We start from the raw sequence: 71,121 nt of genomic DNA on the forward strand, positions 1-71,121 counted from the left end.
GGAACCCCTAGATACTGAACCTGGCCCTTGTTGCTGCCAACTCTGACGGGCAGAAGAGCTATACATGCTATATATTATAAGGCACACATCACTATCATGAGAAACTGTCCACCAAAACAACCAACATCTGGGTAACTCCACTGAAATACTGATAACTGGCTTAGTGTAGGATTTTATTTGATGTGACCAAAGAAAACATAAAGGGAAAAATGCAACTACCAAAAAAAACTAAGGTCAGGACAATTTTACAACTGAATCTACTACAACAATGTTCATGAATTGCTATTTTAAAAAAGTGAGACCATAAAATGATTTAGAACAAGAAAAAGAGATCCCTATGTTTGTTTAATGGTTTTTGTTTATGTGCCTGCAGTTGTGCATCATTCTACTTAACCCACTTTCTGAAGGGAAAACAGATAAAAGATTCTGTCCTTCCTAACATTGTAGCTACACTTTTCATATCTGGCAGCCTGATGCAGGATTGGAATGTTTCCAAGGCAGAAGTTTAACGTGATCCTGAAAACTATCCTGAATTTGGTTTATGTTCACTTCCAACATTTAGAATTCAGTAAAATATATCAGAGGGCATATGTTGCTATAATTTTTTTAATGCTGTGGATCCCTCTGAAAAGAAAATAATTTCTCTCCTGGTGACAAATTCTTTCCAAACCTTGCTTCACTGCAGCAGGCATGACTTTAATGGGACTGAAACTGATTAAGATCTACAATGGGTGACAGATTTGACTAGGAACAGTGTTTCATTATTTAAAAATTAATAACGATGGGATTTTATCCTTTAGATGCCAATACATGTCAGGAACAAGATAAAAACTGTCTTGGAGTATGCTTGTTCATGTAGATAGAATATATTGTAGGAGAACAAATTGCAGCAAGAGACAACAGTAAGTGAAAGACAGATTCTGCAATTTTGTTTACACTTATATATCACCTTTCATTCTGAAAGAGCATGAGCTGATTACAAACTATACCACATAGGGGAATCACTTCACCCACTATAGAAATGCAGCTACCCCTAGAGAGAAATGTAGCAGGTGTTTAATAGCAGAGAGCAACACTATACAATAGTGTGATAAAAAATACCACATCAGCTGAAACAATGGGAAATTGTCAGCGGGCAAAATACAAGCATACAGAATGGAATTGGCCCAGCACGCTGGGCCAATTATGACACTTGGGACCAAACCTTGCTCACCTTATTCATCTATTGACTTAAATAAGACTTCTAATGGGAGTGAGTCAAGCAGAATTTGGTTCATTGATTTTTCTTGTGTATGTGTCTGTTTCACCACTTTCCTTGATTCATAGTAGGCTCCTACCCTACACAGACTAGCAGTGGGAAACTGGGTTCTGAAAATAATAGACGATCTGAACCTTGACCCCATCTATGAACTGAAGCGAAATCTAAATGTGGAGCAGTGTGCACTAGACACCAAAATTAAGGGCAATGTAAATGGAACAGTATAGAAAGTGTTAGAATGAAGAGACATAGTAATATTTCCAAAAGGCTGTCCATGAGTGGGCTGCTGGTACCATGGCTGCATTCCAAGGTGTGAGGCTTACTGCTATGTATGTTATGGCTCACTGATTTAAATTCACTTACAAATATACCTGAAAGAAACATTCCTGAAGATTTAGTGCTGGCGGGACTTTTGTGTTATTGGGGGTCCCTTCCTGTGTGTGACATGATAGTCTAGCTACTGTCCACACTATTCTGCTATAGAAAATAGCTCCTAGTGGAAGGATAACATTCTAAGATATTACTATAATAAGATAATTACATTTATTTATTATACTTTACTGTCTTTTTCTGTCTCTTTTTAGACTCATTGGACAGTTTGGGCTCCTGCTATTCAACAGCAATTTGGGCCTAGCAACCACTTTAAATCTCTGCATCTCTTCACTTCTCTCCTCCCCTCCTCTGTCTCCATCATAAATTGTCTTCCTGTCCCATTTCACTTAATGGTTTTAGGGATTCTTTTTCCAGTGATTCGGTTCAGCCACACCCCAGTGGGTTCTGATGCACACACAGGTCATTCTCCAAGGCTCTCTGCCCAATCAGCATATAGCTTTTGGACAATCAGTATCTCAGTCATACTCTAATAATAGCATGAACAATATTTTCTATTGCTTCAGTCTCTTGATTCTGCAATTTTGCTGTAAATAATTAACAATACTACAAGTGAAAGGGCACCTGGTTTTCTGAGCAGGAGGTAAATTTCAGTCTGAAACGATGGATGTCCCTCATAATAAAATGCATCTGAGATATTGTAGAATTTCTTATGTAGCTGGGATCAAGCAGTCAATACAACTCAAACAATCAACACACAATTACCACACAAAAATTCTTAAATCCAAAAAGATCTAGCTAAGGGCAATAACTTATACAATGGCACAGCCCTCTGGGGGCTACTTTATTAAACTGTGCTGCCTGGCCTTGGACCTCCAGAGGTGATTTGCCAGGTGGGGATTACAGGGGTGCAGTGAGTTCCTGCCACAAGCATGGCATAGGAACTGGTTACTAGTGTTTTATGCTTATGGGAAAGATTTTATTGTTTTCTAGCCCCTTTGTGTCACCAAAGCTGTGCATGGGACCAGATCTCTGAGCGAATCTGGTCCTAAAAGAATTGCACTTTCACAGACATCATTTTTGTCACCTATTTCAGTAACAATAAATTATTTGCATAGATTTACAAACACTTATCCAAGGATCTCAAACTGCATACACACTGAAGCAATCAATTTGCAAACACCTAGAAGATAATAAAGTGATAAGTTAGAGTCAACATGGATTTGTCAAGAACAAATCATGTCAAACCAACCTAATAGCTTTCTGTGACAGAGTAACAAGCCTTGTGGATGGAGGGAAGCAGCTGACTTTAGTAAGGTTTTTGATACTGTCTTGTATGACCTTCTCATAAAGAAACTAGGGAAGTACAGCCTAGTTGGAGCTACTATAAGGTGGGTGCATAATTGGTTGGAAAACCATTCCCAGCTAATAGTTATCAATGGTTCACAGTCAAGCTGGAAGTTCATATCGAGTGGGGTCCCTCAGGGATCGGTCCCAGGTCTGGTTCTGTTCAATATCTTCAGAAGATAATGGCATAGTTTATAATGTTTGTAAACAATATTAAACTGGGAATATTGTAAACAATATTAAACAATATTAATCAAGTGCTTTGGAGGATAGAATTAAAATTCAAAATGATCTGGACAAACTGGAAAAATGGTCTGAAGTAAATAGGATGAAATTCAATAAGAACAAATGCAAAGTACTCCACTTAGGAAGGAACAATCAGTTGCACACGTACAAAATGGGAAATGACTGCCTAGGAAGGAGTACTGTGGAAAGAGATCTGGGGGATTATAGCAGGTCACAAGCTAACTGTAAGTCAACAGTGTAACACTGTTGCAAAAAAAGCAAACATCATTCTGCGACCTATCAGCAGGAGTGTTGTGGGCAAGACACAAGAAGTAATTTGTCCACTCTACTCCATGCTTCTATGGCCTCAACTGGAGATTGTGTCCAGTTCTGGGTGTCACATTTCAGGAAAGATGTGGACAAATTGGAGAAAGTCCCGAGGAGAGCAACAAAAATGATTAAAGGTCTAGAAAACATGGTCTATGTGGGAAGATTGAAAAAATTGGGTTTCTTTAATCTGGAGAGAGAAGATAGAGAAGGGGACATGATAACAGTTTTCAAGTACATAAAAGATTGTTACAAGGAGGTGGGTGAAAAATTGTTCTCCTTAATCTCTGAGTAGAGGACAAGAAGCAAGGCATTTAAATGGCAGTAAGTGAAGTTTAGTTTGGACATTAGGAAAAACTCCTTAACTGTCAGGACAGTCCACCACTGGGACAAATTGTCTGGGAGATCGTGGAATCTCAGTCATTGGAGGTTTTTAAGAACAGGTTAGACAAATACCTGTCAGGAATGGTCTAGTTATTACTTAATCCTGCCTTGAGTGCAGGGGACTGGACTAGATGACCTATTGAGGTCCCTTCCAGTCCCATTCTATGAATTTCAGAAAGCCCAGGTAAGGTCAATGATTTGTCCAAGGTCACATGGTGAGTCAGTGGAAGAGTCAGGAATAGAATCCAGAAGCCCTGACTGAGTTCCCAGCTGTGCTCCTAACTATTAGACAACACTCCCAGCCTCCGTAGTCTATTCCCCATTCTGTTTCATGCCTCTCTCAGGAAGCTGCATATTTAGTCTTTTTAATTTCCCTTTAATAGACACAAAAATGCACTTGTGGCCAAACTAATGAAAGAATGAAAGGAAAATAGATGGTTGGGCTACAAGCTCTAAAAGTATTTGAAACGTTGCAGCGATACTTATTGTCTTCTGCTGTGTAGCTCTTGCTCCCATTGAATTGAAAGGTTTGCTGAGTTTTTTCTTTCCTAATTTTGACAAGAGCAAATAATCAATCTGGAGGAAAATTTATTTACAGAATTTTTCCATTGATATTTTTCTTACAAAGTCTCCCTGAAAGTATTAGATTAAGTCAAATCTGTGGAGCTAAAAGGGAGCAAAAGTGGAAGTAAAAAGAAAAGGAGTACTTGTGGCACCTTAGAGACTAACCAATTTATTTGAGCATAAGCTTTTGTGAGCTACAGCTCACTTCATCGGATGCATACTGTGGAAACTGCAGAAGACATTATATACACAGAGACCATGAAACAATACCTCCTCCCACCCCACTCTCCTGCTGGTAATAGCCCATCCAAAGTGACCACTCTCTTTACAATGTGTATGATAATCAAGGTGGGCCATTTCCAGCACAAATCCAGGTTTTCTCACCCCCCCCTTTTTTTTTTAACACGGCTGTTACTCTGAAACCTCTCCCTACAATGTGCATGATAATCAAGGTGGGCCATTGATTATCATGCACATTGTAGGGAGAGTGGTCACTTTGGATAAGCTATTACCAGCAGGAGAGTGAGTGTGTGTGTGTGTGGGGTTTTTTTTGGGGGGGGGGTGAGAAAACCTGGATTTGTGCTGGAAATGGCCCACCTTGATTTTCATACACATTGTAAGGAGAGTGGTCTCTTTGGATAAGCTATTACCAGCAGGAGAGTGAGTTTGTGTGTGTGGTTTTTGGAGGGGGGGGGTGAGAAAACCTGGATTTGTGCTGGAAATGGCCCACCTTGATTATCATACACATTGTAAGGAGAGTGATCACTTTAGATAAGCTATTACCAGCAGGAGAGTGGGGTGGGAGGAGGTATTGTTTCATGGTCTCTGTGTATATAATGTCTTCTGCAGTTTCCACAGTATGCATCCGATGAAGTGAGCTGTAGCTCATGAAAGCTTATGCTCAAATAAATTGGTTAGTCTCTAAGGTGCCACAAGTACTCCTTTTCTTTTTGCGAATACAGACTAACACGGCTGTTACTCTGAAAAGTGGAAGTGTATCTTATCTCTAATTTGATTGATTTGCTGGTTGGGATGCTCCATTGCTTTGGAGTACAGCTTTGATCTTTATGGAAAGGTTTTGCTTCTTTTAATGTTTTTAAGCATGAGATCATTGTTAAAACAAGTCAAAAAATATTCATTACTGTACCATCCTCGCACCACTACCTATCTGCAGTGGAATTTACTATGGGGACCTGTAGAAGCTGACAAGGGATGAAGTTATATTAGATTAGTTAGTAGCCCCACTTTGAAAGCATCATTTTTAATATTTTCTTGACAAATTACACCAGGGTGTTTTTGGCCTCTTAACATCATCCCTAGTGGATACTCTTTCGGGATGGGTCTCTGTGGTTTCAGAAACGAAGCTACATTAGATAGCTCACACACACAGTGAGCAGCTACACTTGTGCTCAGGTTGATAGATTAATTGCTCTAATCCATGGCAAATTAACTGGTATTTTCAGGTCAGTTTGTGGTCAAAAGCTCTATGGCTGTTTTGAAATAGTCTTTTTTTTTAATCTCTCTCTCTTAATTTCTACAGCTGTACAAATCTTCTCCAACACTAGGTTTATCACCAATTTACATGGGTTTTTTAATAGGGTTGGCACTGAGATACCAAGGTGATGGTGCATTAGAAATCCATAAAGAGATGTATTGGATTAAGATGAAACAGACTGAAATCAAAGGGTTAGAGGGAACAACAGAAATGTGGGTAGTATAAAAGAATGCTCCCTTGAAGCTGTTTAGGTATAGAGACTGATTTAGGTATAGAGACTGCAACAAAGTAAATTTGAGTTAACTCCATTAAAACCAGTAAAGCTGCACCAGTGTAGCACCCACGTCAGTGAAATTAGAATTGTCCCTTTATTATTTCCAGGACATTATTTTAAGTGACTTTAATGCTTACAAAAGGTGACAAACTAATTACAAACTAATTACTCTAATAATTCATTACTAATACTAATACTAATAATATAATACTAATAATAATAGAAAAAGAAAAGATATGGGAAGTAACAGTACCAGCTTCCACATGTCTCCATTTATGTCCCTTTATTCACCCTGTTCTGGGTGTCTAAAGGCATTTCAATCTCTCATTCAGTCCTTGGTCTTTCTGCTAAGATTGCCAGTGACTAGCAATAGTAATGATGAGTTTTACAGTAAGACAATCATTTCTCCTAAAGGAAATGGACTCATTTCAAAAAGGCTAAAGCAGCCATGAGATGGCTGCAGCTTTTGGCCATGCTAAATAGAGCGGAATTTGAGAAGTAAATCACTCTATGACCAAGATGCATTTACATCTGAAGAAAATGCCATTTACCTCTCACTTCAAAATAAGCGTATCTGTTGCACAATCCATGGCATTAGCGTTTGAAGAGGTTGTTTCAAGGAAGTTCAAGAAGAAAATTGCCCCTTGTGGGGTTTATCTATAAGGTCTCATTGCCTGGTAAGCACATACTTGTTCCTTATGCAAGTGACAGCTGGGTAATAAAGGGAGATAGTATCTAGTAAAAGAAAGGAGATTTGCATTGTCTGATCCTATTTGTATGTTAATAGCCCAGTTTAAGTGCTGTGTCATTCTGCCAAATTGATGATTCCTTCACCTAGGAACCAGTGCAATATATTATGCACCACCTAGAAGCATCTTTGTTTTTGCATACAGTTCAGTACAGAGCATTCTCTGCCTTTGTAAAGCAGGTGTCAAAGTAAAATGTTAACTTGAATGAAAACACAGGCTTTCCATTTTGTTTGCCTCATGGCATCATACTGAAGGGTGGCTAAACTGTTAACTAAAGCACAGTTGTAAACAAAAAGGAAGAGGAAAAAGAAAGCCAAATGCCCAATCTTGGTTGTTTAATAAAAAAAAAGATATAAAGTTTGGAAATGTAGGACCAAATTTTCAGAGATGCTGAACACCTGCAATTCCAAGGCCCACACACCACTGTAAACACTTTGGGTAAATATTTGGGGCAGGGACCATCTCTTTCTTCTGTGTTTGTACAGCACCTAGCATCATGGGGGCCTGGTCCGTGACTGGGGCATATCAGCACTACTGCAAAACAAGTAATTCTTTATAATAATTAATAATAATATAATCACAAAACCTCAAAGTAGGACTTCAGTGGAGGCTTGAGGCATACATAGGCCTTATGTTGGCCTTCTGTATGGGGTGAATTTTACCCTGAATGAGGGATTTGTCCTTTCAACTGGGACTGTGGTGATGCAGGAGCCTCCCTGCGCATGGCTTTTCTCTGCAAATGAGAGGAGAAAGACTTTAACAATCAAAATTCACATGAAAATCACTGTACTTTTCAAAAAGAACAAACTTGGCTATTTACAAAGCCCTGATCCTCGCTTCAGTGACAGATTGTGAAGCCCTTATGCACATTTTTGAGCAGTTTCTCATACGATTAGTTTCATTGACTTCAATGTGACTACTTCTCAGTGAGAGAAAGCAATGGAGCTATACTTCATCTGTCTATCCTAGAACTTACCTATTACCACAATACTTGTGCACCTTACAATCTTTAACGTATTTGTCTTCACAAAATTCTCTTTGGGGGAGGGGACTGCTATTATCAACCTGGATCTCATGTGACAATGGTAAAGTGGCACTTTCTTCCAACACTGAACAGGGAACTTTGTTAGAATAAGGAAATCAGTGTTATCCCTAGAGTATTTCTCGCTCTCTCGCTCTCTCTCCTCCAAGAGACAGCAGAATACCCTGAAAAGGCTCAACTCCTCTCTCTCAGATTGAACTCAGAGGATTCTTAATGGTTACCCATTCCTCTAGAGCACTCCCCACTGGAGTCTCAATTTTCTTCTCCATATTGTCCAACATGTGCATATAGCTATTTTGGGAGCTGATGAGACAAAGCAGCAGGAAGTACCAGCAATATGTGGATGACCTCCAGCCCTCCATCTTATTTACATCAAATACAAAGAGCAGCATCTCCCAGCTTTCTTAATGCGTAGCTCAGATCAGCAGTAGGATGAAGCAGCTGGCTAAACCTGAGCCTTGGCTAGGATGAGGTGATGCTAGTAGGAAGTGGGAAGCACTTAGAAGAATGTGCCTACTCTGTAACATCCCCCAGTATAAAGGGCATCTGGGGTCCAGTAATACTCCTTGTTGCTTTTGGATGGCCACAGAAGCAGACCATGCTCACTTCTATCTGAGTGAAGCTTGAAGAATGCACCCCATCCTAGACATAGATCTAACTATGGAGATCCATGCACTGGTGACCTCCAGGCTTAATTATTGCAACTCATATACATGAATGAATCCAGGTGCCCTTAAAAAACTCAGATGATACAAAATGCAACAACCTTTCTGTATAAAAACAGACTTTACCATGACCACCTCATCCTGGTGCCCTGTTCTCTGCACTGGCTCGCCATTGAATACAGAGAATAATTCCAGGTGTCTGTCCTGATATCTCAAGTCCTCCATGGAATTGGTTCTAGCTTTCTATGAGATCACCTCTCTCCATAACTATGCCCTCCTGTGATGGCTATTGTCCACTGAAATCATTGGCTAACCGGAGCAGACTTGTGAGTGCCGGAGACAGGACTTGAACCGGAGTTGGATCCAGATTATAGAATTCATTCCCAGTCAAGCTAAGAATGATCATTAAACTCACCACATTCAGAACTAATTGCAGAACTTCTCTTTCACCTAGCTTTACTGTAGTACATATTTCTTGTTTGCACAAAATAGCTATTTTTAAAGGCTTTATCCCAGCATTTTCTCTAACTGTTGGGAAGTGAGCAAGAGAGGAATTATCATTATGTCTTTTTAAATATTAGGAGCTTCGATGCTAAAGTGATGGGCTCCAATATAAGAACCCAGACAGATAATTTACATTCTGCTGACTGAACCATCTGTGATATTTTAGACTACCATGATTGCACACTAGTAATCTGTAATCAAACACTCTTCAGTCTTCATGACATACTAACTTCCTTAAGCATCATATCATTTCTCAGTCACGTGACCCTTTGTTTCTGAAACAATTAATGGTGCAAATTTACACTGTGACTCTGTAGAGGGCAGTAAATTAGAAAGAGAAAGAGAGAGAGAGAGAGAGAGAGAGAGAGAGAGAGAGGCTCAGAATTCTGTGTCAGATTGATGAAATAGAGGTTAAGACTGAAACTTCACTTACAAATGTCTTACTGCTCAGGCAGAAATCAAACAGCTCATTCTCCATTTTGGCCATCACCAATTTTTTTTTTGTTTTGCTTATTGACCCTCCATTCTCAGAGCGAGTAAAATCTTGCTTCACCAGCACTGAGTCTTTAGCTTGTTTTATTCCACAAAAGCACTGCTTCAATTCAAAGTAATAGGCTAATTAGCAATGTTTGCATCTCAAGATGTGAAATTTGTCCTTGCAATAACATCTTGACAGCTGAATTTCACTTTAGTTAACTTTGCAGATGTCATATTAGTCCTTCACCATTCAAACTCCATTTTATCAGCCTCTGATACAGAGCCCTGAGGGATCCTGATGGAGTTCAAGACTGAATTGACCTCATTCTTTTCCTTGGGTGATTAATAATTCATTTGGTGATACTTACTGTATGTTCCCCTCAGCTCCCAAGATTGCTGTCAACATTCCTTTAATTAAGAATAACTTCCTGACTTCAGGCAGCCTTTCAGATTACATGCTGGAATGGTAATAAAGGCCTGTTACCTAGGACCTGCATGTAGTAGCACAGTGATATGTCAGTCTCATTGTATGATGTAGGGAATGTAGAGTATCAATGCAACTTAACCTATGTTGCATGCCTAGTCAGGTATTATACCTAGACAGTTGCAAACTGTTCATAGCAACATGCAAAGCTATTCAAAATTATATGTTGTTCTAAACTTGAAAAGTAGGTAATTTTGACAATGTTGCCAACTTACTATCTGTGAATTTTTTAGAGCAAAACTCAGGTCCATTTTCCAGTGAAAAAGAACCACAAAAGAATCCTCCTGCAAATGAAAATTGGAGCAGCTGGTCCAGTTTTCAAGCATACATGGATTATGTATCTAACACACATGAAAAATTGTAGGGTTTGGTTTTTTTTTTTCCAAATACGTCAAAACAAAAATAGCCCTTTATTCACAATGGCAAATATATATAATTAGAAGTAACACTGGCATCAGAGTTAGTGCCTATTGAAATGAGTGGGTCCGTTCATATCGCATAGCTATTGTTTCAGCTATTGTGCAAACTCAGACAGTTGTGTCTGCATCCCTACACTTCTTTCATATCTCAGAGGTTTTAATCACAGCCATAGCTGGTAGAGACTTACTTTTATTGAAATATGAAAGTGGAGACTTTGGAACCACTAGTGAAAGGTTTGCCCTTTCAGCCACACTGGGGCTGCCTTGCATTGACTCAGTGGGGGGTAGCTGCTATCTTTGACAGGTGTTTCTTCCTGAGGAGTACAGTTACCAGCTCCACATCTGACCTCCTGCTGCAGACATCAGAGCAGAGGCATTGCTGGAGGGGAACAGTACATGCAGCGAAGGGGAATTCTAAGTGACATATGGAGATTGCAGTATCAGCCAGAGACACACAGCAGGATTGTCAGAGTTGCAGAAGGCATCTTGGGGGATAAGTTCAGTGTCATAATGAAAGAGATCATGAGCAGTTCTGAAGACAGGGACATCACGGAGTGAGGCATAGTAGGGTTAAAAGGGAGAAGAGGGGACTCAGCAGACAAGGTTTGCCTGCTGCGGGTGCTATGAGTGCTGACATAGCTGTCAGAGTTGACAGTGCATCGCTTGTGCCAATGTGTTGCATCATCCATATTGGCACAGAAGAATTGAATCTGCATGGACTTGGGCTTCCTTGTTTCTTATCTATATAAAATTGCACAGTAAGTTCCCCCCACCCCAATAATAGGTCTAAGAATTTTTGGATATGGACATGAAGTGCTTTTCAACTGGCTGAAGAGAGAGGTGCTATTAATGCACTAACTTCTCCTGTGTAGACAAAGCCATCAATTTGCTTTTTTCCTGAACTTTTATAGTATCTCTCTTCTTTGACCTAACAACAACTGATAGATGTAATCATGGTGTCTGGGAAGCTTTTCTGACTCATTCCCATCATTCCTAAAGTACTAAAGCAAGCCATTTACAACTCAGTAACGGCGTCCTTTCTCCCAGCTCATCCTGAGAATGTACTGAAACTTCATACATTTTTGATATTCACATCAGCATATGGGCTAAAATGTGCTGTCATTTTGCTAACTGAGTTGCTGAAAATTTCCCCCGTGTCTTCATGTCCAAGTTGGTCTTGCTCCTTGGTCTTCAGTTCCTCTGCTACACTATTGTGTAATGTTGCTATTAAACAGCTGTTGCTTTACACCAGAGAGCTGGTTGTATTTTCATGGTGCATGGAGTGATTCCTGTTCTATATTCCTCTGTTTCAGGTACTTATGTAGGTGTGATATCCGTTTGTTAAAATGCACCTCACTCTCACTATGCCCCATAATCCATCTCTACTTGGGACCCTTCTAACTGAAGTCTGTGAAATATCAATGAAAAGTATCAGTTCGATAAAATTACAGTTAAATTTTACCATTGGTTTAATCGATACCTTATCTGACAGCAACTGCAGTGTAAAGCTGGTCAAATACAGCAAAAAAAACCAGTAATCAAATTGTTGACAAACAGGGAGATTTGACAAATACTTCTCCACAAGCCCAGAGGAATGAGGAGAACTATGTGGAAGAACCACAAAGGCCTGACAGCCAAGCAGGCCATGGCCCCATACAGGTCTGGGATGGCTGGTTGAGCAGAAAGGATGGAATCCCAGGGAGTCCTGTCAGGTATAGAGCCAGCCTGTATGTAGGTGGTGAGGGAGGCAGGACTGGTTATGTGCTTCCCTCAGAGATAAGGAGGGATATGAATAAATAAATCATTCAAATCCCTATGCTGAACAAATGAAATCTAACCCTGGAGAAAGTGATGTACTTCAGGTATCATCCACACCAGTCTGCCCTTGTTCTTTGGCAGGGAAATCTCCACCAAGAAAATACCACCAGCTCACTGTCTGCCCCCAGAGTTCAGAGAGGCAGCAACAAATCCTTCCAAAAACTGGGGCTGAGTCAGATGAAGAGGATGACTCCTCAGATTCAGACTACTCCCAAAAAGGTGATATGGAGGAGAATATTTGGGAAACCCCACCTCCACAAAAATTTCTGAGGGGACTTACCAATTCTGGTGCCCCAGAATCAATCTGAACAGCATCCAGAACCCAGACATCAGGGTTCTAAAGCACACTGCTTGGAGATGCAGTTATATCACCCCTGCATATAAAGAGGCAGGTAGCAGATCAGAGCAGGGTGCTCTGGCCCAGCATTTGATTTCAATGTTGCATTTTCCCAGAATTTAACCTCGGATATACTGTCATTTATGGCATCCTAATAGGAGGACTCTAGGTAGAATTGACAAAAAGGTCCTTTCAGGACAAACTTCTGGACACTGTGCAGGTCCTAGGTCTTCTATCTGAGATGGTATAAGAGTCCTTCACAGGGGAGCCAATAATCACCAACCTAAAGCTGCTTTACCCTACCCCTGGAGAGTCTCTGTGCATGGGAGAACCTTGGATGGTACAGAGCTGTCATAGCAATTTCTACACCACCCCCTTGCTCTAACCAGCATACCTGGAGGAAAGGGGCATCCAGGCAACCGCTGGCTGTTGGCTTGTCCCTTTCGGGCCCTAGGCAGTTAGCATAGTTTAGAGCATTTTGAGTGCTCTATGATGTGCCATGCGAACTGGCCTTATGCAGACCAGACCAGGGTTGGGAGAGGACAAGTCTGGCCTTAAGTATTTGGCTGCAGCTCAGGAGGTGATCAGCTTGGGATCCTTCAGGGTGCACTTGTACTATGCTTATGGGAGATATTATTAATCAGTCTTACCAAGAACAATGTTGTGTGTTGTATCACACGACTTTCTGCTGGAAATGTCACAGATGCATAATTTCTGAGAGACCTGAACTCAAATTTTTGCTCAAATTGGCCAGCCCTGTAAAATCCTAAAGAAAAAAAGTAATATAATAAGGAGCCCTTTAGCAGGCAATTAATGACTGGAGAGGCAAGTTTAAAACCCAAGGCAAAACACTTTACAGCACTATATTAAGTGACCAATAAAGGATCCAAATATCATCCAACATACACAGTATATTTACAGGCTTTATTTTAAGTTTTGCAAAGGGGATTAGAGACATTTGTATTCATTAAGGAGATAAAAACCTTTCCTTTGGAGCTCGTGTTTTATTTATAAAGTATGGATTGTATAGGCAGCATACAAACAATAAACAGAGCAATAAAATGGTCAGGGAGAAAAAAGCCAATTTGGTATTCTACTTTAAAAAGAGCAAGTAGAATGTTTCTTCCTAAAACCCTATTTAATGGATTAAGCTATTACTGAAGAGATAGGTTTTTTTCTTCCATTGTGTATATTATCTAAGACCAATATCTCACTCTGCCTTCAATGGGAAAAATTATCTCCATATTACAGATGGGTAACCAAGGCATGGAAGGATCAAGCAGCTTGTGCAAGGTTTACAGAGCACATCTGTGGCAGAGCTAGGATTGAACCCAGTTCTTCTGCATCTATGGCCACTGTCTCAACTAGAAGCCTATTCTTCCTGTCTTCCATCTTGCTTCTTTTTATTCCCTTTCATACCATCTTTCTCCTCCCTTGTCTCCCAAGTCTCTCTCCTGAATTATTTTCCTCTCTCACAATTCGTTACTCCTCTATCCTCACTCCACTCTCTCCTCCCCACAGATTAACCCCTATCTCTCTCATTTCTCACCCACAATAGTTCTGCTCCCAACCTCTTTCTGCTCTAGTAGCTCCTCTTCCTATTATCCACACCCATTTGTGTGCATGTCAAGTCTGACTACTACTTGGTGATCCTGGAAAAAGCAAGGGCTCAGTGACCACACACACAAAATAAATGCCTTTTAAAACCTCCTGATCCTTTGAATAGCTTGATAAGGATCTTAATTATCTGACAAAAGAAAGCTAATCAGAAAGATTCAGTAGACCTTAAATTGCATTGGAAACCAGTGAAATTCCTTTACCGTACAGCAGCCCGGCAGGCCTTCCGAATGGGATTTCAGCTGCTCTTCCAGAGGTTTTTGGGGGCTAGTGACAAGATTGGAGTTTAAAAGAAATTGTCTTTAAATCTAGGAATAGGAGATTCCATTTGTTTGAAGGGAATAGAGACATAACAGCAAATGTAGGGCAACATTTTCAAAAGTGTTTGGCATGACCTAGGCAAATCAAGGGTAAAACTCCCTATGACTTTAGGGGCAGCAGAGTTAAGCCAATGATGAGCAATTCTGAACATTCCACCCTTAATAGTGGCATAAACAGTTGACTAAGTTTCTAAGCAGGTAACACCATAGGAGAGAAGGCACAAATGATAGGAAGTTGCTTAAGATGATGTAATTCAGACCCACAGGAGCCTTTACTTGATAAAGTCTCCTTTACATGGCATTGGTGCAGATCTGAAAACCTACCATTAGCCCAGTCCACAAACAATTCTGCAATTTTCAGCAGTGCTTTCATAGTGCCATATTCCATCAACATTGCCAACATACATAGTGTTTCTTTTTCCAGAAGGGCTCACTTTGGCCTTAAAGGATGGGTTCTAGTGCAGGTATTTTGCAAGGTTCTTCTGAAAGAGTTTTTATATTACGTTGGTGACATGGTGACGTTGATAACAGATCACAGAGAGAGTCAAGAAGAAGAATGGACTTGTGATTAAAGCTCTGGACAAAAGAACCAGGAGATCTGGATTCTGTACTCCACAGACTCCCTTTGTGACCTTGAACAAGTCACTTAGATCTCTCTATCCCTGGACTACCCATCGGTACGTAATGGAAATGCAATATTTCTTGTCTCCCACCCTTTGTCTGTCCCATGTATTTAAACTGTAAACTCTTCGACAGAGGGGCTGTTTCTTACTATGTGTACGTACAGTACCTGTTATGATAGGGTCCTCATGTACGTTGGATCCTCTAGTCCACTGCTGTAATACAAATAATCATTCAAACACTGACCAAGGAACGTTATTAGATTAAGAAAAGTATCCCTACATCTATTCTCTCTTTTCTCCTAGAACCTTCCTCTCCTGCCCTGGCTTCCTTCTATAGCTGTAAAGAAAGAGTGCACATTCTTACAATGTCTGTGACACGGATGTAAGACTCTTTGGGCCAAATTCATCCCTGCCACTTCACCAGGGATAAGCCTGTCATTCATCTTGATGCTTTTCCAAAGCGGGTTCTTTTTGTCATTTCTCACAATTATTCCCAGGGGGTTGCTCTTGCAGGTCACAAACATATGCCAGCTCAATGGTCCTTCAATTCATTTTTCTCTCCTGCAAGGTAACCATTCATCCATGGAGTAATTTCTTTAATTGAGGCATTTTAATCTAAATTGCCAGTTAATACCTGCAGGGCCAGCTTCCCTCCTGATCAGCTCTGGGAATTGAAGGAAGGGTTGAATTGTGATGTAAAGTTTTGCTTGATGAAATCCTGAGTGACTCTTAAAATTCAGGAGCAAACTTGGTAGGGAAAGCTTTGAAAATCCAGAAAACAATGCAAAATCGGAGGAAAATAAAAAACATGCATACTCGTTTTGGAAGCTAAGTGACATATGTTTGTGAAGAAGCCTGTCACTTCTAGAGACCTGGATTCATACCCTGAAGTAGATCATAAATAAAAATGAAGTTAACAGTCTCACCCTATCATACCCATTTGTAAAATGGCCAAATTATCTGACAGTTCAGCTGCCTCTTTCATGAATTTGTTCTAAATGCAGCAAATTTTGTGTTGTTACATTTGTAGTGCAGTAGTGCTTAAAGGCAGCATTTGAAATTGGGACCCCCCCATTGTGCTGTACAAACAAATAGGAAGAAGCAGTCTCAACAGTGTACAGTCTAATTGGAAGGGGCATTGCAGTAAACAAGAATGGGATGAGGCGCTAACAGGTAATGTTTTATGTGGGATCCATGTTGAATTCCTTTCTCTTGCATGCACGAGGCAGAGTCAGAATTCCATCTGAATATACTTATTGTCACCTTGCCATACCACAAGATACTTTAGATTTGAGGAGAAATAGTTACCTTTACTCCTAACTGTATAGTTTGTACAGATTTTGATTGGTTTATTCATGCACATTTATTTCAAATAAACAAACACTCTTCTCTGTGTGCATTTATAAAATGATACAGTGATAATAATTAAGCACTAAAATGGGCTTCTAAGGGAGGTTGTGGAATCACCATCATTGGATATTTTTAAGAACAGATTAGACAAACACCTGTCAGGTATTGTCTAGATATACTTGGTCCTGCCTCAGTGCTGGGGGCTGGACTAGATGACCTCTTAAGGTCCCTTCCAGCCCTATATTTCTATGATTCTATAATACATTTTCCATCTGACTTGCAACTGAATCATCACGCTGGATATTACATAGTCTTCCGAAGGATACAAAAATGGCATCAACTAGAACCCATCCTCCTTGATAATGATTGTTGTGTCTTTTCACAACATTATGCGCCTGAGAAAACTACCTGGATATAGTTGGTAAACATGATTATTGAGAAACTAACTATATGCAAACATTCAAGGCCTAGCTACATATATACATTGTTGCTCTGTTAGGTCCTGGTGGCTTCTGCAATAGAAGACAGGGAGGCCCACTGTGGGGCTCCCAAACTATTTAAAGGGATACTACCCAATTCATGTACACTATAATATCCAATATGGTAATATCCATCATGGGAGATCTGTTTGTGGAGGATTCAGATGAAGGTCATAATGGTCCCTTTCAGCCTTAAAATCTATGAAACTATGAATCACTTTCAGTTTTGAATGTGGACGTCTGCTAAACATTGCACTTTTTTGCTTCCAAACATGAGTATTAAAGCAATATTCTGTAAGTATACACTCCCTGTATTGTATACATAGTCATTATATTGTTTTGCTCACTACAATGAGTCTTGAGAAGCATGTCTAAGTCATGTTTTCACAAATTCCTTGCTGATTAGGTGTTTTGTTCCTCAGTTATAAGGAAGTCATAATACTGGATGGGATGTTACATTCTAAGGCCTGGTTTACACACAAATTTTGTAACAGGTTATTAAAATTTGTTTTCTCAAACCAAGTTCATTAAACTGATGCAAACTCCTATGTTGACACTTCTATTTTGATTTAAGTGTTGCTTATTTTGGTTTAGTTTAAAGCTAATCAATTAAATTGAAATAAAAGTGTCCACACAGTCTTTTGAGCAAAATCTCTTTAAAATCAATCCCTACATGGTTAAAACAGTGCAACTCTGCGCTCTGTAGATAAGTCCTGGTTTGTACAAAGAGGGACAAATACAACATAGTCAAAACTCAGAATCAAACAATTCAAATACGGCATCAAATGCATCGCACAAATAGTATCCCCAATGTCAAACATCTGACAAGTCAGGAGATTTGTTTAAAGATTCATAATATTTTTTAAAAAATACTACATTTGGAGTTCTTCTCATTTACCTTCTGGCTTTTGAACCTTTTAAGGTTGATGTTTTCAAGTTTCTCCCCATATCATGAGGGCTAGGAAAGTACTTTTATTTAAACGTACTTTTATTTTATTTATGATATTTTTGGGTGTTCACATGCATTCCTTGGCTCTAAATAAAAACCACCAAATATTATGATACTTATGATAAAATCATGAGAGGTGGCCACACTGCATAAAGCAGTTACATATGTCATGCTGTCCTTTTTTTAAAACCAGATATCCAGACTTCTCATGTGCATTGTGAGGCATGAGGTACTGCGCTTGAAAGACAGGTTCTTGCTTTGTATTATGTTTTATGAGCCTGATCCTAAGACCACTGAAGTGAAAGGGAGCCTTTTCACTGATTTTAATGAACTTTGGACCAGGACCTATGAGGGTGCATTTATTAAGAACATAGGAGCGGCCACACTGGGTCAGACCAAAGGTCCATCTAGCCCAGTATCCTGTCTTCCGACAGTGGCCAATGCCAGGTGCTTCAGAGGGAATGAACAGAACAGGTTATCATTGAGTGATCCAACCCCTGTCGCCCATTCCCAGCTTCTGGCAAACAGAGGCTAGGGACACCATCCTGGCTAATTGCAACAGACTAAGCAGTAAATAGTAACATAAATAAGACTAGGCCATAAATGTCTCCTATGAACTTCCAAATGCTTGTTGGAAGGGTTGAATTTTAGAAAATAACACTAAGGTTGTTTTCAGCTTCTGAGATTTTGAAAGCTGTCAGTAATTGACTAATATCACAAAGTAAAACATGCTAGTAACATTAGTTATTCTTCAATTTCCAAACATTCATTCATTTTCTGTTCCTTGTTGCCCGCTCAAAATTAACGTTATTAGAGTGGAAGTACAGTACAAATTAAGAACTTCCTATTATGGTGGGGTATTTTTAAACCTGTTTACATTTTCTTTTTATTTAAGCACAAACCATGCAGTTCCATGCAGTTATTTGACTCAACCTTCAAGCAATCTGTCCATAATTGCAATAGAAAACATTCAAAGCAATTTTCCAAGCACCTATCTGAGACAATAAGCATCCTCAATAAAATATGATTGCTGTGCTTTGAGCACTAGTAATCAGCCAAAAGCTCAGTGCTCCCACTTTTAAAAGAACATATAATTGTTTCTGGACTTTGTATGTTTTTCAAGAAACCACCTGTTGCCTTAACTGATTATGATTTATTATTACATTTTGAATACTGAATAATGCAACTGCATAAATAATGCACTGTGAGGAAGGGATGGGTTAAATGGATCCTTCAATTACATTCAACATTGAAGAAACTATATTGTGTTTTTTTTCCTGTCACCCTAAATAGCATAGACACAGTGGTACAAATTCAGAGCTCTAAAACAGAACTTGATTTCAAGCGACGCTGGACCTGACTACACCCAAGCTGGTCTTTTATGCAGCACCCAGGAGGGAAAACTTACTAAAACTACCTAAAATATAACTATATAAAAATACAAATGAACCCAGATTAGTATAGCATTTTGCCACAATCTTTTGTAGCATGTGATGATGAGCACTGTTACAACCATGTCCAGTACCCCTCCATACAATCACCTCTAAGGTGCCACAAGTACTCTTTTTCTTTCTGAGAATACAGACTAACACAGCTGCTACTCTGAAACCTGTCATCTGTTGTAAGTAGACCCAGCCCCTGGATCCCACATGCTTTTAAGACAACTGACCTGGGGTGGAGTCTATTCACTGTTTTTATGTCTTGGTGTCTAGTGCACACCTCTTGGCTATGGCCTTCCTTGGGATGTGGGACTCCACAGTCCAACTGCCCCCAACCCTGAAACCAGTACCTCAGACCTCCCAAGCCACATCCCCCCCTTCATTGATTTACATGCACTCCCCCAGACTCCCAGCTAGGTGGCAATCACTCTAGACTTCTTGTCTAACACCTTCAGGAGCCACATGGAAGGAAAGCAAGGAACACAAGCTTAGCAAAGGAATTTCTTAACAACTGTCTCTTTTCTTTTAAAAAGCACTAGAGGGTTACATATCTTGGAAGTCCTGAGATGCAGCCTCCCCTAGTCTGATCTCGCCCCTGATCTGTGTCTGAGGTCTGTTCACATTTCAGGCTGGGCAGAGTCTCACTCCTGTAAGCCCGTCAGTTCTTTGGTGATGGATGGCCCCTAGTTTGGAGAAGCACCCCTCTTAACGTACAGTCTCTCTGCCACATGCTTAGCTGGAAAACTCCATTCAAGTCAAACTTGCCCAACCAGAAAAACCATTGTTCCAAGGAGCTGGGCCATTAGTTCAAAACTTTGCAGGGAAATATTTAAACACAAAGAAGCCTTCTGTGTAGTTAATTATTTCATCCTAATGCTTCTATTCATTCTTTACTGGAAAGTATTTTCCCCCAAATAATACCTGAAAGAGAATAGTACAAAATAAAATCAAGTGCTTTCAATTGCTGAGGCAAGAAATCTACAGTGAAAATTCTGCTTAACAAAATGGAGAACAAGAAAGGCTGTTTTATTCTACCATATATTAAAATTAAAGGAATAAGGGCCTCATTTGCTTAAAGATTCTCCATTAGTATTCACCTGGTGGCAAGCAGCCTTAATCTCACACCATTAATGAAAATAGCTTATTAAGTAGTCATTCTTTTTTAATAGAGACAGAAGCCTGGGTATGAAGAGCACGGCCGCAAGTTCTCATGTAAATTGTTTTTGATGATCACCAATAACAGAACTGCATCTCACGCATTCCCACCTCTATGAACTTTCACTCAGAGTATAGACGGTGATGAATGCCACACAGGAAGAGGCCTCCTGTGACAGAAGGAGAAGCTGTTATCATTGGACCTGTAATGGTAAAGAGAGAGCATGGAAGAAGCAGCCTTTATCTGTCTGATGTGGAGCAGCTGTCATAAGCAAGATCACATTCCTCCCACCATCCACCCTCCTGGCCCAGACAGTCACCGTCTTCCTCAGCCAAGAAGAAACCAGAGGGGAGCAATAGCTTTGGGAGCAGAGGAGCTTTCCCAGCCTCAGGTCTGCCGTGTGATGGTGGAACTTTCCAACACCTTGTGGATTTTCTCTGCTTTTTTTTTTTATAGTAACCAAAGCCTTTGCTGCCCAGCTATTCCCCTGCTGCCCTGACTTTCACTGACAGACCAAGCCAGTTCCCTTCTGCCTGGCAATCCCTATGCTAATTTGACTCTTCCTGACCAAACTGACTCTGCTTTGTACCCCTTACTAACTTGCTCATTAACTCTCTGCCTTGTTACTCTGTACATCAACTGTATGTACTATTGAAATATTCCTGTTAAATTAAAGATGTCGCTTCATAAAGCAGAGTTCGTGCGCTTCAAAATTTGTTCCACTCCATAGCTAAAAGTGTCTGTTTCACCATTATTTATATGTTGCTTGATCAAAAGACACTCTTGTCAATGCTGTTGCTCGCACCCAGTGCCGAGAGGCAAAACAATAGCAGGGGTTGGTTCGCTACCCGGTATGTTTCACCCAATAATCACAACGGGGTGGAGAAGCAGAAAAGTTTATTTGAAGCTTCAAAAAGGTACAGGGAGAATAGAATCTCAAATCCTGCACACAGAGCAGGAAGTTACACAAGCTTTTATACATCCTTTCTTCAGCATACTTATCCAATAGCAAGCTGCCCTAAGTATCCATATAGCCAGCCAATCCAGTTACCAGCTAGTTCCCTTGTTTTTTGTATCATTTGTTAAACTATACATAAAGCTGCTTTATTCAGCATTTTTCTTCCATATCTGTCTTGTCTGGCCTTGTTTAGTTTCAGGCAGTCTGACTCTGCAACATATTGGTGCAGATCCTCAGCATAACTGCTGTGAGTGCCTCCAGACGGTGGGGCCAAGGACACTTGGGCCTAGTACGCAGAGCTGCTGCGAGTGCCTCCAGGCGGGAGGGGGGGCCAAGGACACTTGGGCCTAGTGCGAGGGGGCTTCATCGACACTGGTGGTCTTCCATCCCCTCGAGTTACCTAGTGGCCATGCCCCAGTGTCCCCAACAACTCCCTCCCTTGAGAACACTCAACAGCCTTGGCTCTGAGTTTTCTCACTTGGGCTACTTATTTCTTTACAATAGGACTTTGCATAAGCACTTTGTGATAGCCCTGAAGAGAATGACTTATTAACTTTTGCAAAAGGGCCCTGACACATGATACTGCACAGGATAATACCATTAATACAAGCAATACAGGAAAGAGAAATTTCAATAACAGGCTAAATAAACCACCACGCCAAGATGACAAACCCCAGCCTGAAAACAAGGTTTGCAACCAATCTCTCTCTGGGGCAGTATAGGCAACCTGTGCTCTGGCTCGGGCATGGGCCTCAGCCTGTACCACCTTTTCATAGATCTCATAACTGCTATCATTTACCTATACACAACATCGGGGCCCGATGAGGGCACAAACCCCTCCTTGGGATGCCAAGAGATAGTTCAAAGCCAGCCTGTTTTGGAGGGAAAACGTCCTGAGCTGCTGTACCTCTTTATTTAATGTTTTTACTGCTGACCCTAAATCACTAACCGAGTCCTCTAACTCTAAGGCAACTTTCTCAAGTACCATTTGCAGCCTTACAGTATAGTGGCCTATGCATGCCATGGCTGGCCCGGAAAACAGTGGCGCTATTCCCAGTACAGAGCACCCTACAAGCTTCTCGGTTGTGAGGGAATTTTTCATATTGCCCTCCAATGCCGTAGTCAGTCGCCGCAGGGTCTTTTCTCGTGACTCAACAGAGGTGTCTCGGGTATTTCTAATCTTTCCTTTGGGCAGTGTGGCAGTTATTGACAGATGAGGAACTCCATGAGCTATATAACAGCTACCTGTCCAGTTGGCTGGCAGCACCTTGTAAGCCTTTCGGCCACATACAAAATAGTGACCCTGTAGGGCCCAGTAAGGACTGTTTCTTACGGGGATTCCTGGGATATTTAAGGCTGCTTTGGCTGTTTTTCCAAACAGTTCATATGCCCTAAGGGGGCATCCCATCCTCCTGATTGGGTACAAGTGGGGGCGTTTCTAATTGTGCCGTTCAAATTACACTCAGCCATAGGGACCACTACAAACCCACCATTGGCTTGCTACATTGGCAATATTAACTGGATAGCAAGTTATATTTCCAAAACCTTTTTTTTTGTGGTAAGATTATTTGTAAGAGTTTCCCTAAAAGGGGAGGAACCATTATACCCAAACTGCTGTCCTCCCCTTTTGGTCTTTATCCAATACCCATTAGCCCACTGTGTAATAACACAGGAGCTTTTTCCCACAGGACGCCCATAGTGATCAGATTGGTTTCGGGTAAAACATAATACTTCCTCAGTGAGTACTGCAACTGAATACTTCTGGTCCTGATAGGTGGCTTGCTGTAAAGAGGTCTTATTCCAGAACGGCGAGTCCGTTCTTTCCTGCTCTTTGGTGGCGGCTAATTCTGCTAGGGTCAGGGCAGCATGTCAAGGGGCATTCCCGTTTTGGGGGACAGTGGAGTTGGAGCACATACCCAGCAATCAGTCTGGTTTGTTAAAGTAGCAACATGGTGCGCAAGTGAAACAAAGGAGTTATGCTCCCGATATGCACAGTTTGGAAATACCAATACAGAGAATAACAGTGTTACCCAATTAATTATCACCAGAGTCTTCCCAACCCAGGGTCTCCAGTACCTGGGTGGGCCCATTTTGGCGTTAAGGTGTCCGCTATTTGTGTCTTTTAAACAGTAGCTTTAGCCCGAGATCGTCACTAGATGAGGAGTCAGCAGGTTGGACGGTCCACTGTTCTGCTGACGAGCGGGCGGGTACTGCCTTCAGACGAGAGTGATGGATCCAGTTCTTGTGTCCCTCGATCTTTGCCGCTGTATGGGAGACCAGCAGGACGGTATAGGGTCCTTTCCACTTTTCCTGGAGAGGCTCGTCTTTCCAGGTACGAACAAGCACGGAGTCACTGGGCTGTAAGGAGTGGACGGGAGAGTCCAAGGGGAGAGGCTGGGAATCCTTGGTATACCTGTGAAGAGACAAGAGAACAGCAGACAGGGAACACATATACTGTGACAAAAAAACCATTCCCCAACTCCCATTCCCCTGACAGAACCGGGGTGCCATTCATAGGCCACGCCCTTCCAAACATAATTTCAAAGGGACTAAGCCCTAATCTACCCTTTGGGAGAACGCGGATATGAAGTAGGACGAGGGGCAAAGCATCAGGCCATCGCAGTGAGGCTTCTTGGCACACTTTTGAGAGATGCCGTTTAAAGGTCTGATTGGTACGCTCCACTACACCACTGGCTTGCGGTCTCCAGGGCGTATGGAGTTTCCAGGGGCTCTGTAAGGCATGTGAGATGCTTTGAATGATTTTTGACGTGAAATGTGTCCCGTTGTCAGATTCCATCCACAGGGGGAGTCCAAAGCGAGGAATGATCTTCTTAACAAACTTGAAGGCCACTGTTCTGGCAGTGCAATTACGGCATGGGAAGGCTTCTGGCCATCCGCTGAACCGATCCACTATGACAAGGAGATATTTGAACCCTTGGGTCCAGGGAAACTCAGTAAAGTCTATTTGCCACACTTGTCCGGGGCCCGGAGTGGGTTCCAGGGCAGCTGGTGGCACAAGATGTCCCGGTCGGGGGTTATTCTTTTGGCAGACTAAGCAGTCTGCTTGTACCTCGGCAGCCAGGGGTCGGAGTCTGGAAGTGATAAAGTATTTTCCCATTAGCTGGATAAGTGCTTCCCTGCCAGCATGAGTGGTTTGATGTAGTTTCTGCAGCACCGGCCGGATCAGGCCCTTTGGTAGGAGGACCTTCCCTTCCGGGGAATGGAGCCATCCCTCCTTTTCCCTGAGACCGAGTTTGTCAGTTAGCTGTCTCTCCTCCCCAGAGTACTGAGGGGTTGGAAGCTCCCCTACTGATGGGATAAGGGCATGCATATGGGCGTTCTCAGTCTGAGGGGATGGCAGGGTGGCAGCATGCTTAGCCTCTCTATCTGCCCGGGTGTTACCTCTGGCCACATCTTGATCTTCCCTTTGATGGGCTTTATAGTGTACCACCGCCCGAGGGAAGTTGTACGAGGGAAGTTGTACGGCTTCTAGGAGCCGGAGGATTTGGGGCCCGTACTTGACTGGGGAGCCTTGGGCTGTCAGCATTCCCCTTTGCTTCCATAGGCCAGCATGAGCATGTAGCACACCAAAAGCATACTTTGAATCAGTAAAAATGTTGACCCGCTTTCCTTTTGACAGTTCAAGTGCACGGGTCACGGCTATTAGTTCGGCAAGCTGGGCAGAGGTCCCAGCAGGCAAACCTTCAGCTTCCACAGTGTCATGGAGGGTCACAACAGCATAACCCGCCCTCCTTTGCCCATCTATTACAATACTGCTACCATCAGGGTATCATTCATAATCTGCATTTGGGAGAGGTACATCCTTTAAATCCGGACAGCTGGAGTACTGGGCATCTATGATCTCTAAACAGTCATGTTTTTGTTCCTCTGTTTCTGGCAAGAGGGTGGCTGGGTTAAGGGAGGGGCAAGGCTGTAAGTTGACTTCAGAGTTCTCTAACAGCTTAGCCTGATACTGAGCAATTCGAGCCTGGGTGAGCCAAAGCCCTCCCTTTGCATCCGATAAGGCTCGGACCATATGGGGAGTATAGATTTGCATAACCCCTCCCAATGTTAGCTTCTCGGCTTCCTCAAGCACTAGGGCAGTAGCTGTGACCGCCCGTAAACATGCCGGCCAACCCTTTGCAACCTGATCCACTTGCTTAGAAAAATAAGCCACGGGACGTCTCCATGCTCCTAACAGCTGTGTGAGCACTCCTTGGGCCACCCCCTTTCGTTCATGTATATACAACTGAAACGGCTTAGAGAGATCCGGCAGGCCCAGTGCCAGGGCTTCCATCAATTTTCTTTTCAGGATTTTAAATGCTCTGTCAGCCTCTAGGGTCCAATAGAAGGGGTCATGATCTGCTCCTTTTACACAGTCGTACAGGGGTTTAGCCCACAGTCCAAACTCTGAGATCCATATCCTGCAAAAGCCTGCCATACCCAAAAATGCCCTGAGCCGCTTACAATTACTTGGGGTAGGAACTTGACAGATAGCTTCCTTTCTTTTTTTTTTTTTTCGCTTGAACGCTGACGCTCCCCTTGCCTTAGCTGTAACCTGATCCCTCTCCACCTCAGACAACAGGGTTCTCATATTACAGTTGTCCCAATCCGGCTTGTGACTATTGAGGCACTCCTCAAAGACTGAAATAAACCAGCTTGGGTTCATGGAGAATTCCCCAGCCTGTGTTTTAAAAGCTGCTAAGTCTATTGGATTGAATGGCACATGGGTGTAAACTTGCATAGTGGTAGCCTGACGTCCCTCTGCCCCTGGGCAAGCCACAACAGTCTCGGTAATCAAAGGATAGAGTCCCACCGAGGGGGAAATCTCTGTAACCCGAGGCATCCTACCCTTATAAGGTGGGGGCGTGGGGGCCAAAGGGGACACCGGCTCTGCCATTACAGTGAGGGTGGGGTCTGGGGACTAACATTAGCTACTACTGAACCAGTCAGAGTCAAATTACAACTCTGCAGAATTACAACTCTGTTCTATCTCTTAAAGCCATAAACGCTTGTGCATACAAATGTTTATTCCATTTACCCATTCACTGACAAAACAAAACTAATTGGAGGATCATGTTGTAATTAATTGACCCTCCTGGTGGCCACCACTCCTGGTCCTCTAGTTGATATTGAGGCCAGTCAACTGTACAGAATCATTTTAATTGGCTCTTAGTCATCGGATCCGCACCAAATACCTTCCAGTTTGCTAGAATGCACTCTAGGGGCGTACACCGTGCCCTAACCCCCGAGCTCTGTCCCTGTCCCATACCTACAGGGTAACTCTGGGCGTCCCCAGGTTCCAACAGAGCATACAATCCGGATTTCAAAAGGTTCCTACCTTAACCAAGGGACCAGTTCCTCACCGTCGTCCGCAGCTGCTCCTCCTCTACGTCCAAGGGACCAGTTCCTCACCGTCGTCCGCAGCTGCTTCTCTACTATATGAGTGCGTTGCACCATTGTGCCCTCCGGGGTCGATTAAATCGCGTCTCCTCCGAGGCCCCCGATGAACTCACCGCTGCGTGCTGGGCGTCGGTTCTCGCCGCAATCCTCGACCTCCAGGAGGGGTCAGGGCAAGGCTAAATAGCAGCCTCGTCGCCCACCCAGGGACGCCAAAAGCTGTTGCCGGCACCCAGTGCCGAGAGGCAAAACAACAGCAGGGGTTGGTTCGCTACCCGGTGTGTTTCATCCAATAATCACAACGGGGTGGAGAAGCAGAAAAGTTTATTTGAAGCTTCAAAAAGGTACAGGGAGAATAGAATCTCAAATCCTGCACACAGAGCAGGAAGTTACACAAGCTTTTATACATCCTTTCTTCAGCATACTTATCCAATAGCAAGCTGCCCTAAGTATCCATATAGCCAGCCAATCCAGTTACCAGCTAGTTCCCTTGTTTTTTGTATCATTTGTTAAACTATACATAAAGCTGCTTTATTCAGCATTTTTCTTCCATATCTGTCTTGTTTGGCCTTGTTTAGTTTCAGGCAGTCTGACTCTGCAACATATTGGTGCAGATCCTCAGCATAACTGCTGTGAGTGCCTCCAGGCGGTGAGGCCAAGGACACTTGGGCCTAGTACGCAGAACTGCTGCGAGTGCCTCCAGGCGGGAGGGGGGGCCAAGGACACTTGGGCCTAGTGCGAGGGGGCTTCATCGACACTGGTGGTCTTCCATCCCCTCGAGTTACCTATTGGCCATGCCCCAGTGTCCCCAACAATTCCATGCAATTCAACTGGTGTGCATCAAATGGCACCACTGTCCCCATTTCATGCTTACACTCCCTTAAGCTGCACATGTCTCTTTAGATGCGCAAAGGCAAGGCCTGTCTCATCACCTAATAATATGCTGTTCTCTATGCTGCACTATCCTACTGTTCAGCTCTGCTTCTTTCTTATATGAGATCCTGTTGGGGGTGGTCCTTGTGTATAGTGTTTGCATGTGGGGGAAGCTGGTTACTGTTATTCCTTAGACAGCTAATTCAAGCACTGCCAGACTTTCTGGGCTATCATGATTGCTAATTATAGTTACTTAGTAACAATACTATTAATTATTTACATTCTAATTAGTTGGTATATTCATTGCCTAGGAAACTGGACAACTCAGTTTTCCTCAATCATCTGACCATGGTTCACCCTCAGATACCAAATGCTCCTGCAACAAGCCAAGACCTGTTTCTGTTTTTCAGTCGCACCCTCTCCCTCTTGAACTCTGTTTGGCCCCATCTATCTCTTCTCACTCCCTTTTTAATGGAATTCGGGTGCTTCCATGATGCACCGCAGCCATGAGACTGCCATGGCACATGGTCTTCCTTCATCAAGAGGGGAGATTGTGGTGTATCATGGGCATTCATCTTTCCTACTTACAAGCTAGTTCCCTGGCTGGACCCTCAAGATGTACTGTGACATCAGTGGTCAGCTGAGTGTAGGTCTTCTACAGATCATTCTCTCCTCGTGTGCTTTGACACTGGAAGTCTGCTGTGCCATGTTAACACGCATAAAGAAGGAGTGTGAACCATGGAAGAGCTCATCTAGCAGGGGAACCCAGCCCTGAAGTTACTATATGTCTTCTCTGGGCCCAGTGATGCCTTTGGACAATGTCTTTTTACATTTTCATTGTGGGCCAAATCCTGAGCTAGCACGAATCTGCATAGTTCCACTCCAGCCGCTGGAGGTACGCATCTGTGCATGGTGTGGGGGGTGCGCGTGCACGTGTGTACACATGGGGGTGTGTGTATAGAGAGCTGTTAAATAAAAGATAAATACTGTGGTTAAAAAACAAACTTCACCATCAGCAACACTTCAGGAAAGTTTCCAAACCAACATAATGACCTACCCATTTATACCATTGTCTACTTTAATTTTGCTAAGTAAAATTGTTAAATAGAGCTGCTCAGAAAGTGAAGGGGGTGAAAGGTTTTGTAGAAAAATCCTATGCTGAGAATTTTGGGGTTTATTGAAAAATATTTGGCTAGAATAATTTTAAGTGGATTTTTTCATGAAAAAAGGCATTTAATCAAAAACCCATTGAAAAACAAGTCCAGCAGAAAAGCTTTGACTAATCCTACTGTTAAATATACTTTTTTGTCCATGGCTAACAATGGACTTGACCATAAAAAGAGTGGGGGTAAGTATCATGAAACTGTCTCTGGAGAGAGATTTTTCTTCTCAAAATCTATGCTGCTGATTCTGCTCCTATTTGAAGTCAATGGCAGAACTCCTATTGACTGTAATGGGAGCAGGGGCAGGCCATGTAGTGAGTGCTATTATTGTAGTTAGTGTTCTATGCTACAAGCTGAAACTGATGTTATTGTGACCCATAAATTTCTTTTCTTGGAAGGAGATTTAAACAAAATGTCAAGAAATGACCTACCAATTTTGGGGTGACGGCTTTGCTTATAGCATTCCCACAGATTTAGACTGCACCTATTGTTTCAGATGAGGTGCAGCATAAATAAATAAGCCTGTCTACAATAGGGTATGTTATTTTTATGAATGATTATATCAGGGTAATGTTTTTATGCCATAAAAAAGCCGTAAAAAAAGCATTTTACAAGCACTGTATTAGATCTTTTGTATGGTAAAGGTTTACATTATTTCTGCAGAAGCATGTAATGCATTATGATCGCAAAGCAATGTGGACATATACTAAATACTGCATGGACTCCACAACCCCAGGAAATATAAAATATTGACTGTGAGCAAAAGGAGAGCTCAGAGAAATAGACACGGAATATGGAACTTTTCACCTTCATGTCACTGGTTCAAATCCAGCTCATGAATTAGAAAAGTTAAAACTGGCTCCTGGCTGTTCAGCTGCTTATGTGAAATGAGGTGATGGTCTCACTCCCATTCCTAGTGGACAAGTGTCTATATCTCAAAAAGTCAGCATCATAGGTAGCACGAATTAGCATCCTTAGGAGTCTCAGCAGAGAGGCTATTGAAAGTACATGGAGACTGCGGACTTTCTAAGGTTAAGGTTGAAGCACCTTATAGAGGACAGTGCACAGACATTTTCATTACATCAGGCTGTGGATAAAGAGAAGCATTCAATCTCTAGATTGTCAAGCTGGCATCCCTCACATCAGTCCCAGAGGGAGAAGTTGGATGCGGGAGGGGATCTGTCTGTGACAGTGGGGCCTACCCATCACACTTTTATGTTTAGTCCACTGTGGGTAGCATTCACTGACTCCCTTGACACTTTCTCAAGGCAGGGGGTCTGGAGTTCTCTACCAAATGCCCCCATCCTAGATCCCTCCTTTTGAGCCTTTAAACTCATTCCACTGCTGTTTTTTCTTTATTTCTTCCCAGCTATTTAGTTTATCTTGGTATTTGTGTGGCCCCTCCCTTCTGTTGAGGGGGAGGCCACTGCCATTTTTCATAGATGAATCCCCCTGGGGGTGGGGGACCAAGTTCCTCCAAACCAACAGGGATCAGATAAGCTGGCACTGTTCACAGAAGGTAAGGCACCGTTCTATGGAACTCAGGAAATCTAGATTCAATTCCAGGCCCAGTGTGATGGGGTCTACAAAGCACAGCTGTAAGAAATGTCAGTCATGGTGAGACACCCGCAGCTGCTGTAGCTAATGAGGACAAGCCCAAGTATAAAGAGGGAGAAGGGGGCAGGGCTCCCTTGAGCTGGCTGAGTAGACTGGAATAGAGAAGTCTCTGGGTTGACTGAGCAGAGCTGGAATGACAGGCTGAGAGAGAGAGAGAGACTGGAAGTTATGTTGGAAAATGAGGGAGAAGAAGTAAGGGATGAGGAATGGCTTCAGTTTAGGACAAAGGAAAAAGAATTGAAATTTCTATCTGAAGAAGAGAGCAGACAGGGATGGGAAAGGAATGGCAGCTTATAATTGTCAGATCACTAGCTGAAGATGTAAAGATTGCAGATGTTAATCCATCCATTGAAAACAGCAAAATGGATTAGGTGAAGTATCAGAGATATATTAAGAGCTAAAAGAATGCAGGGTGTAGCTATATTAGTAGTATGGACAAACAAGGAACAGCCTGAGAAACTTCTTAAAGCTTCTCCTTGAGGGAGAATAAAAGTAATTTGCCAGCTATCTAAATATATGACAAAAAGCAAGAGGGGTATATTATGGGGTCCCAGTAAGCATGATTGAGGATTAAATTAAAAAGGTGAAGACTGAGTACTGTTTAAGTGACTGATTAATAGAAGTGGGGGTGAACACAAACTATATCCATGGCTCTCTGATTCACATTTAGATGTGCGACAAAATAGAATATCAGCTCTTCTGGGTTAAACCATATATCCTGGCCCTTTTGTTATAAATGTCAAAGGGTTGGGCACATGGCGGCTGTCTGTAAGGGCAAAATGAGGGGTCGTAAATGTGGAGGAGAACACTGTAGTGCGGCAGCTGCCCTACTCTGATAGGCAGGGGTTAAAAGAAGCCAAGCTAGGCTGATTGAGAAAGCAGCTACAGCTGTGGCCAGTTCAGTCTGGTCCCAGCTGGCTCTGATAAGAGGGCTGTGGGCCAGAAGCTGGCAGAGTCTCACTCTAGCCCTGCAGGGAGAAGGACTAGCTGCCTGAGAGGAAGGTACCTGAAGTGGAGCAGTGCTGGGGAACTCCAGCCTGGTAAACCCCCAGGCTGCAGGCCTTGTTGAAGGCCTACAAAAGGTACTGGGCTTGCAGAGGGGCAGCCTGGGGATAGGCAAAGGCAGCAGGTCCTACCCCCTTGCCAGTGATGAGTGGCCATTACAGAGTGCAGTTTGCCCCAGTGAGAAGGGCTAGATGATGACTGGCAGTAGCTATTGACGCAAGGTGGGGTTAGAGAGTTGGGGGTTCTCCTGGGAGGGGAGACCCAGAGTGTGGGAGCACTGCCAGGGGGCAACACCCCAAGATAAAGGGGCACCAGGGTACAGGAGGGACACGGGGGGCTAAGGCAGGCGGGACATTGGCCAGCAGAGGGGGCGCTGAAGCTGGAGTTGAGCAATTTCCTGGATGACCAGCAGGAGACGCCACACTGGTGAGTCTCACTTCACTACCAACACTTATAAAAGAGCTGTACGGAAGGAACAGAACAGCAATGCACAAAGTGTGGGGCTAAACAAAGCACTGCATGCAAAAGGTGCAGGATGGCAGAATGAGCTGGAGAGATGCTGAAAACTAAAACTATCCATAAAATATCCTATGCAGAAGCTATCAAAAAGATATTCACACTGGAAAGTGGAGAAGGGGGAAAACCTCAGTGAGGGGGGGAAGCTACTGATATAACAAAATGCAGTTCAGGGCAGGAAAGGTTATATAAAGGAGAACAGAAGATGTACTGCTTGAAGGCAAAGAGAAATGTGTAGCATTTATGACTGAAGTGATTCATTGCACTTTACAGACAGGCAAGAAGACTGAAAGAATAAAAATTGGAACAAAAATGGCAAAAAGTGCATATAGGCTGTCTCTCAATAGACTGCATTCATGCCATTTTAATTGAAGGTGATAATGTAGTTTAAACAACATGGTTCTAACAGTTTTTTGCTGGAACATGCATAGTTTGACAATACATGATCTGATATTAAAGAAAACTGTTTTTGAAATGGAAAACTATCCTGACATACATTTACAAGAAACATGGGTAGAAAGAAAACTTTAGTTCAGACTTCCATGATATGAAATAATCAGACCTGACAAAAAATAACAAGAGGAGAAAGGGAGCTGTATATTTATAAAGGAAGGTCTTCGTTCCATCAAAATAGCTAAACAGAACTTAAGTTTTGAGTACAACACTGTTGAGATTCCCATACAGAATAATACCTTTATACAAATACATAATGTTACAATCCATCTAAACAAAACTAGAGAATCTAGAATTGGAAGAGTTAAGAGTATTAAAGGCCCATATATTATTAGTGGAGACAGTAATATCCATAATGAATTGTGGGGATGCAGGAAAACTGATTGTAATGGCAAATGCCTGGAACAGTTCATTGACATGCACTATCTGGTATTGCTAAATACTGGACCACCTACGAAGTTTTAATTTGGATGGAATGTTTTCATGTTTAGATCTGGGAATTGCAACAAGTAATATAGCAAATATATAGAGCTGGGAAATCTATAAAGATGATGGTACAGGAAGTGATCACTTCTCTATGCTATTTACTTATCAAGGCTAATGTAATGTTGAAAACACTGAAGGAATCAGTATCTGGAAACTTAAAGCAAATTGGGGACTCTTTAGGAGTAAGTACAATAAGGATCTAAGTAACAATTGTATGTGATAACTTTAAGGAATTTCATGATAAAGAGAGAGTTGTTGTAGCAGCCAACTAAGCTATATGTAAGCTATTGAATTGCCCCAATCTCAGAAATCTGGTTCCCTGATGGAATGAAGATTGTAAAGCAGCAATTAAAGAAAGCAAGAAGGGATATAAACAAAAGTACAACGAATAGCAAGGACTTAATGAAGTATACAAGAGGTAAAGTGGTGGCCCAAAGTCTTATTTAAAAAGGCCAAAAAGAGAGAGATGGAGAAAGATTGTGGGGAAAATGAACAAAGATTCCAAGCTTCAGAATATCAGCCGTGTCAGTCTGTATCGGCAAAAAGAAAAGGAGTACTTGTGGCACCTCAGACTAACAAATTTATTTGAGCATAAGCTTTTGTGAGCTACAGGATCTGATGAAGTGAGCTGTAGCTCACAAAAGCTTATGCTCAAATTTGTTAGTCTCTAAATGCCACAAGTACTCCTGTTCTTTTTTTAAAGATTCCAAGGTTTCAGAGATACATAAACAAGTTTTAAAAGAATTAACAGGATATGGAGTACATACAAATTTATACATGGTCTTATAGTAAATGATCAAGTTGAAAGTTCTAATTTAAGGAAAAGCAGATATTTTAGCAAAAGTTCCAAAAAGTTAGTAGTGATTTGTGAACAAAAAAGAATGTTTGAAGAAAACTGTGAGCTCCTAAATGGCCAGGTAGAATATATAGATGTACTGAATGAAAATTTCAGCAGAAAGGAACTCAAAAAGCTATAGACACAAATACAGCCCCATGTAAAGACAGCATATGTAATACACTGATTAAGCACCTGCCAAAGGGAGTTTAAGGGTTTTATTGACATTATATAATATATGGGGGAAAGGAATACTACTGGGAGAATGGAAGCAAGCAGTGGTTATAATGATAGGAAAACCTGACTAATTACACACAAGACCTGATGCATGTAGACCTATTGCCCACACATTGTGTGTGGGAAAAATTATGGAAAGAGTGATAAATGAGATTAGTAACATACCTGGGGAAAAATGAAATTACAAACTGTGTACAAAATAGAATGAAGTACTTGTGGCACCTTAGAGACTAGCATTTATTTGCATGTAAGCTTTTGTGGGCTCAAACCCACTTCATCAGATTCATGGAGTGGAAAATACAGTGGAATATATATTATGAGAGAGGGGGGCACACGCCATACCAACTGTTTCAGGAGAGGAAAATGTACTGTTAATTCCATTTCTAATCTTACAATATAATCACAAAAAAGTATAAGGAACAGAGTTTGATATGCATTTTCAATGCCCCAAAAGACAGCTGACATGCTATGGAAGAAAGGCTTGCTGCATAAACTAGCTGCTACCGGAATAAGAGGAAGAATGCTCTTGTGGGTAAGACTTCAAACCAAACAAGTCAAGGTGGGGATGGCTTTGTTGAATAGTTATAAACTTACTAATGGCACTCCACAGGGGAGTGTAATCAGCCCTTCAGTGTTTGACACCATGATTAATGAACTCGCAGGAAGTGTACAGGCAGGACTAGGTATTATCCCCATTTGCAGGTGACCATACTATATGGGCCAAATATAGAAGACTTAAGATAGTTGTGGAAAGAACCAGTGAGGCACTTGGGAATTTCAGAATGCAGAAATACTTGGGGTTTTAAGTTCTCACTTGCTAAAACAAAGGGAATGATCTTCACAAAAAGGAAGATTGGGGAAGAATGGACCCTATACAGAGAAAGTTCAAGTAGGTCAACATTTTACATTCATTAGAGTTATGTTCAATAACAAACTAGCTTGGAAAGGTCCTATACATGATATCAAGTCTAAATGTAAAGATAAGGTGAATATGCTTAAAAGTATTGCTGGGATCAATAGGGGTGCAGATAAGAACATGCTGATGATATTGTATAGGGCACCAATAAGACCAGCTATAGATTATGGATGCCAACCTTCAATTCAGCTTCTAAACCAACACTTAAAAAATGAGAGTTGAACCAAGCCCAAGCTTTGTAGATCACAAGTGGTGCAAGTATTAGGCACCTTTGTGTGTGAAGCAGTTAGCTACCAGAGAGAGAGGCTTATACATTTAAGGATTAAATTAGTACTCTTTTCTTCACTATTTCTATTAACCTTAGCCCAAAGGGCTAAACAAATATACAAGGACTGTTGGGAATTAAGTGGACAAGATGTAACTGGAGGTCACAAACTCCCACATACTAACATGGTCAAAAGGTGGGTAAAAGAGATTTAAGTGAAAAAGGACTGGAAGAGATTAAAATCTCTAGTCATGAGAAATCAAACTATAGTTGAATGGTGGTCTCCCCAATTGTGGATTTGGAAATATAGACTAAAACAAAGGGAAGAGCAGGACTGTCATGACATGAGTTTATGCATGGCAAATGGGGTCAGCATCGCCAAATCTATACTGATAGTGTGGGAATGGCCTTTTGTATCCCTTAATTTGGAATTAAAATGTCTGAGACTAACCAATTTTGTGGCCAGTATGACAGCCAAATTGGTGGGCACACTGTTGGCACTGACCTGGATAAGGGATGTCCAACTACAGCTGCTATCATATCAGACTCTTTATTGGGTACAATTGTGATTAGAAAGGGATCCTCGAAAAGCAGGAATGATGTAATCAAATGAAATATTGCTCTTAACTACAGAGATAGTAGTACAATTAGGTATACATATAGTAAAGCTGTGGATTCTGGCACATGTCAGGAGACCTAGCAATGAAATGACAGATATAGCAGCAAAAAAAGCCCTAAAAATTAGGAGGTTGAAATAAAGATCACTGAGTATGCAGGACTCCAAAAATTTGTTTTAAGAGAGCCCTTAAGAAGGAATGTCAAGAAATATGGACAAAGGAAAAAAAGACAGTTTCTATGAAATATGTCCTAAACCTGAGCATTATGTTATCCTTCACAGCTATGAATGAAGTGAACTATATTTAGAATGCCAACAGGTTACTGTGGCCTGAAGGGTAAATTATATCTACTAAATGCACACAAAGATGGGTTATGTGAAACATGCAAAGTTAAAGAAACAGTTGAGCATCTGCTATGACAATGCAGAGAGAATTCTACAGAAAGATAAATTCTTTATGAGCTTAGACACCACAAGGTGAAAGAAATAATCTGAAAGGATTGAGAGCACCAGGAAAGTGGGGTAGCATTAAAAAAGCATTACTGTTCTTTTTTTTTTAGGGATACAGGGTGGGGTGAGAGGATCTAGATTGCGATTATGCAAGAACTGCAGTAAGTGGTGGTCACAGCCTCACAAGCTAAGGCTACTGTGCCATTAAACAACAGGAAAAGAAGGAAGGGGGAGAGAAGCTTGGGATTTGAAGGGAGCAACAACACTCTGCCAGAAGAGTGATCAGGTTGCCTCTGGAGGACTTAGAACCTTTTGGAAGTACAAGGGAGGTAGCAAGAGATGGAAGCCCTGAGGTCCAAGGACTCCGCAGACTGGAACTTGGCACAAGGCAGTGTCTCTCAGTATTAACACCATGCCACAAATTGCCTGTGATCTTAATTTTTCTGCACCTCTGTTCCCCATCTGCAAAATGAGGATAATTGCTCTAAATACTGGGTCAAAGCTGAGGACTCTTGTTCAGTATTTACTGGCAAAACGGCTATTTTCGTAGGATTTAGCCTACATAATGTGCGGATGACGAAGTTCACTTAGGCAAAATGGAGAATCACTATACTAGTATGTTAGAAATGTATGTATTTACATTTACCACAAAAGTTAATGGTAAAATATTTGTCAGAGAATACATCAATGGAATAGTATTCATTTCTTATTTATAATCTCTGACTGAAGTATATCGGGTTAGAAAGAGAAGCTGCAGCTTCTCTTATTCCCTTCACCTCTGAGCACTAGGGTGGGAGGGGAAATCAGCGGGCTGGGATCACCCTTTTGTGTCATGAAAGGCTTCTCTTCAGGTACTATTCCCATAAGGGATAGTGCATGAAGCATTTGTTCCCATGAAGCAAATTATTTAATTGGAGCTATTTCTTTGCTCTTGCGCAAGTAAGTCCAGTATGTATATCTTTATTGCCAAGTGGTTTAACATTTGACATCATAAAATCATACCATTGATTAACTGGGGGACAATATATTCTTAAATGATTTGTGCAGGACTGTAACTTGTTTTAAAATGCTGAAATAGAAAGAGTCCCTAAAGCTAAACAGCCAAATTCTGTTCTCAAAAACTATTTTCTTTCCCTTTCATAATTTACAGGCACTCTGGATACACATTTAGTGAAGGTTTTGTTGTGGTTTTTTTTTGGGGGGGGGAGGGGGAGGATAGGATTTGCAATTCCCCTTGGGACCATCACTAGTTTCTGAATGGAGAAGGAAAGCGAGAGGGTGATCAGTAATGCAGTCACCTTTAGAGACCTAAGATTATATCTACAGTAAGATTATGCCACAAGTAAAATGAGTTGGACAGTTTTATTCTAATTGTGGTTTGTCCAAATGACAAGAACCAGCACAGAGATTAATAGAATTATATAATTAGCAATCTCAGATCATGAAGACCTAAGGCTAGAATTTATAGATCATGAATAAGGCCAATCTGTTTGAACCTGTATCAATGTATAACAGAGGTTGTTGTGGTTGACTTTTATGCCACCTTATTACCAGGTACCTGCAGGTATCAGGAATATATCCAAGAACGAAACTTAAGGGGGAAGGTTCCAATTTAGCCTCCAATATCACATTGGTCTTTGTCAACAACCTCATACAAGAAATCCTTGATACAGGGGCACTCCCAAAATTTATAAGCTAATGTAGCACCAAGGGATTTACATTACAACAGTGCTCAGCATTTATGTGGCCCACTACCATTAGCCTCTGTGGATAGCAGTATATTTGATAGTGTGTTTTGGTGAATAAATGCTAGCCTTAGATCTATAGCTGACTTTTTTTAACATTAGATACAATTGAATTACATTAGGTCAGCGATAGTTGTGTATCTACATCTCTATTCCAATCAACTCTCAAATTATCAGTCTTTGTGCCAGAAGATCGTAACTGCTGGCTAAGTAAGTCCACTAAGTTTCCTCCAAAAAATAAAAGTTCTATGGGTTCTGGAGCTCCCAATGCATCTGTTCCAAATACATTACTAAGCAAATGATTTAATTGGAGATATTTCATTGCTCTTGAGCAGGTAAGCCAAATTGTTGCTGAAGATCTACACATGGTTTAAATCTATCATTGCTAATTAGCTGTGACACAGTCATATTTCTCTCTCCATCCAGTCCCTCCACAGCAAGGTTGTGTCACTGATTTTAAGAATAAGATTGCTTCACAGGACCGCCTAGGAGGAAGCAGAACTTTCTTGCCAAGTTTGACACAACCATTCTTGTGGCAGCTCTGGTGCCACCAAATCTACATTACATTTGATCCTACAGTGGTTTCTCCCTCTTTCCCTCTCAGGCAATCTATAAAAATCTTTGAACAGTCAGGTTTGCAGACTAGTTTAAGGTGCCTCTTGTGAAGAGTGTGGTCTATTAATCCAAATTAGAACTACCTTCTGTGTGAGTGTTTCGGCTCTTTTTCCTCTAAGAACTCAACCCATATGTGCTAGATCACAGCATGTATCCACGTGTCCCCTCTGCAGGGCAACGGAAGCCACATGATTCCTGAGGAACACTGAAGAGATTGGGAGGCAGGCAGGCACCACCCCTTTGCAGGGGTACTCTGTGCAGAGTTAGCAATCAGGCCCAGCCATTTGCTGGTTGCCTTCTGCAGTGAACCAGCCCTCAGTGGTAGAGAGGGGCAGGACTAAAGCTCTGATTCCTCCTGCCCTCTTTTTAGCAGGAGGGCAGAAGCAAGCAGCCTCTTTGTGCAGGAACTGCTATTGGAGGAGGCCCTTGTACAAGGGGATAGGGAGGCTTCTGTTGTGTCCCTGCACAGGCCTTCTGCTAATCTATCCTGCCCTCTGTGCAAATCAGCCTCCCCATACCTAGAAAAAAGACTAGACACTAAAAGTGTCTTGATCTTCCTCTCCCCCTTCCTCACTCCATCTTAACCAAGGCACTGATGTAGCTGGATGGGATAGTTTTACAGGGAGCTAAAAATCATAACCTGAATAGCTGCCTTCTTCATCCAACCACGTTAAGAAGAGTGAGTCCAATGAACAAGAGTGAAATAGATTCTCAGAAGGCACAGGAATGTCATGGCCTGTCCAATCCATGGTTTGTATCCATGACACAGTGAAAAGTCACGTCTATTGATTTTTTTTTTTAAATGACAAAAATATGTATATTTGGAGGGAGTTAAAGCCACGCGGGCAAAAATGGATACTTCTGTGTCAGAGCCTGTGCTGTTGATTGTATAGCAGATAGGCAGTGGCCTGGAACACGTTGGCATCTAGTACATCTGCCACTTGCCTAAATTTACAAGCAAATGAAATCTGTAAGGGTACCACAAAGAATTCTGAGTGGATCCTGTTCCCTCTGCTATAAGGTCATTGTGCAGAATAAAATTAGAAAGCTTCAGGTAACAGCTGATCTTGCTAGAACACACACATTCTAAATTCTGTATAAGCTGAAGGATGTCCCCCTATTTATTCTCCACGTTGTCTCTGGTTTTACAAAATGTAATAAAATGTGTTACCTAGGCACATAGATTGACTTGCAAATATAGCTTGTTACAGCGATATACAGTCCTCCCCCCAATGAACTTAAAGCCATTTCTTTGTACTCTGGGAGAGTGTAGCCAATCTTTAGAGTAGAGCGAGACACTCAGCAAGAGTTCCAGATGGGCACATGTTGTTGTACTGCAGGGCATAATCCTGAGCACTGTGATGAGAGGCTGAATAATATAGTAGGCTGGGAGATGCTACCAAACACCTCAAAATGGAACCTGGTGTGGAAAATACTTAGACTAAAATACTGATGATTTGGAATTAACCCTAGGTATTATCTCGTTAAACTGACAGGAGGCATGTATGTTTTAATGTAAACTGTTCAAGAGAGTCACCAAAACACAGGGCCTTTGTGGATGGGAATGAGTGAAAAGGTGGTGCTCATGGGGGTTTGGAGCACCTGAATAAAGGGATTGAGGACCCACTCCCGCAATGAGTTCTGCTTGAGGGTATGTCAAGCTTCCTCCCCCACTCTGAACTCTAGGGTACAGATGTGGGGACCTGCATGAAAACCTCCTAAGCTTACTTTCACCAGCTTAGGTTAAAACTTCCCCAAGGTAAAAATTAATTTTATCCTTTGTCCCTGGATCTGGGTTTACTGGGAAATGTAGTTGGGACATGTCTTTCCCCCCAGAATCCTCCCAACCCTTGCACCCCACTCCCTGGGAAAGGTTTGGTAAAAATCCTCACCAATTTGCATAGATGACCACAGACCCAAACCTTTGGATCAGAGAACAATGAAAAAGCATTCAGTTTTCTTACAAGAAGAAGACTTTTAATAGAAGTAAAGAGATCCCCTCTGTAAAATCAGGATGGTAGATACCTTACAGGGTAATTAGATGCAAAACATAGAGAATCCCTCTAAGCAAAACCTTAAGTTACAAAAAAGACACACAGACAGGAATAGTCGTTCTATCCAGCACAGTTCTTTTCTCAGCCATTTAGTAAGTAATCTAGCTAGGTAGGTGTTAGAACTTTAAAGAAATCATAATCTAAGACTCCATTCCTGGTCTATCCCCAGCAAAGGCAGCATACAGACAGACACAGACCCTTTGCTTTTCTCCCTCCTCCCAGCTTTTGAAAGTATCTTGTCTCCTCATTGGTCATTTTGGTCAGGTGCCAGCGAGGTTACCTTTAGCTTCTTAACCCTTTACAGGTGAGAGGATTTTTCCTCTGGCCAGGAGGGATTTTAAAGGGGTTTACCCTTCCCTTTATATTTATGACAAGGTAGGGGTCAGACCATACAGGATTAGGGCCTAAATGTGTAATACAATGGGTGAATCTCAAAAGCTTCATTTTGAATAAAGAGCTGACTGGGGAGCTTGGGACCCTCTTGGGAACAACACCATGATATATGCAGCCTTTCTCTGAGTCCCAGCTGTATCTAAGAAGTATGAGGGAACATGGAAATTAAAAATAATGGGATAAGTCATTAGTGAAATATTTTTGAACCTCAAAAATAGTTTGGTTCAAGTTCTGGCAAAGGTTCAGGTTGATTATTATACTGTTTTTCTGATGGCCAGGGCTTGCAGGTTAGCTTCCCGGTGGAGGAGAGATCACTGGCAATGAGTCTGGGTATATTCTAACTGTTACTTATCAGTTACACACATGGACCAGACCTGGGGAGAGGGTCCCAGAGCCTCAGCTCAGGATGCTTCAGGGCAGTCAGAGTTGTTAGTGGGAATTTACATTCGGTACCTCTTACTGCACCTGTAAGAAGGAGCAAGATGTGCCTGCAGCTTGCATGTGCTACAATTACGCTGCTGCAGAGACAGGTACCTGGCCACGACACCAAGTGCTGACACCATTAATGCGCTGGCTTGGCACCAGCAAATCCTCCAGTTTTAGAGTCTAGCACACTCTCAAGCATGAGGTATGGAATCTTGCTGTATTGCTATACAAATGGTCTCCTTCTTACCCCACTAGTGAACTCTAGCAACATTTGGTCCCCTAAATGTCATTAAAATGCTACAATTAAAAAAAAAAAACCTTGGAATCCATGTCACATTCCCTATTGGGCCACAGGCTGTAAGCTTCTCTAGGAAGGGATTGTCTTCATTTTGTGAATTGTACAATACCGAGCATATTGTCAGCACTTAAATAATATAGGAAAGAGGATGAGACCATGTTTTCTTACGAAACTAACTTTACTGATGCCACCACCAGAAGGTTCACACTTAAGTTATATGCAGCCTGGGAAATCATTCACCATAAAACAGATCAAATAACAACTGACAACCCAGCTGATTTCATGCTGTCCTGCAGAGGTGCTGTCAGGACAACTCATGAAGGTAGCATTCAGCAACCATCTGGAGACCCTGACAGTTCCAAAGATTTTTATTCCTATAAATTGAAATCCAATCAGGAGATATATTCCAGAAATTAAAGTGACTTGATTCAACTTGCTAGAGACATTACCAGATTCACTCTTGGAGAGGTCATAAGGGAACTGTTCAAAGACTGCCAGATTCCAAAAAAGATGAAAAATGTGATAACTTCTATTTGAAAATGTGTAGGGAATTAAAAGGTGGTTTGCAGATAGACTTAGCTTAAAGAAAACCCAGTAAATGTGTAAATGCTGTATAAGTGGAAGAGAGATCTAAAGCCAGCTTAAATTCAGAGGACAATTAATTTGATGGACAAGACGTATTTTAAAAAAAAATCTTCCAAAAAAGGAGAAATATAGCGTACAGGGCACGAGACCAACATATTGGAGGAATATGATTACTTACAAGGAACAGCTAGTTGCACTTAGCCATAAATGCATTTGCCTGCATAAGGCTGTGAATAATTTTCATAAGCACACAACATATTTGTTCATGATTGAGAACCATGTTGTCCCTTATGCTTGCTATGCCCTCTTAGGGTCTCGAAGCGCCATGAGTTTGCACTTGCAGTCTTCCCTCCATTTTGTCCTTTAGGGGCAGGATTCCTACTCCCCACACACATACTACTTCCATGGAAGCACCAGATGTTTGGCCTCTAAAATCAGAAGATTCCCAAGATCACCCATTAATATGGGGTTGGAGGAGAACTGGTGCTTTGAAGGGTTGTCATCCCTTCTGTCCTCTCTCTCCCAGCTGTGGAGATTGAACCTACCAAGGGGCTTCGATGGGATGGAAAGAGGGATGTAGCATTCTTCTGTTCCCCTCTGTCCACATCTGCCTACAGATTTCTATTTCTTTTGCCTGCAGTGCTGAAGGGGACAATATGGCTGTCACTCTTCAGTCCAGGTTTGTGATTTTTCAGTAGCTCTTTACTGAGGATCCTGACAAAGGACAACTAACTCTGAAGTGACTGACTGAAGCCCAGCCCAGGTCCATTTTCAGTAGAGGTGAGAGAGCTCAGAAAATCTCACCTTCGTCTTGCTGTGGAAACTGACTTCCAGACTCATGATTTCAAGTCTCAGTAAGGCTATTTATTAATTTCAATGCTAACTTGATCTCTGCGTTTTGGCCCAGCCTGATTTACAGCATTAATAATTATTTAATATACCATATTCTTAACCCAAAACAACTATCTATAATACCCTGCATTGACTTGCATCTGTTTCTTCAGCACATACATCAATAGCCTTAGAGGGATTTCCCCAGTTCTTAAAAGACAGGTATTATGACAATTCTTTACTTACTCACCATTCTAATTTCCCATTACTTAAGAGGCATAAAACAACTCCAACAGCTTAAATACAGGAATTAGGTCAGCTGGAGATAACTCAGCTAGTCCAGCTACTTGGAATCAAAATAAGATTGACAATTTGAAACCAATATCCTTTTAGTCCTCAGATGAAAGTGATTTCAAGTTGTTTTCTCTGGATGTGTCCTAATTTTATAGGTAAAATGATTCTTCCCTATTCAGCATAAGTCAGTGTGGAGCTCTGTTCTATTTCCGTGGTAGCTCTCCCAGCCAGAGATTATTTTTAATAATATGAATTAGGGTGACCAGATGTCCCAATTTTATAGGGACAGTCCCGATATTCGGGTCTTTGTTTTATACAGGTGCCTATTCCCTCACATCCCCCGTCTGGTGTTTCACATTCGCTATCTGGTCACCCTAATATGAACCATCAGAATCAGTGAGCCTGATGTTTCTCTCACTTATGCCTAGAACAAGTCAAAAGTTGTTAGTAATGTAAACCATAGATTCGTCATTGATATATAACAAAAATGGCTTTTTCACTCAGCAGAAAGTGAGGGAAATTTCCAGTTTCATCAAAACAAAATGCATTTTCTTAATTTTTAAAAGTAAAACACATTTTTTTCAACCAGCTCTACTTTCCCCCATTGGAAAGCTGGAGTAACTCCATAGTCCTCCATGTAAAAACAATGTAAGCAAGAAGAATATAAGGCACTTTGTGGTTACGGTCCTTGGCTGGGAATCAGGAATACTGGGCTCAGTTCCCAACTCTGCTGGGTGACCAAAGGCAAGTCACTTCCCTCCCTGTGCCTCGGTTTCCCCATGATACTGACCTCCTTTGTAAAGCACTTGGATGGGTGAAAAGCATTATAGAAGATCTAGGTATTAATATTATGTTCCTTACAAAGTGATAAGCATTTGCAACAGCATTCCATTGTTTAATTTTACATTTTATAATTTAAAACATGATTTCAACATCTCATTGCAGATTTAGTGATACTGGTGTGAAATGATATGGAAACAGTTATTGACACCCACGATGGTAACTGCTGACACCTACGATTGCTTAACAGATTTTTTTTTCTTGATAAATAGATGACGGGAAAGCCATCAAAAATAAAGAGCATCATGATATCCCAACCGCTTCCACTATCTGGAACTCACTGGACAGATGAGCTGGAAATGCAATAATGGGAACTGCAATATCTAATTGACTTTTAATGAATAAAAATGTAATTTAGGAAAGAGAGTAGGCAGTATTCTTAAGAATAATGACTACTAGGACTTCAAAGAACTACTGCATCTTTTAACTTTAAAGGGAATTAACAGCTTGAAACAAGAAGCGGAAAATGAGAGAGTTTAGTGCTTGTTATGGTTTAATGATGTTTGGCAGTTCTTCCACTGTTTTAAAAATTATCATTCTTCTAGCTTTGTGGTAGTCTGAAATGTGAATATTAATTGTAGGATTAATTTCTGTGAAGGTTCAGTTATTTTGAACTGTTTTACGTGCCAGTGACTTATGATTTCATATGGATTCTTGGGTGACTCAAAAAGGCAAAACACACATTTCTTGGAACGAGTCCACTTGGGAATATGTCTAGACTAGGTATATGGGTTGTGTTTAAAACTGCCTTTATTGCAACATCCTAATGGACCCATTTTCAAACATAAACACAACCTATTTTTTAAACTAGGCAGGGCCTGTGTGTGTGTGTGTGTGAAGGAAGGAGGAAAGGGAAAGGAAAGTGAATGTTTGTGTTTCTGATCTTCAGGATAAGAGAAGAAAGGGTTTTAAAGACAAACTGAGTTCAGGGTGCTCAGTGCCTGGGTAGTGTGTGTGCCCCCAGTAGGTGTTTATGCATTATTGTGAAAGTAGAAGAGGCTTTCCCCCAGTTCACTCTAGTAGTCAAGCAGCGCATTTTACATTGTGAAGAGCTACTTTTCCTTATGAACCCAATGAACGTGACACTCCCTCTCTAGATCAGTTATTCTTGTGCTTCCTTTTCTGAGAGCAGGAGGAAGCCTCAATTTCTGCTCAATAACACCAGTGTAAGTCTGGAGTAACTTCTTTGATGTCGTATCAATGGGGCTATATTTCTGGAATGGGCTGTTGACAATGAACAAAGAAGCTACCCTAGCTGTCTGCACTTTTTGTAGGAAGTAAGACACAGAGGAACTATTGCAACTATCATCTATTATTTGTGTTACAATAATAGCTAAAAGCCTTAATCAAGACTGGTGCCCCACTGTGCTGTATATATCAGAACACACAGTAAGAGAGAGTTCCTGCCTCAAAGAACTTGCAGTCTTAGTGCTTGGGGCTAGCAGAAGTGAATTGCTCAATTGCAAGCTTTATAAAGTATCAGAGTCTGATTTGGACTGGTATAGGGCCCAGACTTGTGCTAGAGAAAGAGACAATACTAGCTGAGAGACAACATTGTGATTTAATTTAAGGAAATTCTAGCTGTGAGTAGCACTTATGATGTAATTTAGTTAACTCAGGTTGCAGGACCCTTTTTTTTTTTTCCCCCTTTCATTTATTTTCACCCAAAACCAACTTGCCATTAGTTAAATTTACGCAATGCAGACAATAAACAAAATCTTTTTATGGTCTGATCCTCTTCAGTATGTGCAGTTTTATCCATTTTTATTTCATTCTCTTGCCGTGACCACTGAAGTGAACTGGGATTTCAGCATGAATAAAAAATATCATTAATTTCTCCCTGCTGCCTCTTAAAATTTGCTGGAAAGATGTTTTCACCCCCAACCCTATGTGGTATACTCAGATTAAATAATATGGATATTCTTTTATATACACTGGAGAGCCATTTTTATGACTTCACTTAAGAAAAATGGTCAAAAGCCATCTTCTGTGACCATTTCTTTTCTGTTTAATTTCTAAGTGAATTTAGTGCTCATGAAAGATGTCAGATTAACAGCATTGCAAATTGAAGTCCTCCACCCACAGAATAATACAATATGGGCAGCATGCAAGTGTCCTACACTCACCATCTCACCAATATGTCTCAATTAGAGCTAGAGGAATTATTTCCAATGAATGATTTATCTGACAAATTTCACCTTTTTTTTTTTTCTGGTCACAAGTTGCCCAAGCTGATCATGAGTTATCTTGAATTTATTCTAAATTATATTTTGAATGTATTGGAAATTATCCACTGAATGATTTCTGGGGATAACTCTGGAGATTATGATCTGTTCATTGGGAGTATTTGATAGTCGAGACTTACTGATTAGACACAAGTCTAATAAATCAAGAGTTATGAACCCAAACATTTGCAAGTATTGAAATTCACAGTTAAGGTACAAGTTAACTCTGCCCCTACAGCCATGCTCTCAGAAAATCCAAAACTCGGACCGCTTTATCCACAACAGTTTCATCTTATCAGTCACAGCAAAATGAGACTGCTTTATTCTTAAAGTTCAACTACAAAGCTTTTTTTTTTTTTTTTTTTTAAAGCTGATGAGACTTGCAGGCTGTGAAAACCAGATTCTCAAACTGAGAGCTGTTACAGACCTGTATTCTCTGTGGGCTGGGCACAGGAGGACACCTAATGCGCACTGACCAGTGGGTTACACTAACATATGGCAGCAGTTAGAGAAATTCAGAAAGCTTTAGTCCCCTTTAATTGTGCAAGATTCATTCATATTCCAAGAAAAACCTCACCTTACTCATTTCTGATTAGGAAATAGGATACTGAAGGAAAATCATTCCCCACAGAATCTCAAGCTCCTCTCTTAAGGCAGTTTTTGGCTCCTTTGTGCCACAGAAAAGTCAACAATGAATTGGATCAAGAGCTGAGGATCTGGCCAAGTAATTCAGCTCCTGTTCACCTACATTACTCAGGCATGTATGGATTCATTACTCTTATTGGTTCCAAACTTTCTCGGAATGTGCCATATGCAAATAAATTTTGACCAAAAACTTTGGCATTTGCTTTGCTTATTTATTTATTTCTTTTAAATCTGATTGCACTTGGGGATTTGATTTCCCCTGTCTTGCATCTTCGCTTTTGCAAAGTGAATGCAATCTGAGTACAAATTGATACCAAATCAGAGTGAGAGACTCTGTGTGTGTGTGTGTGTGGTGTGTGTATATACGCGCGTGCAATAACTTAGGACAACTGTCTGTAAAAACCCATGTGAATAGAATTAAATTAATTTTAGGACTATTTATCCTACAGGTCTGAATCAACTCCTGAATTTTGGGAGTAATTGACTCTAGATCAAAATGTAGGGCTTGATCCTGCAAGGTGCTGAGCACTGATGCTGATCCTGCAAAGCACTTAAGCATGTGCTTAACTTTAAACACATAAGTTGTCCTAATGGGGACTGAAGTTTAAGCATGAGTTTAACACTTTGCAGGATCAGAGTCAGAGTGCTCAGCACCTTGCAGTTAGCTGCCCCTTACTCTATATTAAATGTCAAAGGAAAACCCAAGATCAGATCAGCAATTGCAGCTCAGGCCATCTCTGAAAATGAAGTGATACCTTAAGGTCCACCAGGGATTGAAGGGCAGGTTATATTGGGATCTTGGTAGCTTCTTACTCTCACATAACCAGACTACAGTGTTCAAAGGTGCAACTTGAACTGCTGTCTGTATGCATTTGACTGCACAAACATTGAGTGATGAATGTGCCTTCGCACCACATGCATAGGAGCAGAGTGTTTGGCAAGCTCCGAACTTGTGAAAAGTGGTGCTGCCTTCATACTGCATTTCATAATTATGATCTGCCTTAGCACTTATATACCTTTGTCTTCAAAGTACTATCTGAATAACTAATTAAATAAATGGAGTAATCATTTCAGTCGACATGCAGAGCAAAAGTACTTTCTAAGTGATCGGGCACTTCCAAGTTCCTGCTTCAGCAGGGAGGGGAGGAGTGGACTAAAATGAGAGGCTAGTGGTTAGGAGATACCCTGCTTGGAGTGCTTGCTTGGAGATAGGCCTGGCGTTTAAGGTGCTTTAGGAGTTATAAACATTCCCTGACAGGCCCCCAAGTATAATTTGCTCTCATATTTCTGCAAGGCAGCCAAATCTGAAACACTCTGTTGCTAGACCATCTCCAAATAGCCAAAGCAGTGCATTGGTAACTATACATTTTAAAAGCTTATTTAGCGCAGTGTGTGTCATACAGCTTCCTTTGCCTTTGGCTTGAATTGTGCTTCATGATCTCACAGTTTAGCAGGAGCTCCAGTAAACCTATGGCCAATTCATCATAAGCTTGACATCTGTGTGTTGTCTTTATCCAGTGATGAATGAGAAAGTGAGGATTTTTTGCGAATGTAAAAATTCATGTGTACCTAGTCAGAGCCCCACATAGCAAAGATGCACATTTCGTAAGTGCTTTGCTTAAAATTTCACATGTCATTTGGGGCCTAGCACCTTATATCTGCTTTGCATATTTTCCTTTCTTTGATTAGTCTGTTAGGCTTTGACTCTTCTGCCAACTGTAGTACTGTTATCAGAAAACTAGGTAACGCTGCCCAATAAGAGCAAAGCACTATTACTTCTTTGGGCAATTGCTGTCATCCAAGTCATTATTAAAGAAAGACAGGGTTAGCAGGTCCAATATGTGACTTTTCTGTTTCTTTCTGGGTCGGTTTTCAAACTCCGTGTAATTTTTTGGCAATATTTCTGTGCTTCCAACAAACATTTCAATACTCTTTTCCCTGGTATAATAACATCAGTGCCAGCAACCCTAGTACAACAAATATGTATGAGATGGATGATAAGAAATCATAGATGCTGAAGAGTAGTTTATCCCAGAAGCAACCTTATTGAAATCAATGGCATTACTTGTGTAGTAAGGTATTGTTAACCTGAGTAAAGGTGGCAGAATCTAGCCCTCAGTAGGAAAGGAGATTTCAGTTACGTGAACAACCATGTGGACGGAAAACGAGTTTAAAGATTATACAAAATAACTTGACAGTATCCATTTAAATCCTTAAACTTTTTATGAAGATGCAATATGCAATTGTTTAAGAAACCCCTAGTTTTAAGTCATTTACATTTCTATGAGCTTTTCATACTGAAGGAAGAGCTCAGAAAGCCGTACAGACTTAGCCAACTGCAAAAAAAAATATAAGCAGAGGTCACTCTCCACCCACCACTGAAATGCAGCCAATGCTGGGGCAAAATACAGCAGCTTCTTAATGGTGCATAGATAGTGTTGCTATCTAGCGTGTGAGGACAAGGAAAAGATAAGAACTGCAGAATGTGAGACATTTTAGAAAGGCAGAGCGATTATTTAACCACATTTTAATTTTGGACTGTTCATCAGAGCAGCCTGCTACGCTGTATGGACTCAAGACTACAAGGTGCTGAGCACTTCTCCATCAAGCAAAGCACTTAGTCAATGGGACTCTGACCACTCATGTGTAAAATTCAGTGCTGTGCTGGATCAGGGTCACAGTGCTCAGCACCTTGCAAGATCAAGCCCTATCTGTGAATATAGAGCTATATCTCTGTAAAATCTTTAGCATGTATAACCCTGGAAAGTAACATTTTTTTATTTCTCTTTTCTTCCCTTTCTCCTGACATTGCATTTTTATTTTTTGACCTGCCATCCCCAGTTTTCCTGACTTTTCTGAACAGTAACTGTGACTTTGCTGCGAGAACTCTGAAACTCATTAACGGAAAAGCCTTGGCTTTAAGCAAATGTCACATCACATTAGTGTAATTCCTAAGACACTGCAGCCAGCTCCTAGCCTGCCCTGTTCATTTAGGCAGAGCTCAAAACACCTCCTTGCTGCATCATAAAGATGTTCCATGATGCTGATTATTTTTGTCTGCATCTGTTTTGATTGATTACTCAGGCAATTATTAGTATTCCACACACAGCAGGAGCTTTTGTCAGCAATAAAGGACTGGGTTTTTGGGGGGGGGGTTTGTTTTGTTTTTTTTTTTAAAACAAACCCAGTAGTAGTATCATAGGGAAAATAACCTAAAGGGTGTTAAAATGAGGAAAAAATGGCACCATAATTAGATGCTGTGTATGTGTACTATACATGCATATTACATTATTTTTTGCTAAGGATGTGCCATAGGGCTTTGCAAGAATCCAGGGGTCCAGTCTAATGACCACTGAAGTGAATGGGAGCCTTTCCTTTGATTTCAAAGGGCTTTGGATCAGGGCAAGAGTGAGTACTGACCAATGGCATCTGGATGTAATGCTGCTACCTCCTTTATAAATGAATATTGCATTAAAATCATATTAATCCTTTATCAGAAACAGCACAACATATTAGTGATGCTGCAGTGTTTTGCAGAGCTTACAGTAATGTAGCAGTCTGTTCAGAAAGGTGACTTCTAAAATACAGCACTGGCAAACATCTATTCAACCACCAAATCCTGCTATTAAAGGAATATTAAGGTAATTAGGGCAGAAAGCAAAAGCTTGAAATATGATTTGTTTGCCAGATTTTCAAAAGCACTCTTGAATGTCTTTTGAGACACCAGACACTTATTTTGTCACCTAGATGGGAGATAAGCACTATTGCAATTCTAAGCCCCAAATGTCCAATGCATCAGGACACACTAAAAGCCATATACAGCTAGATAGTTGGCAACTTTAAGTCTCAGTCCTAAAATGTAAGCAGATAGGCTAAGCATTACATGATTGCCTTGGATAGACTAGGTATTTGCCCAATACGCAAGCAGGAAATTTTTAAAAAGCGCTGGCTTATTGTTTTGAGCAATCAGAAATTATAGCGTATTTGGGTCCTGTTTTAAAATAGAAAAACAGTTGTAAATTTCCTAAAGCTTTTATTTCTGGCCCAAGCTGAGATTTTCTTTCTGTTACAATGGTGGGCTTGCCTGTACCTTTGAAAGCACAAAGCCATGTCAGGGTTCATGTGCTGCACGGACTAGGAGTCTGTCCCTCCCAGGGCTCCCAAGTACATAGAGGTACCTTGCTCCCTTGTTTAATGGCTGGGCATAGGAGTGTGTGGCTGGGTCTCAGCTCTGTCTCCTCACCACTCCCTTTGGAACACTGTGTTCTTCATGTAGCAGGAACTCTGCCTGTCCTGGGTGGGGTGTGTAGCAGGGATAAGGGGAAGGCTGCTTGCACCCCCATGCTGATGTGCAAAGACTGGGGACAAGTCTAACTTGTTGTTTAGTGCAAAAAGTTGCTGGTTGATTCCAGCCACGTTAAGGACGTTGCTAGGTTCCGTTTTGGTGGGGAAATACAGAGAGGAGCACGTGGTTCACTACAAACTTCACCCTGAGATTTTCCTTTACATAGCCCAGGTAAAAAGCCTTGGCTAGCAAAGAAGCCTGCAGAGGATTTTCTCAGACTGTTTATAAGATTAGAACAAAGGATTCTGAGTCTGTCTCCATCTCTCCCACAAAAGGGAATCTCGTTTCTTCCCTGAAATTGTTTCTGGCTGCGTCTCTCTTCACCAAGGGCGAGATCTGATCCTATGTGGCAGCTCCTGGGACTACAAAGGGGATGGAAATGGCATCCACAGAATCCTCCATTGCAGGTGTCCCCCACCTGCCAAAGAGCTGATGTAACAGCTCCATGATGGCCTACCCTCCTAAGGACGTTGGTAGAAGTGGCAGGAGGCAAGGCTGAAGAGCTGTGGCTGTTGTGTACTGCTAAATGGCTCCAGAGTGAGCCACATCAACATAATATAAACTACAGCAGCCATAGAGGCTTATGTCAAGGACCACTCAGTCCCTGGTAGCCTCTAGATTTCCCAGAGCTACCTTTTCAGCCCAGAACCAGGGCCCAAATCTTTCAGTACTGCAAGTAGTATGGTCTAGTGACCTGGGCTTGCTCAGTTATTCACACCTTTGTCACCACTCAGTGGGGCTGTAGCAATGGGAATGGGGCATCCAGCACTTAGGAAGCTCCAGCTATGACAGAATGCTGCAGCACACCTCCTCAGCAACGCAGGCTATTGCAAGCACTTCAAACCTGTCCTCCACTCCGACACTGCTTCCTAAAGAATTTCTAATCAAGGTCAAGGTCTCGATCCTAAGACACACCAGGCGCAGGCTATCTAAAAGATCGCCTAAAGCTCCAGGATGAAGACCATGGTCAAAAACTACACTCTCTGGCACAGTGGAACTCTCTACAGTAAGGGTAAAGCTCATCTGTGCAGGAGACAGAGCTTCTGCTGGCATGAGACTGTCAAACAAAATCTCATAGGAGCCATAGGGACCATCACAAACCTCACTACCTTCCGTGCCAAGTGTGCTGTGTTTTTCTTTGACCCAGCCTTCTCTAGCATAAATGCACAGCAACATGTGTATTTAAAAACAAAACAAACCCTACCAAAACAAGACACTCCACTGCACACTCTTCTTCCTGTGAAAAGAGCAGGAGAGAAGAAACAACATGTGGCAGATACTAGTCACAGTGCTTAGCGCTGGAACTACGGGAAGGCACTCAGATGCTGGGGTGGTGAGCACAGTACAAGAACAGAATAGCTTCAAACTGGAACTCTGTGACCCCCAAGTTTTAGTCCTAGATCTGCCACTGACTTGCTTATGACCCAAATAACTTAATCCTTCTGGTCCAAATAGTGCACTAACTTGATCCCCATGTAGTTCTATGGCACCAGATTCTGCTCTCAACTGTACACTTTTAAACTCATTTGATGCTTTACATGGTGTGATGGGTGTATAAACTCCACACCAACTGGTCCAGGGTTAATGAACTGTTCTAGGCTCCAGCTGCCCTGTCCTACCATACCTGCTAACTTTGAGGAATGGCTGAAAAAGGGAAAAAATCAGCTCATCTGGGAGTAGACCTGAGAGCAGAACAGGCCTTCTGGAGCTCCTGGAGAGGACTGATCTGAAGGTAGGAGCTGCCTGTTGAGAGAAAGAAAGGAGGCTCTGAGGCTGAACCATTACTTTGGGAGTCTTATTAGAGACTGGCCTGTGGGTTGAACTGAGCTATGGCCTACCAGTGGCTCTCAAGGAAGAGTGTCCTGCCATGCCCTTGTGTTAGGCTATTTTGTTTGGGTTTCTTCTTGATCTTTGATAGTCCTGAAAGGGGTGGTCTCCTATGGACTCAAAGGCTAGAGTGTTGCGCAACCAGACCTGTGCTGTGGCTACTTGGAGGTTGAAGCCCAAAGGTTGGGCGAATTCAAAACCCGGTCATGCTCCCCAGAGGGGCTCTGGGGAACCAGCCCACTGGCAGATGACTATAGCCGGGACCAAAATTTGGCCTTAAAGGGCTCCACAGAGTTTAAGTGTCTGAGCAATTTGTCCCAAACCTGCTATAAGCATCTGTCTGTCACAGGAAAGTTTCTTGGACGAGTTCTGTGGTGGTATAACTTGCATTTATTTGGCAAGGGTGTATAAGACAACCTTAGCTTGTACACCCGTAAGGTGAGAGGTGGTGTCATGGGGTGTGTCTGCCCTGTAGCACCCTCTGCTGGCTGAGTTTGACACTATAGGCACCCCTGCCTGAGTTTCCTCTTCCCCAGGGCTTTCTCTCTCACAGGGTTCACAGAGCTCAGCACTCTGGCTGGGTCCCTCTGAGTTCAATGTCCGTTCATTGTAACAAGTCTCCAAATAAACAAAAGGTTCTTCTGGCCTTCAGGGCTTCTCTGAGACCTTCCCTCTGGGCCCTGTTCCTCCTCCTTTATGAGTTGCCTTTCTGTCTTTCCTTAGGAGCCCCAGCTCTCCTCCTTGGTGCTGGGTTGTAATTTAGGCCAGCTTTAGGGCCTTAGCCAGTTTCTCCCTCAGTCGACCCCTTTTCCCCTAATTCATCCTCAGATTCAGTAGGTCAGCCTTTTCCTGCTTGTCTCTGCCCTGCTACAAGGGAGGAGGCAGCATTTATTCTGGTTCCCTTTTCCCAGATTGTTCCCAATTGGTTGGGTGAAAGAGGAGTCTTCTCCTACCCACTCTGCAAGACTTTTGGTTCCAGTGATGGGATTTCCTTCCAAACACCACTTATTCCCAGGACTGCTTCCTCTCCATCAATACTTCCCGGGTCCTCTGTGTGTGTGTGTGTGTGTCTTTTCAAAATCTTAAAGGGCCATGCCACATGATGTGGAATGGGCTAACCACTAGGCACCACTACCCTTAAGGGACAGACTGCCCCATCTTAAAGGGTAGTAGCAGGAAAAGCAACTAAAAGGACAGACTAAGACAAAGAAGTGGGGCCTGGTGTACCTTATGCCCTCCTGTTATGCCTGCCTTCTGCCACTTTGGTATATAATTTGAACTTGTTTTGATATGCCAGCTTGGAGCAAGGACCTCTTCTGTACCACTTACATCCTTTCTCTGACCAGCTATCACCCACCATGCAACCGCTGACCTCACTGCTGAAGGTAAACCTCGTGTGTCTGTTTCCATGTTTATAAAATTAGGATAATAACCAATTTATCCCCTTCACAGAGCAGTAGGAGGTTTAATTTGGTGGAATTGAAACTGCAGAGCACTAAGTATTATGATTATTGGACTCTTAGACCTGGGGCTGGTTGAAAATTTTCCATCAGCCCTTTCCATTGGAAACTTGATTGTTATTTAAATGAAAGTATTCACGGAATGTGTCTGCTGTCCTCAACACTTCCAGTTTTTCATCAGAAAACCAGTAACCTAAAAACTGAATCTCTAAACACCCCCTCTCCCAAAATGTATTATTATTATTATTTATTATTTTATTTTACAAAAAGTTGAAATTTTCCACAGAAAGTAATCCCCATTTTCCAACCAGCCCATGAAACCAATCAGCACTGATAGGTGTGGTATGAACCCATATTCACATCTTTTCTTTATACAGTCCAGAAAGTGCTGGTGCCAGGGTGATGTCCCGGGTAGAGCTCCATTGTCTTTCACTGAATTATACCAGGGAGGCATTTGGCCCAATCATGGTAAAAGGCCAGTGCGGAATTTAGTTAATCCTACACAAGCTTAAGTGTGTTCGTTTTTGTGTGTGAGATGTGTGAATATTTTTGGCATTGGTTTGCATTTTAAGGGTCTCAGATGGCAATTTAGATGGGCCCTGATATTCTGCTCCACCAGGGAAATTCATAAGGCCTGTTATAGATTCCCCCTGACAGCGGTCACCATCATGAAGTTTCTGGTCCTGGTTATTTATAACCAGGCAAAAAGAATTTGATTTTCATCCTCCTTAAGTGAGACAAAATGGGAGAAATGAACAAGACAAACAAGGTCATTTCCCTTGGATGGTTCTGTTGTTTAGATTTCATTTTGCTCACATGGAAAATGATCAGTGGTCTGTAGTTTTCTTGCATTGTTAATGTGAAATATAGCAATGAACTGATTATTTTTGAGGACCCTATAGCACACATAGTCAATCGAGACAAGAGGCAAGAAAAGACATGTTCCTTTGGGAGGAAGGATTAACCTATTAGCACAAGCTTGGCTGTTGCCGCATAGCCCTCCAGCTCCGCAGCTAGGTATTGATATTTATTCTTGCTGGCATTAATATGACTGTTAAATAACTCTTACTGGGGATATGCTAGAATGATATTCTCCATGCTCTTACTCTGACATAGCTAATGGCACCACTGCATCCCTGAATGGAAAAATAGGAGACTGGGGAGCGGCCCTGTTCTGTGAGAGTCCATGTTCAATGAAATCTGAGAGGGAGAAGAAATGCTCGGCTCTGGTGAGAAATCATTGTCTGAAATAGGAAACGTGTTGTGGTTTTGATTTTTAAAAAAAATCTGAATTCATTTGTTGGTGAAACAGTTGGTAGGTTCTCTTACCTCTTCAGTGTGTCCCTTGTGGTTTGTGTATCCGTTTCCTAATAAGATATTAATGACACCAGGTCGGGCAATCCGTTATACTCCCACAGAGAGATATGGCATAAGTACCTAGAGAGAGAGAGACAGTTGCTACATAGATTCTTTGGTAGTTAATAGATGAGTTTAGTAGTGGACTGTGTACATGCAAAGCAGGAATATACAGGATTTTCATTTGTTTCCAAATAGCATGTGAAAAGGAAGAAGTGGGAAAGAAGATCAGTAATCTGGGGTGTGTGGTTATACTATTAAAAAAAACTTATTTTTTCCCAGCCACTGGTGTAAATCTGCACAGCTCCATGGCAGCCTATTATTTTTATCCCTACAGTAGCCCCCAAAAGCCCCAACCAAGATCAGCATTCCATTGTGCTAAATGCTATACAGCAGAGGTGGGCAAACTACGGCCCACGGGCCACATCCGGCCTGCGGGACCCTCCTGCCTGGCCCGTGAGTTCCTGGCCCAGGAGGCTAGCCCCCGGCCCCTCCCCTTGTTGTCCCCCCTCCCCCACAGACTCAGCATGCTGCGCCGCTGGCACAATGCTCTGGGCGGCCGGGCAGCGCAGTTGCGGAGCTGCAGCCTGACCCGGTGCTCTGGGCGGCACAGCTGCAGCACCACCAGCCACCGGTGCTCCAGGCAGCGTGGTAAGGGGGCAGGGAGCGGGGAGGTTGGATAGAGGGCAGGGGAGTTGGGGGTGGCGGTCAGGGGGCGGGGTGGTCAGAGAGTGGGGAACAAGGGGGTTGGATGGGACAGGGGTCCCAGGGGGGGCAGTCAGAAAGGAGGGGGGGGTTGGATGGGGTGGCAGGGGGCAGTCAGGGGCAGTGGTTCCGGAGGCGGTCAGGGAGAAAGGGTGGTTGGATGGGGCACGGGTCCGGGGGGCAAGTCAGGAATGAGAGGGGAGGGTTGGATGGGGCAGCAGGGGGCCGTCAGGGGTGGGGAGTCCGGGGGTGGTCAGGGGACGGGGAGCAGGGGGTGGTGGATGGTGCAGGAGTCCTGGGGGAGCCGTCAGGGGGCGAGAAGTGAGGGGAGGGTCGGATAGGAGGCGGGGGCCAGGCCACGCCTGGCTGTTTGGGGAGACACAGCCTCCCCTAACCGACCCTCCATACAATTTTGGAAACCCGATGTGACCCTCAGGCCAAAAAGTTTGTCCCTGCTATACAGAGACATAGTGAGAGACAATCACTTCCCTGGAAAGCTTTCAAACTAAATAGATGACAAAGAGTAAACAAAGACACAGATGAAGTGACTTGCCCAAGATTCCACAGCCATCAATGGCAGAGTCAGGAACAAAAGCCAAGTCGTCTGACTCCCAGTCCAGAGCCCTAGGTACTAGGCCATGCTGCCTATCGAAAGCAAAGGAACAATGCTGACTTTTTTGCCAGCTCAGGACCTGGAACTCTGACTGTTAGGTCTCACTCAAATGCTTAGTTAAAGAGCAAAAGACTAAACTGAAAAGATAAAAATGATTATTATAATTCTTGAAATCGCCACAACTTGAATTTGTAGCCTCTGTTCTGAGTTATTAGCACATGGACTCTTTTTTTCCCTTTTCAGAAGATCATCAGGGCACTGATAAGTAATGCCTAGACTAGGAAAGCATGTTTTAAAACAGGATAGTTGGTTGTTGTCAATCCCAGGAGCCTTGATGACCAGATAACATGTTTTGAATAGAACTTGCTCTGTCTATGGTAGGTGCAAGTGTCATTTTGAATCATGTTGTTGTTAAAATATGTTAGCTAGCACATTTTAAAACATGGCCTATCTGCCTAGTCTAGATCTGTCCCTAGTGCGGAATCTTATGGGTGCTGCCAGATGCTGGCAGATTTGTCTAGTTTAAACAAAGAAACAGGATTTTGGTTTGTTGCTAATTCTTAGCTCCCAACATAAAATAAAAGATAAGTAGAGGAAAGCACATACTGAGTGTGATACAAAGTGATTAAAAGGAGGTATAGGAGGTAATAAATCCATATTGGTTCAATTGCTGTTGCAGAGTGGGTGTTATATTACTAGTGGTGATAACCTAATCCAAGAGATCTAGCTCAAATTAGAACACATGGCAGCATTTTATGGCAATGTCTTGCACAGAAATAAACTTGCAGACAGCAAAATTCTAAAACGTAGACAAATAATAGCCACTGAATTGAATTGCAAGTGGTCTATTTAGCCATCTGGAATCAGAATTATACTCCCACCCCTGCTACTGACTATCCTAAATAGTACTTTGTACTGCCATTGCACTCTATAACTGGTATTTAGACAGATCTCACAGCAAGTCTGCGAAGCAGACAAAAAAAAATTGTCCTAAATTTACAGAAGAGGGAAATGAGGCCCAGAAGTTAAAGCCCAAATTTTCAGTTTTATGTGCTTCAGAATTTGGATGCCCAGCTTTAGGTAGTTTAGAAGAGCCTAATTTCCAAAGGTGCTGAGTACCCACAGTTGTCATTGAATTCTCCTGGAGGAACATTCAATGCCTCTGGAAATAGGGCCTTGGTTAACTACAACTGAGGTACCCAAAATTAGAAGCTACTTTTGCACATGCACAAGACACTTTACCACCACTGACATATTGCCACCTCTAATTTGGAACACAGTAAGGATTTAAAAGGAAACAGTGGCACTACACAGTATGTTAGGACAGGAAGTAGAGAAAGGATAGTGTCTCCTGCTGAAATTGCAGAGAGAACTTTTTATAAACGAAATGTGAGTCTCTAAATTACAATTTGATCCACACATTGGGGCTAAACCACCTATATCCATGGAAAGTTTCATGGGCTTTTTGGTGACCACCTTTAGTCTGTCTCATAATATAGTCTTTTCTGGAAGTCTTATCTATACCTCTTCTGTGAATCAGATTAATATACATTTCCAAATTACGTGTATCTTCTTGTTTTTCTTTTGACATAAAGCTCCACCTCTGTATTTGTCAAACAGCATTTAAATAAGAAGTCAAAATGTCAAATAATTAAAGCTAAATTCTAAGAAATGAAAAGATAAAATAAGAAACATCTTCCATCTCATAATACCTTGAAGGATCTCACCCTTCTCTCATTCAAATAACAGCAGCCCAAGTTCTGTCCTGTTGTGCACCTTGTAGAAACCCTATGAGATGTAATTAAGGCATAGTTTGACTTGACACCTCCAGCAGCACTACTGCTATGCAGGAATACTTGTTCATTACAGGCTTGCTGGATCAAATACTGTGAGAGCACAAATGCTGGCTCAGTTTTCCCACAATCGAAACCAATCCATGCCACACCAGAGCTGTGCAGCCTCCCAAAAGCAGACTTGGAAAGGGAATGGCACTTTTCAGGGACCCTGATATCCTGGACCTGAGAAGGAGTTCTTGCACTACCACTTTCCACATTCTTTTCCTTATGTGCTTGGCACAAGTGTGCATCGAGCCCTAAACAGAAAACAAAGGGACTTCTTTAAGGCATAGTGCTACTCCAGTAGGATGCAAAGTGACATGACGAGCAGTCGGATTCATTCCTCAGGCAGTATTTTCACTGAGCGATATCAGGAAAGTTTTTTTCAGTCTCCCAAATAAGCAAATTACTTTGATCAAAAAAGTGCCAGATAGTGTTAGGCTTCCTTATAGGGATTAATGTATCCAGCTAAAGGATCGTCTGCCCCTTTAGGCTAGGATGTTTTGCATGTATAAACTTTGTCTCTTCACTCCATTTTAAGCCCTATAAAATTAATCTATTGCTGGTCGATTTATTTTTTCATCTACGTGCCTGCATTGCAGTTACAGTCCAGTGAATTTCTTAAGCTGGATATTAATGATCTACGCTCTGTAATTTGTGTTTATCCGTAAGGGGGGTCTAACGCAACTTCTGAGAAATCAAAAATCTCTCCCAGGCATTTCCAGGGCTCTGCTTCTGATTTATCAGTGGGTGCCTGTGACAGCCAGGTCAAATGGAAGTTTTACGATGAAGGATGTTGCACTGGCTTGTTCGCTTAAAGCAGTTCAGGTGCCTTCTAACAGCACTGTGATCAATAATGGAGGAGGAGCTCTTCACTAAGAAACAAGCTGGGGCTTTTGTGTCTCAGGACTACAAATAAAACTCTTTCTGTAGTATCCTGTGGAGGTAAATTTCAAGCATAAACACATGGACAGCAGGAATACTCTCTTAGCAGAGCTCCAGCAGTCTTTTTCACACTCCAACACTTCATGTACTATAATGATTTCCTGGAATTCTCAGATTATGATATGGTGGCCATAAAGAGATACATCCCAATAACCCTCCCTCAATTGTTATCCGGGGTTCTTTCAACCCAAAGCTCTTGGTAACTTTTACTCTGTGTGAGGTGGTGTCAGGAAATAAATCAGGGGAGACACGGCCATCCGACCAATAGATGGCTGGCACAAACAGGACAACGCAAAAGTGCTTTCACTTAAAGCTAAACTTTACTTAGTCTCAAGCACTTACACACGTCCGCAAAAGGTTAGTAAAACACCCCCAACCCTTAATAATTACCAAAGCTGACTGTGGCTCTTGAGTGGCACAGCGGCTGGCTTCCAATGGCCAAATTTTCTGTCTGCCGGTGGGGACTGCAAGATGTATCCAGAGGGAGACTCCAAAAAGAGTCCAACTACCTCAAACTTTTTCCCCTTATTTATACATTAGACATGTCCCTTAAAGAAAACTTGTTACAAGCAGTTTCAGTGGTCCAGCAAAAGGTTTCTTCTGATTATTGATTAACCAGGTGTGGTTTTTTCCAGAGTTTGCAGCCTTGAGGCTGCCAATAGGCATTCCTGGGGCACATCCTGCTCTTCTAAAATGCATGTATCAGCCACTTCAACACAATTCTTATCAGGAAGGAGGTGGGGTCAAGCTATCCTTTCTGTGGCACCCAAAGACCCCCCTCCCCTCCTGCCTTGGTTAAGGTAAGCTTGCTGATTTGGCTAATTTACAGCCTGCTGCTTGGCTGCTTTTAGCAATAAGCCATAGTGGTTTCAGGCACTTTACTGGTTTGCCAAAGTCTCCCTGGACAAATGTTTATAACAGTACTGAGAATGAATAAACACTCCCCTGTAGTTTCATTCTCCTGGTTCCCATGAAAGGCATTGCCCCTGTTAGGGTCTTGACAATCTCTATCCTTGGGCTTCTCATTAGCTCAGTGTTTGCCTGGATAGGGGTACAAGCTGACATTTTCTGCACATGTATGGAGACCCAATCTTGTATTTGAGAATTACCCTGATAGGGCTATGCCTTGGGTGTTTTAGCGTATACAAAGGCTGGTCATTTTTCCTCCATGATCAGCCTCTGATTTTGCCACTTTCAGATAATCCAAGGTGGACAAGCCTGATCACCATGAGCCCTGACTAGCTAAGAGTAGTCCTCTGAGCTCTGGCTGACAAACTGTGCTGCTTACCAATTAGGAAAATGAGACACAGAGAGGTTAAGTGACTAACCTAGTACCACAGGGGAGTCATAGAGTTTTCATTAGAACTTAACGAATTTTTGACTCCCAGTCTAGTATTTAGACAACTAGACTACTTCACTCTGTTTTATTCCTCATCCTCTAACCCTCTCTTCCATGCCTCTCTCTCCAGAGTTTATTGCTCACAAATCATGACAGGTGGAAATGTTGCCAATGCACATACTTGGATATGGCTGAAGAATTCCTCTTTGCAGGTCCTTGGCTAAGAGCTCTTTTGAATTGTTGACTAGTGCAGCTCAAACAGTCTGTCTCTCGACGTCCATGCAGTCTGCTCTGTTTTTCATCATATTTATCTGCCTTCCAGTAAATTTGGCACAATCTCATATCCCTTCTAAGACAAAGATACTTTTATCTCCAGCATACCTCAGTGCCGTGTAAGAAGTCAGAGGAGCTCACAACAAGTAGGCTCCTTAAACTGGCTCCTCCAACATGTCTGCTTTAATAAAATCTCCAGGTAGGATTATGTGGGTCTTGTTGTCCAATTCCCTCTTCGTGGTTGAAACAGGTCTAGCAACAGAAGAGGTAAGAATGAATGCTGCAGAAGTCTAATTGAATATTTATCTGTCTCATAATCACTTCGCTATTGCTGAACTTACAAGATATTTCAGTAAGCCTCATGTGCCTGCAAACATATCTGACTTCCCATTTATCTGGATGGAACCTCCTCTATGTCACTAAGTTACTTCCCCTCTAGTATCCTCTCAGGAACCCTTCCAGTTTGCTTTCACCTTCAACTGACACTAAATTCTGCTTTTCTGTACCCATCGCCTCACAGCTGACATCTCACTTTTCCCTTTTGCTGTAAGTAATCTGCTAACTGCCTGTCAGTATCTTTATCGCTTTTGCATTTATGTACTCTTCTTTGCTTCTGTATATCATTCCTTTCTGTTCTGCCCATACAAGTTGCTGTGTCTACCTGTAAACTCTTCCCTCCCCCCCCCCCCCCCCCCGCCCCGTGAATTTACTGCTTACAAAAGGAGCCAGTTCGGAGATGGAGACACAGCTCTCTTTATGCACACAACAGGCCAGTGTTTGATTTAGTGAGGGGAAATTATGCCAGACCCCCATTTCTGCAAGTAATCAGCCTGCTAGTGATGGCAAGGTTGAGGAGCAGCCAAGAATAGCTGATGTCATTGTTTAGTCATAAAAGAAAAGCGTGGCTTTCATATGTCTGAGCCATCAAGTTATACACAGGTTTCAGAGTAACAGCCGTGTTAGTCTGTATTCGCAAAAAGAAAAGGAGTACTTGTGGCACCTTAGAGACTAACCAATTTATTTGAGCATAAGCTTTCGTGAGTTACAGCTCACTTCATCGGATGCATACTGTGGAAAGTACAGAAGATCTTTTTATACACACAAACCATGAAAAAATGGGTGTTTACCACTACAAAAGGTTTTCTCTCCCCCCATCCCACTCTCCTGCTGGTAATAGCTTATCTAAAGTGATCACTCTCCTTACAATGTGTATGATGATCAAGGTGGGCCATTTCCAGCACAAATCCAGGGTTTAACAAGAACATCTGGGCCGGGGGGGGGGGAAACAAGGGGAAATAGGTTACCTTGCACAAGGTAACCTATTTCCCCTTGTTTTTTCCTCACCCCCCCCCCCCCGAAGTTCTTGTTAAACCCTAGATTTGTACTGGAAATGGCCCACCTTGATTATCATACACATTGTAAGAAGAGTGATCACTTTAGATAATCTATTACCAGCAGGAGAGTGGGGTGGGGGGAGAGAAAACCTTTTGTAGTGGTAAACACCCATTTTTTCATGGTTTGTGTGTATAAAAAGATCTTCTGTACTTTCCACAGTATGCATCCGATGAAGTGAGCTGTAGCTCACGAAAGCTTATGCTCAAATAAATTGGTTAGTCTCTAAGGTGCCACAAGTTATACACAATTACCCTATGTGCCTGTGATCATAGTACCATCTCTTCGCCCCACACACACCTCCCCGCTGTCTCCTTGCTTCTCTTCTCTTGTTACACTCACTTGCTTTATTGGATTAGATTGAAAGCTCTTTGAGGCAGGTGCCATGACTTCTTTGTGGTGTAAAAGCAGTTCCCAGCACAAAATCCTCATATGGATTTTTGGTGCTACCGCAAAATGCAAATGAACAAGCCTAAGAGTGCTCACTGTTGTTTGACTTTAAAAAAACATCCATTTAAAAGACCACAAAAAAGCCCAGTAGAATCTAACAGTTCCTTTCCCTGCATTGCATGCGTAACACAGCTGAACTGCATACACAGACACACGCTCATCAGAGGGGAGCAGTGCTGCGCACCTTCAGCACCAAAAGCTTCTACCAACTGAGCCAAAGAAGTAACTTTTCAGCTTGAACTAAACAGCAAGCTGTTATAGTCACTGGGGCCAGACACTACCAGAAAGTACACTCTTATGCACTAAGCCAAAGTTCTACACAGGTTTCCCCACATTGCCTCCCCAGACTGACTCAACATGTCTCTGAGTGTTTGTTTAGGGGAAAAGGAGAGGTCAGTCTCCGTGGCATATCTATTCCTTGGCCTCTCTGCTGAAGGGGGCCATCTGTGACTGTGTTCATCCAGTAAAAACTGGCTTGAATCGATCAGAATAGCGTTGTGAACAACCTGTTCTCTCTAGAAAGCGCCAAACTAGTAGTTCTAAATTGCTCCAACATCCATATAAATTTTATTACAGCAGGAATTCAGGCCTAGATTCTGACGCCATTACTCATGGGGCCGGATGTGTTGCATCCGAGAGTGCTAAAGGAGTTGGCGGCTGTGATTGCAGAGCCATTGGCCATTATCTTTGAAAACTCATGGCGATCGGGGGAAGTCCCGGACAACTGGAAAAAGGCTAATGTAGTGCCCATCTTTAAAAAAGGGAAGAAAGAGGATCCTGGGAACTACAGGCCAGTCAGCCTCACCTCAGTCCCCGGAAAAATCATGGAGCAGGTCCTCAAGGAATCAATCCTGAAGCACTTACACGAGAGGAAAGCGATCAGGAACAGTCAGCATGGATTCACCAAGGGAAGGTCATGCCTGACTAACCTAATCGCCTTCTATGATAAGATTACTGGTTCTGTGGATGAAGGGAAAGCAGTGGATGTATTGTCTCTTGACTTTAGCAAAGATTTTGACACGGTCTCCCACAGTATTCTTGTCAGCAAGTTAAAGAAGTATGGGCTGGATGAATGCACTATAAGGTGGGTAGAAAGTTGGCTAGATTGTCGGGCTCAACGGGTAGTGATCAATGGCTCCATGTCTAGATGGCAACCGTTATCAAGTGGAGTGCCCCAAGGGTCGGTCCTGGGGCCGGTTTTGTTCAATATCTTCATAAATGATCTGGAGGATGGTGTGGATTGCACTCTCAGCAAATTTGCGGATGATACTAAACTAGGAGGAGTGGTAGATACGGTGGCAGGTAGGGATAGGATACAGAGGGACCTAGACAAATTGGAGGATTGGGCCAAAAGAAATCTGATGAGGTTCAACAAGGATAAGTGCAGGGTCCTGCACTTAGGACGGAAGAATCCAATGCACCGCTACAGACTAGGGACCGAATGGCTAGGTAGCAGTTCTGCTTAAAAGGACCTAGGGGTGATAGTGGATGAGAAGCTGGATATGAGTCAACAGTGTGCCCTTGTTGCCAAGAAGGCCAATGGCATTTTGGGATGTATAAGTAGGGGCATAGCCAGCAGATCGAGGGACGTGATCGTTCCCCTCTATTCGACATTGGTGAGGCCTCATCTGGAGTACTGTGTCCAGTTTTGGGCCCCACGCTACAAGAAGGATGTGGAAAAATTGGAGAGAGTCCAGCGAAGGGCAACAAAAATGATTAGGGATTGGAACAGATGACTTATGAGGAGAGGCTGGGGGAACTGGGATTGTTTAGTCTGCAGAAGAGAAGAATGAGGGGGGATTTGATAGCTGCTTTCAACTACCTGAGAGGTGGTTCCAAAGAGGATGGTTCTAGATTATTCTCAGTGGTAGAAGATGACAGGACAAGGAGTAATGGTCTCAAGTTGCAGTGGGGGAGGTTTAGGTTGGATATTAGGAAAAACTTTTTCACTAGGAGGGTGGTGAAACACTGGAATGCGTTACCTAGGGAGGTGGTAGAATCTCCTTCCTTAGAAGTTTTTAAGGTCAGGCTTGACAAAGCCCTGGCTGGGATTATTTAGTTGAGGATTGGTCCTGCTTTGAGCAGGGGGTTGGACTAGATGACCTCCTGAGGTCCCTTCCAACCCTGATATTCTATGATTCTGTGATTCATGTTCAGTAGTACCTCTCTGTGCAAGCAGTCCTGTTGAAAGCAGTGAGATTATCTCAGGTCCTTATTTAGGCCCCCTCACCATAGTAGCTGACCACTTCACAAGCTTCAATGTATTAAGCCTCATTAAACTCCTGCAAGGTAGGGAAATGTTATTATCCCCATTTTTCGGGGTAAGGGCGCAAGGGGAGAGGAAACAAGGCACAGAGACTAAGTGAATTTGCCCAAGGCCACACAAGAAGTCTGGTAGAGCAGGGGATTGAACCTGCATGTCTTAAGTCCCAAACAAGCACATGCAGGATAGGACCATCCTTCCTTTTTACTGATAGAGTAAGGTATTGGTTTTACTGTAAAGGTGGCACAATGTAGCCCTTGGTTGGGACAGATCTATTCTAAGAGAAGCATGGTAAATTGCATATCCTTGTTGTTGTGAGTCATTTGTCTAGAAGTTGTGGCAGAAAGCCACTGAATAGACCCAAATGTTTCTTTTCCATGCTGCAGGAGTGTTAATTCATTGCCTTGGGAATAAGGCAAAGCTGACAGCATTTCTGAACAGAATGCCCCTCAGATCTGCCAGCGTCACTGCTGTAAAGATTCATAAGAGTAATCCTCCCTCTGAGCAGGAACTGAGATGGGCACAGACAAGCACTTCTTTTCATCCATCTATAGATCTGTCTAAGACACTTCTAAAATTCCTAGGACAGATTCTGTCCCTGGCCTCTATATGCTATTCTGGCCAGGGGCCATCAGGGAATTCCCCCAGTGCAGGCACAGTATAGAGTCACCAGAATGGGCTTTGTGTTTGGTCCCAGTGCAGAGGGTTTCATTGAGTCACACAAGAATAGATGGAGTCTCGAGAACTGCATACTGCTATGGAGATTCTGATCTGCTCCAGAGAAGTTAATAGACGTCTAATTTATGCTGCGGGACTTCAGTCCCCAGAGCAGCTAATAATCCCAAGGGCACAAAGGTGGTTTTACATCAATTCAGGGATCATCCCACACCACGGGATCCTTGGCTATCCACTTAGGCCAGCCTAAAACCCTTTTGTACCACTAGTCTGGTGTAAAAGGGCCTTGCAGTGGGTCAGGGTCTGGCTGCAGAGGAGAGGAGTTTAGATTGTGGACAGCATAATGTAATCTGGATTGATGGAGCAGTTTGATTAGAGGTTCAGCATTGAGCTTGCTGATCTCTGAGAGCCATTCCCCTGGATTTAACTTTAACGGGCAATATCCAGGGATCCAAGTGGTTTATTGAAATAATGTATTTACACCTAAAATGAAAAGAAATCTGATAACTGCTAAAATGGCCAGCAGTTCACAAAATAGAGCACACTGGGGTGTGATTAGCACTGGATAACAGGGTGCCCCTGCTGGGCCAATTGCTTAGATACGCCACATAGCCACTCTGTGATTTCATTTTCTGTCTCCTGCTAGCATGGTAGCACTGTGTGCTTGAAAGTTCAAAAATGTGACCTCCTTTAAACCATATTACTAACTACTTAAACACAAACACTACTGCACTTAAACTGTTTCATGTGACCATAAATGACACTGATGTAAATCAGCAGTAGCTCTACTGCTGTCACTGGAGTTACACCATTATATGGTATAAGGGAGATAAAATTCACACCCAGATGCCTTATTTTTCTGTTCATTTTGAGGAATGCGTTCATTTCCATGAATAGAAGAACAGAGCTCAATGGTGGGATGGCATGATACACTTACAAAGCCCTGAGGGAGGCACTGCAGTCTGTCAGTCAAACATATCAATCATTTCAAAGAGTAGCAAAATATGTATTTACCCAATAAACCACAGTGGCTCTTAAAAATGGTGTAGTGAGGGATGGGGCAGGGCCTTTCTCTTCACCCACCCTGTGTCAGTGCTAGACCCCTCCTGCTCTGCGTGGGGTGGCTTGTTAACCTCCTCACAGATAATCCTCTCTCTGCTGAAGGAACTAGTGTCTGAGACAGAGGTCTTGCATAGAAACCCCTTGGACTAATCTAACTTAGAGAAGAAAGTGTAAGATGAGCTTTCTGCTGAGTTGCTTTATTCCCCAGGAAGAGGAGTGTGGACATTGGCTCTGTGTGTGTATGCTGCACAGGATAAAGACTCAAATAGTCCACATATGCTCTGTCAGGCAAAGAATATTCATACTAATAATTAGCTGAATACCCTTCCGAGCTCTTAACCCCTGAGAAAAGGTTTTCTTTCCTCTTTCATTTATCCTACTTGTAGTGTTCTTTGTGGACAAAACAAATAAAATAAAATACATACATGTACAAACAAGTAATGGGAACACCTCAAAAGAGTCTGAGTTCCAGTTTGGCCCTAAGCATTACCCATTAACCTGACTGCTTCTCACAGCCTTCCAGAACTCTTGAGGCTAAATAATTGGGCTGGCTATCTTGTGAGATTTTCTTGTAAAATTTCTTTACTATGATTTCCATTTGGCCTACAAACACTGTAAGAGCAACCTCTCTAATTGCATTTAGTTCCAATTCTGCTCCCATCCAAAACACAACAGGGTGATGTGAGAGGGTGACTATCTCACACGGCATTCAGCACGGAAGGAGTAATTCCTTGCAAAGGAAGTCAGATAGAGGATCTCCGCCATGCTACAAAACCTGCTCTCTTATTACTATTATTCATTCTTGTTTCAATAGCTTGTATGGTGGGGTAAATTTACATGGTGCTTTACAAACAAGTACAGTATGTGCAAAAGTGTTAATCATTTATTTCAAGGAAATGAGCTGCGGAAGGAAGGACTGTGACACTAGAGAAGGCTGTCACAGGGTTGTGCTGTCTGTTTATTTAAATAGGTATCAGGTAAGGTGGCACTCAAGTATATGTAGCCCTGTTGTTGGGCTTTGTAGAACCAGTAAAATGTGTTGTACACTGCAAATGGATTCCTTTATGCAGCTGTTGTAGTTCTTAAAGGCTTCATTAGTCGATATTTTCTTCAGCGTTGCAAGTACATCTAAAGTAGCATTTGCCACGCTGGATTAGATCAGTCTTTCATCAAGCCTGGAATCCTGTCTCCTACCGAGTTCACTACCAGATGCTTCAGTGGAAATTGCAAGAAACGCTATTATGGACAATTGTCATCTTAAAATTTCTTCCTAACCTCTGACAGTGGTTGGATTATATCCTGAAGCTTTAGAGTTTTATACCACCTATTGGTTTTTAACCTATAGCATTTTCCATACGTGTGGTGTGGATGTATCCATATGAATTACCCTCCGCAGAGATTTATTCTTATCTGAAATACATTTTAGCAATACTCAAGGGTAGCATCAACATTTTAACAGTAATCTCCATTTAGTAACTTGCAGTGCCACTGCCCTCTCCTGTGTACTGTGGATTACCACCCTCTCCCAAAGAAAAGCTTTCTTTTCAGCCAGACAAACAGCTAGTATTACACGTATCAATGTGGAAGTATAGAGAGCACTGCCTCTGTCTGTTTATCAAATATGGAGGAAGATTCTTTTTTAACACTGGTCTCTCCACCTCAGCTATCCAGAACAGTTAAAGAATCACAGATCTCATTTTAGTTCAAAAATATCTCCAAGGCATTCAGCAGCAAACTCTTTGGGTGAGGGCTTTGCAAGGTTTGGAGCTGACAAGCCAATAAACATGCAGATGTGGGAACGAGACGGATTGACTTGGCCCAAGCTCATTTTACATATTCATCGCTACAGCACGGCACAAAGAAGCCTTCCTTTGGCTTTTTTCCATTTGATGTTGATACATCCAACCAGGAAAGTAATACCCAGCCATGTAAATCATCAAATGAAGGGGGGGGGGGGGCGCCAGAGAAGGAAAGTGCATGCAAGCACATAGTGGAGATCCATATGCTTGATATTCATTTTTGATAGAGTGAACCCCTGTTTAGTGTAGGGAAGTGTGTAGGTATTGGGGCATTCAATATAATGAGAGGGTGTTTACTGACTCATGTTTTTCTAATGACACAGCAGGAAAAAAATTAAATACCTCACTGAATAAGGAATTTACATGGAGTTAAAGCCTGCCCTGTGCCAACCAGGTGCACCAGCAGGGAGAAGGGGTAGGGGGAAGCTTCTCACTTCAACCCCAGGATAAGGATCACCTACTAGTGATTGAAGTGCTCAGAGAAAAGTCCAGCTAATACGCTTATGAGACTTCAGAGGATTTACATCTGTGTAACCAAGAGCCAAACTTGGCTCCCAGTCCCCTTTGGTGCCTGTATAGCCTCCTTAGTAGGCTACAAGTGTGCTGCAGTCCTGAAAAGCAGTAGCTATGGATACACTTTGGTTCCTGGCAGAGAGCCTAGCAGTGCTTCCACCATGGTGGAATCCTATCCTGGACAGCCAGAGTCCTTCTGCAGACAATGCATGAGGCAGCATCTCAGAGCTCCTCAGGGACGGTCAGGGTTGTGTTTAGTCCACCAATGCGTTTGAAAACTCTTCTTCTAACTTTTTTGAATAATTCATTATGAACTTGTATTCTTGCTGTGTCTGTAATTACAAGCCAGAACAGATGGCAAAAGCTTGGTTTAAAGCTATCTGTCCATTCTGATAACGTATGCTGTCTAGTGATCACTCACTAACACACAATGTTTTGGCTCATTGTGAGGAAAAAACTATGAGCAGGAAGGATCTGCCTTATCGGAAATGTCTCTTCTATATGAGAGGATTTATTGCAAGAGGTTTCACTTCTGCCTCACCCCTTTCAATGCTATTTTGAGATACTTTTAAATCAATATTGATGATGATTAAATGCTCCTGTTTAAGAATGGAAAATTGATTTTCCACAATAGGAAATTTCAGTCAGGTCAGAAAGGAGATTCATAAAATCAGTGTGCATTTACAGGTTACAAAATCTCTGTCAAAATGCCTTACATTTGTAAACTAATCCAGTTTCCCCCCAGGGGAAAATGGTGTCCAGGAATCCCTGTTAGAGAGATCCGGTCAGTTCTTCAGCTGATGAAAACTGGCATCAACTTCCATGGATATACACTGGTCACCACTTGAGGCTCTGGCCCAGTAAGAGATGTCTCATAAAATTACTCCAACCCTTTC

At 42.2% G+C, this 71,121-nt stretch overlaps 1 long non-coding RNA gene across 1 annotated transcript; it reads left to right on the top strand.

The window, feature by feature from the left end:
* Window positions 1–31,603: 31,603 nt before the first annotated feature.
* On the top strand, window positions 31,604–47,563 carry LOC122466527. The gene is made up of 3 exons (XR_006292124.1): window positions 31,604–31,645; window positions 43,179–43,392; window positions 44,716–47,563. It is a non-coding gene; the product is annotated as an uncharacterized LOC122466527 (long non-coding RNA).
* The last annotated feature ends 23,558 nt before the right edge of the window (window positions 47,564–71,121 follow it).

Source organism: Chelonia mydas, chromosome 7 (assembly GCF_015237465.2).
Source record: "Chelonia mydas isolate rCheMyd1 chromosome 7, rCheMyd1.pri.v2, whole genome shotgun sequence".
Taxonomy (NCBI): domain Eukaryota; kingdom Metazoa; phylum Chordata; order Testudines; family Cheloniidae; genus Chelonia; species Chelonia mydas.